The 72,089-nt window shown below is 43.2% G+C and overlaps 1 protein-coding gene across 1 annotated transcript; it reads right to left on the bottom strand.

Annotated features, from left to right (window-relative positions):
* Positions 1–16,201: 16,201 nt before the first annotated feature.
* On the bottom strand, positions 16,202–35,670 carry KCNK12 (potassium two pore domain channel subfamily K member 12; the record flags this gene model as incomplete). Its single annotated transcript, XM_083858363.1, has 2 exons — positions 16,202–18,184; positions 35,319–35,670. The coding sequence occupies 2 exons, from the start codon at positions 35,668–35,670 to the stop codon at positions 17,289–17,291; spliced, it is 1,248 nt and encodes a 415-aa protein (XP_083714489.1). The 3' UTR covers positions 16,202–17,288.
* Between the last annotated feature and the right edge of the window lie 36,419 nt (positions 35,671–72,089).

The following is a 72,089-nucleotide window of genomic DNA, read 5'->3' as shown; positions in this document are numbered from 1 at the left end:
AGTTTCTGGAGTTTTAAAAGATTTTAGAGCAAAGATGACTGACAGTGCTGAATGATGCAGTGAATGCATCCCGTCCTAACTATATGGGGTGCTACTGGTGCTGACTTGGGCATATCAAAGTCATCTCTTGCCCTGAGAAACCTTCCCCTCGGCCCTGGGCATCTGTGGGTACCAGCAGTGTCTTGGAATGATTTTCTCTATGGGAGTTGTTTCTCTCCTGGCAGGTTGTGCAGATCCTCCATGTCAGCACCACATTTTCATCAGAAGTGAGAGATGTGGGAATGGTGCCACTGCTGAGCCAAAGGGCTGATGGGCAGAGAGGAAATGTGCCAGATAAACAGGATGAGAGGAAAGGGTTAGGTTGGATATTAGGGAATGATTTTTCATGGAAAAGATTGTCAACTATTGGAACAGGCTGCCCAGGGAAGTGGTGGAGTCTCCATCCCTGCAGGTATTTAAAAGAGATGTAGATGTGGCACTCAGGGACATGATTTAGTGGTGGGCTTGGTAGTGCTGGGTTAGTGACTGGACTTGGTGATCTCACAGATCTTTCCCAACCTTAATATTCTGTAATTCTATGATTCTCTGAAAGACCTCCTGTGGGCAGCAGTGTCACCCTGAACAGCAGGCTCCTGCCAACTCACCAGCCCTCCTCTCCTTCTGTTGGGCAAAGACAATTACTTTAAAGCCCTTTAATAAAATGATATTCTTTAAAAAACAGCTTTTGGATCTCTTCTGCTGGAGTTGTTATGTATTTATTTGCTTGAAGGGCATCCAGGAGCACTTCTTTGGGCACCAGTGCCAAACCATCTTCTGCCTGCAAATGGGATGGATGCTGGCTGTGCTCTGGATGCTGCCCCAGGCTGACAAGGGAGCTGAGAGTCACAGTGTCTGCACAACTGTTGCCACGCCTGTGGCACTGCAGCTGATGCAGGTGCCCAAGAGCCACCTTGCCAGGGAGACCTGGGCACTGTGGTGACACCCATTCCCCTGCTCAGATCCTGAGGTGTCCTGCAGGTCTGACCAAAGTGAGAGGCAGGAAGGTGAGAAATGGCCAAAACACCCCAGCTGATGTGCTGAGACCCCCATGGTGTCCCTGTCCTTCTCGGCTGTGCAGGAATAGCCCTGGGAGAAGGATCTACTGAGATGGATGCTGGACAGCCCCCAAATGCAGCCTAAATTCCACCAGAGCCCCCCAGGTCTCCCCACCTTTGGCTTTAGGCACCTGACCCCCTGCATGGCAGTGCACAGGGAGTTATCCCCACCTGCACTGGCTGCTGCATCTGCCTGGGGTAAGTTGGATTTTCTGCTGGGGAGATGCTCAGAGGGTGTATGAGCCCTCTCTGATGGAATGTGCTGGCTGGAGCCATCTTCACCACCTCTGTGGAAAAGCAAGCAGGAGCACCCCTGACATGAGGCAGGATTTTGCACTGGTTATGTTTCCATTTGCTTTGGAAAATAAAATGATGTGATCTAGCAAGAAGGTGCTGTGATATTCCTGTGGACTTTACAGCAGAGCCTGTCTGTGGCTCCAGGTTTCTCTGGAGTCTCTGCTCTTTGTAGGTGAAACCAATCAAAAAGACTGAACAATCCCTCACGATTGTTTCCACGTGCACTTTTGATGAAATTTTTTTACAGCATTGCAGTATAGATCAAAATGCATTTAGATTGGGATGTGATACCATAAAGAAAACTTCTAAAAATTTAGCTCATTGACTTTTCAGTGCCTAGGTACAAAGCAAAAACAAAGTAATTTTTAGGATAGCTTTAAAAGTTGCTGAGAGATGCAGCTGTCTTTTCACTGGCAGTTTCAAAACCTAGAGCTATGCTTTTTTTAGACTACTTTGATAAATGGATGTTTTGTTACAATCCAAGTGAGCTGAGCTGCTTTCCAATTCCTGCTTCCTAATTCTGATACCTTCACGATGGGAGGATTTGTCCCCACCAGCTTTTTACGTGGCAACATCTGCTTTCAGCTCTTTCAATTGCCTTTAATAATAATACTCTCAGTGGCCTGGTGTCCATTTTACCAACTTTGTGTGCACAAGGGAGTTGGTCTGGTGAAAATTCAGAAACTGCTGAATACTCTGTGTTTCTGTGTGAGCCAAGGTGCTCAAGATTTAGGGTCAAGACTCTGATCATTTTCAGGAGAAAAATGTGCTGCCTACAACATTGGTCTGGGGCTCAAGGATTTGCTGTTAATTCCTGCACAGGTCTCCCATGTTGTGGTGGATAAGTCCTTGACTCTCTGCTATCTTCCTATGCATAGACTCAGAATCATTCAGGTTGGAAAAGGCTCATGAGACCATCAAATAATGTATATTAAATGAGGATGCCAAAAATGTCTCATTCAGAGGCTTGTGGAGAAGCTTGCAGCTGGTCACGAGATGCTTGGAAATCACCAGCAACAGAAGGGAGCTGAGATGGAGTACCTGATTCATCCACAGGCTTCTCATTACTGAAAATGCTCTGAGGGGCTAGAAAAAAAGTAATTGCACTTCAGATGGAAACAATGACTAAAAAATTATCCTTGATGGTTCATTTTTTTTTTCTCTAAAGGGCTGTGGATACAGCCTGTAACTGCCTATAACCATTTTTAATATGAGGTAATTTCTGCTTTAATGATCTCGCAGATCTTGAGGATATGCTAACATTTACCATCAACTATTAGGTCTACGTAGGAATATTTCACTTCTTCAATACTACAACAGATGATACTCATGAGAGATTGCTTAATTATACCTACATTTTCAAAGAAGAGAGATAAAAATAAATATTGGTACAAATCAACATGATTATACGGGTATGAATAATCTTGTCCATATTGGCTTTTTCCTTTTCCATTGCTGATGGTTTTTACCTGATTTGCAGAGATTTCAGGGATGAGTGTTTCTCTCCCTGCACAATTTAGATGAATTGGTTTGATTTTGCATTGCAAATGCAGTTGATGAAATGAGACAAGGGCTTTTGCAGCTCCTGGCATGCACGCAACTCTGGCCAGGAGTGCAGGAGAAGAATTCTGGCTCTATCTGACCAGACAGGAGTGAGCTGGGGAGAGCCTGAAGCACATGAATAAAGCAAAGGTCCCTCTTCATCTTACCCCAGAGGAGTCCTCCTGGTTTGGTCCCTCCATTGATTTCATCATTTGTTTTTCCATGTCATTAAGCTGCAGAAGGGTGTTAGGCTGAATTGTTTTTCTTCCCTGGACATCACAGGTTAGCAGAAATCCTTTATTTGAAAGACACTCAAATTACCACGTTTCCTACTAAAAGAGCAGAGACTTGGAGTCACTTGTCCCATATAATTTCCCCAGGAAGGGGTAAGGATGGCCACTGGTCTGCAGCTCAGTGAAGATGGAGGATTTATCTCTTTTGGGAGACAGAAGATCCAAAGAACAGCACAGAACTGGTTTGTCAGTGTCTACGTGCCTCTAGTGCACAGACCTGCCCTTGGTAGGAGACCAAAGCATTCTGAAAGCAGAGAGGTGCCTTTAGATGACTCTCAGCACAGCAAACCCAGGCTCATCAGTTACGGCTGCACTGGATCCTCCCCACCAAATATTTTGTTATTCCTTTCTCCTGTTCACTAGGAGCATGAGAAGGTCAGAAGAGTTTCCCTGGCCAAGGGAGCCATACATGTAGTATTTTGCCAGCTGATTTACATTTAGGTGGTGATGGACATATAGACATAAAACTTTGCCCAACAGACATCCACCTGCAGCTATTGGGGTGAGGGGAGGGGGCTCCTTCTCCTAATTCCGCCAATATACCCAAAGGGAAAGTGTCCCCAGTTGTTTGCCACTGCTCCAGGGCTGGATCACTTAGGACCATCTCTCCTGGTGTGTGTTAAAGGTGATCAGAAATTTTCATGCAGAAGATCTGTGACACTCAATAAATACCAAAATAAAGAGTTTGGTCATAGCGTTATAAACTTCCCACATGAACCATTTTAAATGACTGGAGGGTGACAATCTAAATATAAATGTAATTTCTTTTTTAAAACTGACTTCAGGCACATATATACAGCTTTGGTTGACTTTCAAGAGGAGTCTGTGGGAACATCTGACAGCAAAATTAAGTTATATGTTTCTTGTGGGAGTTCGTTTCCTCCAAAAACAGCAAACGCCTTGATTCCCTGGCACTCAGATTTTTAAACCTGTAATCCTAGCAGGATATGAACTGTTTTTAATTACCCCCAGTGATAGAATTCTGTCCTTTGAAGGAATCGGGGTGTGAAGGGGAACAAGGACATTTAGTGCAAATGCGAGGGTGTGATAAATTTTTAGAGCTGGTGTGGTGATCAGCCCAGCCAGGGAGGTTTTGGCACCGATTTCAGCAGGTCACAGAGTCACATACAGCTCTTGTATTAGTTTGGGAGAATAAAGCAGTGGGAAGGAAACAGAGGACACTTGGAAGCGGGCAGAGGAATAAATGGGGTAAGACACCAATTAAAGTGGATAAAAGCAAAGAGAAAAACAGTGGGCATGGTGAGGGCTTTAACGGCTTGTACAGCACATTTCAAGGGTATTTCAGGTGAAACCTCTTTTGGAACACTCATTCAAATAGCGTCATTTCCCCCAAAATAACTGGTTACATGACTAGGGTGAGGTGGATTTTAACCTTTATATAATCTTCCTGAATAAACGCAAGAGTTGCACAAAATGTACTTTTTGGTGTAGAGAAATCACAGAATCAGTTGGGTTGGTAAAGACCTCTGAGATCATCCAGTCCAACCCTTGACCAAACACCACCACGTCAACTCGGCCATGGAACTGACTGCCATGTCCACTTGTTTCTTGGACACCTCCAGGGATGGTGACTCCACCACCTCCCTGGGCAGCCCATTCCAATGCCTGACAACCCCTTCCATGAAGAAATTCTTCCTGATGTCCAACATGAACCTCCCCTGGCACAACTTGAGGCTGTTACTGGTTGCCTGGGAGAAGAGACCAACCCACACCTGGCCACAACCTCCTTTCAGGATGTTGTAGAGAGTGATAAGCTTCCCTGAGCTTCCTCTTCTCCAGGCTAAACACCCCCAGCTCCCCCAGTCACTCCTCATGGGATTTACCCTCTAGACCCTTCACCAGCTTCATTCTCTGGATTCACTCCAGCACCCTGAAGGTGTCAGTATGTTTCTGGGTGTGTGTGATCAGGTGCCCACTGGAGATGGAAGGACAATGAAACCCAGTCCCAGGAAAAGCTAGCAGCAGTCATCTCAACCCAATGAAATTTGCAGCTCAGTGTGTGGAACCACTGACAATACATGATAAACCCCCAAATCTCAGTGCACAAGGTCTAATGAATCATTTGTACCTGCTTCACCCCTTAAACATCAGCCCCATGCAGGGCTCTGTCCATCACATTCCCTTCTCTCAGAATTAGGGCCGCGTCTTCTGCCACATCTCAGTGAGCTGGGAACAGGATGGGAGTGTCAGAAATGCACATGTGCCCACTGTGGCGGATGCTGGACAGGAGGGAAGGCAGTGTGGCACAGCAGTGACATGCCAGCCAGCAGCCTGGACACGAAGCCAGTACTGCTATGAGCATGGGATAAAATCACAGCAACACATTTGGGAACTCGAGGCAGCCCCATCATCCCAGTAATGTAAATGTAAATTCAGCCTTTATGTGAGGGCTGGATCCTGCTGTAATAAATTGGATTAAGGGCTATTTTTACATTCCTGCCTCTGGAGAGGGTTTTGGGGGCCTGGAGACAGATGCATGTCATGGCTGGGTACTGGCAGCCCTGTATCCACTCCTAGAGGAGTCACCAAGTGTCTGAGCAAGCCAACCCAGGCTTACCTGAGGGCAGCATGGATGAACTCCCCACCAGCAGCAGAAACAAGGGAAATCATCTCCCACTGAACTTGCTGCCTTCTTCCACCTCTTGATATGCACCAAGACTGGATGCTTTCAGAGTGGCCTTCTGCCTGCACCAGCACAAGCCACTCAAGAATCATCAGGAGCAGTTGTGGGAGCTGCTGGTGCTGCTCATCCAGGTGAGTTTTCTCTTCCACTCATTTGCTTTGTCACCTTCTTGGAGAGCAGAGCTCAGTGATTTTTTTGTCCCATTAGGAAATAGGCTGAGGTAGATGGTGCCTCCTTAGGGATATATTTGCAAATCAGGAAGGTACTCCAAGAGTAACATCAAAATACAGTGGTGTAAAAATGGTAATTATTAAAAAAATAGAAGTTTTTCTGTAATTGTGAATATCTACCAGATTAATAGGATTTCCCCACCACACTCTATGATGGAGAACTTTATGGCTGGAATTGTGAAGAATTTGAAACAGTCTGAAAATCTTAACTTCTCTGAAACAGACCCCAAATAAATCCCAGGGGAACTGGACTCCCAGCACAGCAATTTTGGGAACATCTAATATCAGTGAAATGAGTGCTAAACAGGCAAAAAAACCCCTCCCCTTCACTGTTGGGCCCAGCATAACTCTTCCACCCTTATCCTTTCTGCTGGTAAAATAAGTTGTGTTTTGGTAGGCAGGGGCTGTCACACCAGCCCTCACAGGTTTTTTGTCTGGCTGGACACTGCAGCAGCAGATGCCATCCGCACCCTATGCCCAGCACTAGCTCTTGCTGGGGCTTGTTTTATTTAGCTGAGGAGATGGGGAGAGCAATAGGGCTTTGCATGGGTTTATAACCAGAAAGGTTTGCCCTCTGGGTCCATGTTATCTGACAAGATTAGCAAGCCTGCATGTTTGGTGAAGTGACATTTCTCTGTCCGCAGTGTTATTGATCTTTTAAGTGCCTTTCTAGTCAATATCGAAATTCCCAAGATTTATCTTAATCCCTTGGACAGATGGCTTCTATTGATTTGAATGGAAGTTGTGGAGAGGGGATATATCAGGAGTTCCTTGTAACTGTTTACAGAGCAAACAGTTTCCATCTGCTCTCTATTTTATCGCAAAGCAAAGAATCACTCAGCTACAGAATTTAAGATGACCATCGGGTATACTGGAAGCACATCCCACCAGTTGTTATCCCACCTGCTTCTCCTTGACCATACAGAGTTCACCCAGCATCTGGGGAATTGTGGGGTCTCCACATACAGCTCTGAGGTCTCCATACCTTTCCAAGGGGGTTTCTCACCCAGGAGGTGCTTCTGCCTCCCCTCTCACTCTCTGTGCTCAGAAGAAAAGAAACATACACATCTCAGGCAACATTTTTTTCTCCTGTTTATTTCAAAAGTCTTTGTAGTAGCTTAATTGCAACATTCCAAACGTCACCTGGAATTTGACATCCTCCCAAATGTAGAGAATTCATACTTGATCATGTTTCATGGCATTAAAAACACACAGGAATGTTCCCTGGACACCACCAGTGGGTTTTTCCACAGTCTCCTTAACCACCAGCTCTACACATCCTCTGCTAATGCCTCTGCACCACTCTGCAAAGCAGCTGCACCTTAGCTGTCTCTCCTTCCTGGATCCATAACCATGTTTCTGTGAATGAAGGGGTGCCAAGCCCAAAATACCTATTTTTGTTTGCAAACTGTGTATAATGAACCAGTAGAAGCGTGGTCCATGTTTGACTGGCTTTTTATATGGCTTTTAGTCCTCTTCATTCAAAGATCTTACAGTGGAAAAATCCTGAGCTGACATCAGAAGTGGGACTGATTCACCAAGAGCACTCACAATTATGGTATGAGTTGGAGGCTAAGTTCCTGTCAACCTAGGATTAAAGCATTTTTAAAACTGCCTCTTATTTAAGTAGATTTCAATCTTGAAACTTATTCCAGTTTATTGTTTTGCAAGGAAGCATTATCTGAAAGAGAGTAAAAATCTATGTTTTCCAATCAACGATTTACAGGAACTTAGGTTTCTTCGTTTTACCTCTTAACTTGGTAAACACAATCAAAATTGTGATGGAAAAGTACATGCATCTCCTTTAGACTTCTAGCAGGCATTTAAGTAATTACATCTATTTAATTAGACTATTTACTACCTGCAATTCAATCAAGTTACTCCAGATTCAAGCACAGGAACACTTGCTTCTTAGACCCTACCCTATCTTTTGGCTTGTTTAGGTAGTCTCTGTGTGGTACTTCTTTGGGAGTATGCTGTGTGATGTCAGGCACTGGGACCTGCTGCAGCTATTTCTGGATGGCAAAATGTCCTTTTTTCTGACCAACACTCAGCTGAAATTTCTCTTGATTATTAAAAATGTCCCTGGCTAATACCCATATGCACCACTGACAGTAAATTGCTTGTATAACACTTGCTGCCATCCTCTGATTTCAGTAGCAGGAATGTGAAATGTCCCTAACAGTGCAGAAACAGCTGCAGATATTTGTTCTAAAAGTGCCATTTTGGTGCTGCAGCTGTTGGCAGGGCAATGTCCAGCATGCCAAACATCCAGCTGATGCTCTCCTGAACCCAAACTTCTCCCACTACCATGAAAAAAACCATCTAGCTGCTGCAAACAGGCAGCTCTGCCCACAGCTTTTGCATGTGAGATCCTTACCGCCTCATTCGCAATTATTTTGCTTGTCTGAAATGCTAATAATGGGTGTTTGGGTTTTCTGTTTGGGTTTTTTTTTCTTTTTTTTTGAAAAACCATGACGACTTGAAGGTCAGCTGCCAAATGGACTGAACAATCAGTGCAGGAAAATTGAAAATCATAACATCTTGTGTGTAGGCCGTGAATAATGGGCAACACCCTTTTGATCATTAAAATAGAAAATTATCTCTCTGTTTTCCACTGTTTTTAGCCCATTAAGAAGGCAGGGATAAGAGCACATTGCTGATGATTTGCACCACTCTCCTGGCAGTACAATCCCTGGCTGCAGACCAGGGGCTGGCAGTGGGATGGATCCCACCCTGCTGGGGGCTGGGCTGGAGGAGGCAGCTGTGATTTGCCATGACATTCAACTGCTCCCCAAACACCACAAACACCCCGAGGCAGGGCCATTTTGTCCATTTTCTGCTGGGGACTGGACCAGTATTCATGGTCCAGGGGCATGCTTAAATTAGGGGATGGAGACAAGCCCATGCCTGAGTGCTATGCAGACCAAGGCACGTCCTCAGATACATTTTGCTTTCTTACAGATAAAGAAGATACAAGCCTTGCATGCCCTAGTTCTGGCAGAAACCAAGGCTTTTTTCCCAAAAGACGCAGATGCATTGAGCATTGGAAAAGAATGATAATTTTGTGACACATGCCTGATCTTTGTGGTCCAACTGTATATTTTAGCACCTTACTTTCTGTTCAGAACAACATTTGCTTTTGTTGATTCGCTGTATTGGTAAGACATTTTTTCTTGTTTTTACTGATAAAGACCTCTTAGCACATATAGCCAGACTCAGTAATTGATTCATCTTGTAATATTTATATATGCTGTCATCATATGGGAAGTCTAAACAAATCTCTCTATCCATTTTAGGAGGAAAGAAGGATCACAGTAGGATTGCTGCTTTGCCAGTGCAGACAGCTGCACCTGTGTCCCAAACATTATAATTTCAGAACCAAGGGGTCAAAGCTGGCCAAAACCAGCTTAGCACAGGCTACAGCACTTTGCTGTGCTTCTCAGGAGAGGCTCAATGCTATGTCCATTATCTTTTTTACTTTTTTAGTACTGGTGAACATCTCCTGAGGCTCAGCAAAGGGAACTGCCTGGATCCACCCAGCCAAGCTGCTTTAACCACCCCAGGGCCAACTCCCAGCCACCAAATCCACCTCCAAAATAACATTGTTGTGTATCAAGAGTCCATCCACCACCCTTGGCCCTGTAGCTGTGTGGCTTTTTTGATAAAAGTGGTTAGCAGCCGGTTGAGCCCCGTGATTTACGTTTTTTGCTTCAATTGGAATTAAATCAGCATGTCCTCGGTTTGCAATGGCCAAACAGGTACAAATATTCAGGTTTTGAAGGTTTATACATGCAGTTCTGTTTGCAGCAATCAGGCAGGCTCAATTTTAATCCCTCTAAAAGCTCTCTTCATAGGAGCAAATGTACAGCATAGGGCATTTTCCGAATGGGATTTACATACTTCTGACTTTAAGAATTTGAAACAAATTAGACAAAATGGGGAAACAGTCAGGTCTTTTTACACAAAACTGAATCATTAGCATCCTTCACAGAATTCATGTCAAACAATTCTGTTGGTAGAAAAAAAATACTCAGTTTGGTAATTCCAACCACGATGTCATTTACAATCAGATTTTACATTTTACAAAACAATTTAAGATAGAAAAACATTCAGAAAAGTGACTAGTTTTGGTGTGTCTGGGAACATTTGCTGGTGTTAATATTTCAGCTATTTGCAAACAATGCAAAAAGGGAAGCGATACCAACCAGAAAAAAACATAGAACCGGTTGTTCCTTCTAGAATTCAATGCAGAAATGAACAAATACCAAAACAGGGGAATTGGCTCCAGAAGTAAAATTTTGAGGTTTGTAGTAGGGGATAGCAATGCCAGCTCAGCTAAAGATATCTACCAAACCGTGCCCTTTCAAAAAGAAACAAACAGGAATACTTTTCAACCGGTTATCTCGAAACTCGAGTAATTTAAATTGGCTGGAAATTTGGAACGAATATTTTTGCTGAGAGTATTCAACAAAATAGTATTCTAGTGAGCTAAAAATGGGTTTGAATATGTAGAATTATAGCATTTTTATTTTTGTAAATAAACAACGTTTACACACACAACCTCCCCCCTCCACAATCAATCCCCAAACCATTTTTTAGATGTTGTGCTTTCAGACACTGAGGATTTACAATAAAACTGGAACTGAATTCTTGCACTGTCTCTGCAGCCCATGGATGTTACTGTGAGCAAAAATTTCCCGGACATAATTTTACTTGCATGGAATAGGAAATTATACCCATTGAGAAAACCCAGTGTTTGATTTGCACATTGTCAGAAATACCAGTAATCTTTTCATGTTGTTTGTGTATGTTATTATAAAAGCATTAATTTTGCATTGACTCACTGGCTTTAAAAAGTACTCTTATAGTCTGCAAAGTACAAAAGGAATATGGGGACATCTTTGTATTCCTTAGGTTTGAAAAAGCATCACTTGCTGAAGGTCTGATCCTGAAAACACTTGTGATGTTGATGATGGGATGTTGGGATGTTACACACTTTCAAACCCAGCTACATCCTCACCCCAAGTCTGGGCTTGGGAGCTGGCTGGGACACACCTGGGCATGACATGGCCCTGGGACTAGGAGGACTTGGAGGCATGAGAATCTGCACATCTGACACACCCAAAATACTGATCATCACTGTAACGGACCAGCAGGGCTGCTTTCCCAGTAAAAGCTGGGCAACTGACTTCCTAAAATCAGCTTTGAATTTAGATGGTGACTATGTGTGGTCCCTTTTCCCCCTGTGTCTCACAAAATACCTCTCTCCATGTTCTAAATGAGGTAGCTGAGCCCACGATGCTGCAGGAGCTCCTTGGGGGGTGCCAGTGTCACAGCGCCGTGTGACGAGGAATAAATGCACGAGCGAATGCAAAGCAAGTCTTTGGTTTTCGGCTGGATTTGTGGAGAACACTTCCAAGCTTCTCCTTTTCACCATGCTCTTCATTCCTCAATAGCAGCACACTTGCTGTAATTTTTTCCCCTCATGCTAAATCGCCAGACTTTTTTGGGTAATCTGCAATAAATTGTAACTGCATTTACTCCCTCTTTTTTCCCAGGGAAGGACGAAAAATAAACAACATTTGAAGGCTGCACATCTTGCAGCCTCACTTCAAGTTAAATGGATCCTTAGAGTTGGAAGTTTGGATTTGACCTTAGACCACTTTTTTCCTATGCCAAATGTAGGGCAATTGCATTTTCTTTTTGAGGGTAAAGAGATATTGTAATGAAAAAGTGGATGTTACCCATTTAGCAAACAGAGAAAGAAAAAGGGATGTGTCTTTATTGGTAGCTGCGTTCAGACTGTGGCCATGTAAACTAGAGTAGTCCTTCCTCAGTGCCATTGCTACACAATACATTTATGATGCATAATGAACCACTAACTGTGTATGTGCTAACATGCATAGCCTTTGCATCAAATCTCAGTGGAATTGCCCATACTTTCCTTTATTTTCTGCAATGTAGTGCTTCTATTTTCCTAGCATCCATGAAAGCATAATTTGAGCTCAAATATGGACATATTTACAAAAAAAAAAAAAAAAAAGAAAAGAAAAGAAATTGCATATTAGTTGTACAATGTGCAATGCACCCTCAATTAGTTATTTTGTGTGAGTCAAGTAGTAATTTTTCCTAATTGAATTTATTATGTAACACAGCATTTATTGTACTATTTAAATGTAACACTGCAGACGTGTGTTGGTTTGGAAAGGCACATTAGTAATCCAATTAGAGCAGCAGCCATACCCACAGATTTGCTAGGCTAGCAATCAGCAGAGTATGATTTTGTTGAGATTAGCTCTGAACATTCACTGCAATGATTTGCCACTGAACATTTTTCAAGTTAAAGGCTAGAAAAATACTAAAATGTGAGAATGGTCTCATTGCTACAGCTAATTTCCATATAGACATAAATTCATCCCACACAGGCAATCAGGTTTATACTGAGCCCACATGCCTGGCTATATGACCTCCACTGCTGTTAAAAGTCTTTCAGCAGCAAGGCATGACTGAAATATGGGTAAATGGTCATAGTATACTCAAATTTTCACGCAGAGAAAGCTGGGGAGGAGAAAAGGCTTCAAGGGCTGAAGCTGTGCTGGGACAGCAGCACTGCACCAACAGGGGCATTTCTGGGTAACCTGAGCACGGCACAGGCCAGTCCCAGAGAGTTCTAGTGGGATTCCTGTCTTCCACCAGGAATTCTGGTTGCAATCAGAGCTGGTAACTGCCTAAAGAACCTCTGTATGAATTGCTGTGCAATGTTGCTTCTGCAGGGAGGCAAAGTGCAGCCTTGTCCCTCGATCACTGCGATTGCTCTGAACATCTACATGGTCTGAAGGATGTCCTTTGCACTGCAAGGGAATAAAGAGCCATTTGAATTTTTTCAAAATGAGAACCGTGTTTGCAGATGGGAAGAAACCAGTGAGAACCAGATGATATCTTGGTGTGACTCCAAACTTTGTCCAAGACACACGCAGGGAAGACAGACCCCAGAGGTCAATGCGGTGGCTTGCCAAATGCTCTAGGTTTCACTGAAATTATTTCTTGTGACTGTTCTTCACTGACCTCCAGGCTTAAGAGAAGATGCCACTTGAATTTGGTCATTGTTGCTCATTAATTTTCACCTAAGTTCTAATTTTGATCTCCAAGGTATTAGTGCAGGTGCCAGGCAAACATGGTATCTCCTTTGTCCAAGCAGCTCACACCCGTGCCATTGCTGTTCTCACTAGGGGCCAGCTCACAGGCAAATCCTAATTCCTGCAGATTTCTGCTGCTCGTCCCTGGGTTCAGGCAGCAAAAGACCAGTCTGGGGAACAGGGTCTGAGCTCAGGTCTGTGCTGCCTGTAGGCTCAGCAGGCAGCTGGGATGTCTTGGTCTGTGTCAGCGAAGAGTTACTGCTGCTGTTCTACAGAGTGATGCAGAGGGGGCTGTATCAAGGAAGATGAACTTTTAAAACCTAAGTCAACTGTATTCTTTCAAGGCTATCCATAATTAAATGTGAAAAAAAAAAAACAACAAACCCAAACCCATTTAAAGAATGTAATACTACTCCCAAGTTACCTGAAAAGAAAGTGCAATCTAGTGCAGTGTGCTTTCACTTTCCCACTCAGTTCCTCCCATTTCCTTCTGATTTCTTGTGCTTCAGTCTGTGTCCGGGTATTGCTGGTATCTGCTTTGTCTGTGAAAATGAAATACCAGGAGGAATTGCACTTGGTGCAACTGGTGCACATTTAGGGGTTAATTCATGAATGGAGCAGGCTGCCCTGGGGAATCCGAGTTGGATCACGAACAATAAAAGAGGAGTTAGGTGCCCAAGCCTGGCAAGTTCGAAGAACAGTCATCATTAAAAAAAAAAAAAAAAAAAAAAAAAAAAAAAAAAAAAAAAAAAAGTTAAAGGAAGAGCACAAGGGACTAGGAAAGACTGATCTCAAACCTCCTCTGTCCTCTTGGCTCGTGCTGTCATGCACAGGGGTGATGGGTGCCCCCAGGCAGGGCTGGCAGGCTGATGAGTAGAGATTTGGAGCTTGGTTTCCATGCATCCTAGAAAAATACTTCTGCTACTGAGTATGAGGGAACTGTAAGGCCACCCTTCAGCAGATGCTTCCCAGGGAGACCCATGTCAGTAACTGTGCTCTGACCCTCTTATAAACTGAGCTTTGCTAAGCCAGATGGGTTTGGGGATTTTTATAGGACTTAGATACAACCTGGAGGTCCCTGTGGTTCACTTATGTCAGCATCTGGGGATATGTGACCTGCAAGCAACAGGGCCACTGGTAAATAACTGGGCATGCACTTTCCACGCCTTTGAGGCTAAAGAGAAGCAGAATGCAGATTATCAAGGATCTTGGGTGTAAGTAGACATTAGATCTAAGTGAAGAGAACAGCAATCTGATGCCCAAATCCCTTGAGATGCCCAGCTCCAGGAGCTGGTCCAACTTCCTCTGGAGTTAACAGGAACTGCAAAGGGTCCTGCAAAGGCACCCCTGTGACTGATGGTACCAGAAAGGCTTGGAAACACTTCAATCATGTTACAGAAGACTGTGTGTCTGCCTTTGCCTGGACTCAGAAAAAGTACAGAGGAGGTATGTACAATTTCATTTTACTTCACTGTATTTGCCAGGCTGGAGTAAGTAGTTTGAAAACAATTCACAAATTTACAGTTTAAACAGGATCCTAATCATAGTTATAATATTTACCCTTTGAAACAGCTCAATGAAAAAAAAATCTTAATTTGCAAATTTGTAACCATAAAAATAAGAGTTCTTGTGCTCACAGAATGTTGACACATTTGAGCTTGTTTTTATGAGTGAAATAATAAATAGGTAATTCTGTTGTGGCTTGGGGCCCTATCTGTTAAAACTCCTAAGTCCTTTGGGACAGGGCCTGTCTGCCCTGATTTATGTAATTGTTCTAATGAGTAATAGCCCCCATGATGACAAATGCACCAAGATACAACCCTAAGAGACGTTGGGCTGCAAAAAAAGAGCAGGGTCCCATTTACACTTTTAATAAACAAACACATAAATCATCATAGTAAAAGTACGTGTGGGGGTAATCCCAAGGGGAAATAAATTTTCACTCTTTTGGTTCCCTGCCTGATCTGTTTCCCTTAGAGTCTCTCTAAGGCACCTGCCTGAACTGGGTCTTCCAGCCATCAGAGTCTTCTCCAGACCATGACCTGTCCCTGTACATCCTGCCTACATTTATCCTTCAGTGAGCTTCAAACAGCAACAAACACCTTCCTGCCTCCTTAAAGAGGATGAGTGCACAGACAGGAAGGCACTCTGACAGATGGACCTTGAGGAGTCTCTCTACAACCAGGAAAGCTCCTGCCTCTTGAATGCAGCCCCTCCCATACCACAGAATCTTAAATGTGAGTCTGTGCCAGCTGGAAACACATTACAATCATCATTGCTTGTTTCTGGCCAAACACATCTTGATAAAAGCTGTGACATTTACAGTGTGATACAGACCCATGTGTGATGGTTTATCTGCAGCTCTGATTCCTTTTTGTTAGGAAAAAGATACATTCACTGCCATAATTCAGCTGGCAGGCTCAGGTGTGCAAAGCCTCACATTTAAAGTTGGTTTTCCAAGGTTGAAATCCAAAACATTTTGCACTGCTACAAATTTAAAGGAAAGTAAAAATGATTGCTACTCCAAATCCATGCAAAAAAAAATAAGTAAATAGAGTAAAAAATCAATATCAAACTTCATGGAAATATTTTCAAACATTTCTAATATTCCTAGTTCATGTTCATCAGCTTGTTCAACTTATTCATTGACCAACCTACTACTCATGGTCTTGCCTACAATTTTCCAGTAAGTTTCCAGGAGAAGGCTTCTCAGAATATAAGCTTAAGTTTTGTTTCTTACTTGGAATCAGCAGAAGCCTTTTTATTATCTACACAATATAGTAGAGAGTATTTAGAGAAATGATCCAGAGCTGTGCATGTATTTTTGAAAGAGGCTTGCAGCAAATCCTCTGCACCCACTTGTCATGCTAAACTACACACTCTAGATCAGGTTTGCTTTTGGCTCTTCAGTGGTTTGGGCTAGCACAGGTTAAATATGGCTTAAGATGGTAGCAACAGCCAAAGGCCAATTTATGACTTGGTATCAACATTTTAGGGGAAGCCAGCTTCTGGGGAACTCCAAAACAATGCTCCTCTGTACAACCTGCACAGTCAGATTTGTGGGAAACAAGTACAGGGTTGGGGCCCTCAAAGAACTGCAAGGAAATGATTGGCATGAATCTCTGCAGCAACACCGCAGAAGTAAAAGATACAAATTTAGGACAACAGAGAGCCCACATTCATTTTAGTGACTTATTTCAATGAGAAAGTAAAGAAGTAAGCATTTTTGTAGTGATGCAAACATTTGACCCCAGAGGTGCATAGCAGCTTCTCTTGCATTAAACAAAGTCAGTTCTGAAGATAACAATTGCCTGTTTTCTGTTATTCAGTAGGTAGGAACAGTTTTGCACACTTTAAAGTGGTCCTTGTTAATCCCCTGACTTTTAAGAGTTGGGTGGCAGGTGGTCTTTCAGACAAGGCTGGCTAAACCCCATCATTTGTAGGGGGGGAGTTCAGCCCACTCCACTCTCTGCCACTGAAGTCATTGGGATTACTGAAGTGAAGCATAGTTGCCCTAAAGCTGATGTGACAACAGTCACCTACGTGTCTGTCAGAGAGGCCTGCTACGAGGAATTGCTGAAGAGCATTGAGTACAAGGCTCAGGACCAGATCCAGACTACAGCAAACTGTGAGATACTGGTTAGCCAAAACTTACCAACCCCATGTTTGAATCTGGAGCCCAATTTGCTCACTTTATGCCTGTTAACACGGAGTTTGGGTTCAGGCTCTGTTCTGAAGAAGAACATGTTGGTTTTGACACCATCCTAACCATGGGCATCATCCTTTTATGACTGTGCCAGACTCTGCATCAAAGACATCCAAGTCTCATTCAAAACTCCCTTAGGGGAAAATTGTAACATACTGGTAAAGATCTCACTGCATATTAGAGAACACTTATAAAACCCCCAGAAAGTAAAACGCCGAACACACCCAATGAATACCAAGGCTGTCTCTGAAATGTAAAACTTTCCAGTAGCTTACAGCGGTAATTCCACCCTAACTGCCATTTTTTAATTTTTATTTAAGAAACAAAAGGAATTCCAAAAACTCTACCTAGAATCACTTGTTTCTGCCAAGCGGTTGTTCATGATGGCCAGAGCCCCCACCCCCGCAGAGAAACCGTTCTGTCTTGTATTGATACAGACATTCCTCGGGTAGCCGTTGGCCGTCTCCGACAACTGCTTCTGCAGGATGGCCAGGGAGACTTTATTGGAGGCTGTGAGCTCCCTCATGGAGATCATCTCTCCAGAGAGCCTCCTGCCCTCGGTGTCACTGTCGTACTGCCCATCAGCGTCCATGGCGACGTTGTGGCGGCGCAGGCGCGCTCCCGGGGTGATGGCGTTGCGACGGCTGAGGCGGGTACTGGATTTATGGCACTTTGGGCAACATCTGCATTCGAATTTTTTCAACACCCAGTTCAAAATTTGTTTGATTACGATTGAGATGACATTAAAAAGGGAGTATATGCAACATACCCCCATTAATATAAATATGAAGTTCCCGAATCTGTATAATCCCTGATGTTGGTACGCAGCCTTTTGGTTGCTTACCAAATCTCCAAAGCCGATGGTGCTGAAGGTGACAAAGCAATAATACAAGGAGTCAACGTAGTTCCATCCTTCCACTGCCGTGTACATGGCGGAGGCGCAGCAGGAAAGGGCTATAGCAAAAATTCCCAGGATCAGCATCACGTGGTAAACGGACGGCTTCCAGCCCACGAGGCTGCCCACCCCGGACACAGCCGGCCCCCTGCGGAAGTTGGGAGGTAGGAGGCCGCTCCTTCGCAGCTGTCTCTCGTAGCACGCCTTCATGATAAATGCCAGGAGGGAGATGATGCGCTCCAAGAAGAGGTTGAAGAAGAGGATGGTCCCGGCACACCCAAAAAGGCCATAAATGATGAGGAATACTTTTCCAGCCACGGTTGCTGGTGTGGTCATTCCAAAGCCTACGGTGTGGAGATAAATGGGCAATGTTAATAACACAGGTTTTCGTGAGTAAATATATGTATATATGTACCTATATGTACATATGATATATGTACCTTAACAAAGCTCCCATCTCACTGGACAAAAGGAGTGCCATCTCTAAGTCAGCTTAGGCCAACACGAAACTGAGTTCGGTAAAGAAGGAAGAAGGCACCAAAAGTTCAATGAGATGACTAAAACTCAAAAGCAACCAAAAAATCCTTGCAAGATGAAAGGATTAGTATCTGTACTAATCTGTACCAACACCACTCAACATGCAGGTGGAAGACTTACTGAACCCAAACCTTTTCAAGGTGGGATGAGGTGAAGAGGCCATTTCCCTGCTCCCACATGCGTCAGCCATCACGACCTGATGGAAAGTTTAAGTTCTCTGTTCACAATCTGCAACCTAGTGTAACATTTTTTATAGGAATCTGATTATACCATTCCCACTGAGAGATGGAAGTTTTCGGGTTGTATAACAGGAAAAAAAAACCACCTTGCAAATACCGAATATTGTTTTAAAAATAACAGCACTCTTAAGTCTTTTCCAAATCCCAGCTGTGACTAGCCCACCTGGTATCATCACAGAGGGAAGGAAAAGCCATCAGGCTGCAGAGCTGCCTGGCAGACCGGGGGCATTGAGAACTTGCAGATGGAAAATTACAGCAGGGAAAAACACTGCTGCACAGTTGAATAGAAAAATCAGAGTATACAAACTCTGTGAAGATCCAGCAACAATATTAATTCAACTCTTCTTTATATGAATTACTTACTGTAATATTACTTATTACTGTAACACTACTCACACACAAAGTTTTATAAGGAAGCAGTAATGCCTTGTAACATACAGATTGTTAAATAACAGCTAAAGTGAACTTAAATTTGCATGCAAATAAGTACAGTAAGTTTACTCCATGTTATTTGCTGATACCAGTTATCTTACAAAAAAATTACATATATTTCACATTCTATCTCAAGAAGATTCTTCTGAAACACCGTTCTGCAGGTACTGGGTTTGTTCTGCTATTCTTCCCTGTACAAACACTTGGTGGCTCAGGCAAAAAACATATTGACAGGATTGAGGTGACTGCTTATGTCCCATGAATAAATAACCACATTTAATCTAAATTAAAAGTTCTGTGAAAAACCTACATTCTGAAATTTCATTGCTATATCGTTCTACCAAAATAACAAGCAAGTATCATGTTCAAGGAGGTAAATATCAACACCAGACTATATAAACACAAGTTGGTGAAGAAAAGCATAAAGCATAATGAAATCATTACAGAGCAAAATTAAATAATTAAATCCAGTTTATTACCATGACACACCTTTATAAACAGCAACAGGATAATATTGCCTATATATAATGAGTTGAGATTGCTTCTTGAAATCTACCGATCTATTTTTGCAATGGCTGTCTTTTTCTGGGTAGTTTATCTGTGCTCCCTTTCTATTTTGTTGATAGAGAATTTCCCATTGGTGAACAGAAGAATGTAAATGCTCATGACAAGTAAACTCAGACGTATCTTTTCAGTGACATGAAGATGCATGAGGGAAGAGGTGGTCCTACTTTCACAACAGATTTGGCAGGCTCAGAAACAGCTGTGTGCCAGCAAGTCAGCCTATACCTCATAATTTGAGTAACCTGATCTAATGAAAGTTGTCCCTGCCCGTGTTGAATAGATGACCTTTCAAGTCCCTTCCAACCCAAACCATTCTATGATTTTATGATCAAAAGCATCATTGTAAAAGAAGTATTCTGTGTAGAAGTCAGTGAAAAACTTGCACAGTATTACCAGAAAATATTACCAAAGAAGTAATTGCATTTTGCTTTCTGGACCCACTGTCTCTCCATTTTACAGTGTTAACAAGACCACCTTTGAGCAGACCTCACAAACCTTGCCATGGGCTCTGGGAAGTTCCTTCCTCTCTGTGGGGTGGACCTGTTCTCTGGATTGGGCTGGATGCTAGCAGGAGACTTCTCATTTAATGATGAATATCCAAAAGTGCCTGGTCCTCAGAAGGAGCTGAGGAGCCTGTTGTGGTTGCCAGCTAGGGATACACAGCCAACTTGTTATGGAGAAGGCATCTGTTCGCCTGTGCCTTGTCAGCAAAACACTTAAACATGTGCTTCACAGCAAGCATGTGAACATCACCATCAAAATAAATGGGTTTTTTGTCACACATACGGCTAGACACATTTATTAATTAGGAGGAAAAAAAAAGAGATAGCGACAGTTTGGATCAAGCTGTAAATGTGCTGAAGGCTCTTAGTATTTTCTGGTAATCATTCAAGAGAGGTGGTGGTTTTATATTTTTGATGCTGTGTGTTTAATCAGGCTTTTCTGAAGCAAAATGCTACCAAAATTCAGTATGTAGCTAGGCAAGGTGAAAAGGCCCATTACAGCAGAGAGAATGCTAATACATAAAATGGGCAAAAAATGATGCCAGGCAAACACTGAGTCATTTAGGTTGGAAAAGACCTTTAAGACCATTGAGTCCAACTGTTACCCCAGCACTGCCAAGCCACCACTAAAACACATCCCTTAGGTCACCAGCTGGCTGAAGGAAGCTGTCAAGGGCAGGGTCCTCCTCTGCCAGCTATGTTTGTCCCTTGGTGTCCCCCCAGCCAGGAGGAGTTGGTCCTGGTGTGTTCTGTACCTCATTTCTGAGCTCAGCCTCCACCCAAGGCTAAGAACACCATGGTGCCTGGATGAAGCAAACTCATCCAGAACCGCCTCTGCTTCCAACACAGTACAAGAAAAAAGCACAACAGGGTTTTGTGTTTTTCATGGCCCTGAGGCATATTTTACAGGTGCCTTGGGGTTGACTTTGTGTGGCTCAGTTGCAATATCTGAACCTCCCTCATGCCAGTTGTGCCCCACCACTTCAGATACAAGCTGTACAGCAGCGTTAATTTCAGCTGGTTGATATTTTCTCTCCCCACAGAGAATTTGTAGAGATGAGCTGATAAAAACTCTCTTCAGCAGCCTCTCACGGTTAAGTGCTGGCATTTAATGAGGCCCTCATCCTGACTTGCATAACAGGCTTGTGGTTACAGTTCTGCTCACCTGGAGTTTTAAATTACTTAAGCTAGGGATGTATTCAAGAGGTAGAACAGATGGACAAACTTGTGACATATGCTTCCTGTTGCTCTTGCTTTCTTTTCCTTTACCCACTTCCTTGTGAGTAAGAGATGGTTGATGCCAGAAGACAGAAAGGAATAGCAGCTTTAGTATTTGTGAGCTCTTCTCTCAGTGAAATTACTTTGGCAATTACCTTGTTTTACTATATTTTGAGATTAAAGGGGGTGACAATTTTGCATAAATGGTAAAGACATATTCACCCAGAGATGCAATAAAGTTTTGGTCACTTCAAAAACTAAACACGAGAAAGTCACAAAACACAACACAAGAACACAATAACGTGTCCCAGCCTCTTTCAGCCACCCCAATTCTTCTTATACAGGTGTCCTGCCATAGGACTTCTCTCACACAGCAGGTCAGCACACTGGAGCAATCATTTGAAATGCCAGAGTGAAACAGCACGTAGATCATCAGAGTAGCATCACCCCTGTACCATTATATAACCATCATGTAGTTACATTTAAGGAAATCAAAAGAAATTAAAATGGTTTAAAGTAACTTTTTAAACAAATGGCTCCTCAGAGATAAACAATGACAGAAACAACTATAACCAGAATGCTGCTTCCAGAGGGAAAGAAGTTCTTGCAACATAAAGGCTAAGAGATGGGGGTTACAGAACACAGACAGAGAAACAAAGAGCTACCAATTCCATGTTTTTCTGCTTCCTGTTTTTTCTGCACTAGCGTTACTTCATAGCTCTCCAATAGTCCTGGTTGGTCATGACTAACACATAAATTATACTGTACATGTATACAGGAACCAAAGATGCTAATCTGAATCCCATACTTGGGTTCTGGTGCTTCCTTCTACCCTTTCCCACCTGTTAGCATTTCATCATTATTTCCCCTGGGAGTCATACCTGTGTATTTTACAACTGCCTCTCATTTATTCTCTAGCTCCTTACCACCTAAGATCCAGAAACAGTTGCCTTGGATACAGGGTCACAGCTCAGAGCTGACAAAACTGCTGCATCCAGAGCTTTTACCCAAGGAGTGGGAATACTACAAGTCAGTTCTTCCAACCAGCTCCACATTTTCAGACTACAAATGAAAGAGTTATTTTCCCTTTAAGATCTTTCTCAACCTGCTTTACTAAAACACCCCCCTTTGGGCTCAAACAGTAAATTTTTTAGAGCTTTTCTATTGCAAAGCCTTTAATATAAAGGTTGCTGTAAAATCCCATTTGATCTTATTTAGATTATTATCTGCAAACACCTCCTGAACAGCAGTGGTCTGTCCAGCACTGTGTGAATTAAGATCCCTTAAGTTGGACCTGTGCTATTTCTGAATAAATGAGACACAACTGCAGTTTTTAAGGCTGTCCTAACCTGTATCATACACAAGCTTGCACTCCTTGGTGATCCATGTACTGGGGCAGATATTCTATGGAGAAAATACAGAGTGACCATGCAAATAAGGACTGACTTCCATAATTGTTCTATCTATCCATTCATCCAGGAAAGAGCACCATGATAAGCCTAATGAATGTAGTTAAAAACCACTCGTGTCTCTGCTGGTGCTCCTTGTTTCATTTCCACCTGTGAAACATTAGTCAGGTGTTTGAGACAACTGCTACTCAGAAGGAGCCACGCTGCCAGAACAGTGCCAGGAGATGATTAATTGAACTTTAAGGAGTTTCAAAGAGCTGCAGGTGATTATTACAGGCTTTCTACAGTACCAATTTTATACTATTTACACACACCAGTGATCAGGTTATTGGTTATCCAAAGTGCTGTGATGCCTTACATCAGTGAACACCAGAATCAATCACCCTTGGCATTTCTCTGCTGGCCATGCTTTAAACCACAGACTAAAAGGTCATGGCCACATATCCATTCCTCTTTAATCTATGTTGGTTTTAAAAATAGTTAATAGAATTGTAAGCCTAAAATAAGACAAGCTTCCCTTAGGAAAAAAAGAGATTAAATTTGTAACAATCACATTAAATAATCAAAAAGTGAAGTAATAAATAGTTGTTAGGTTACCAGATGCATATGAAAGGTAAAAAAAGAGACTGAGAGAGATCAGTACTTTTCTGTAGAGGTGAATGACAAAGATGAAGCCAAAATTATTGCCAACTGTCACTTGGGTGAGGAAGGAGACAGGACTGGGCAGGAGCAGCTTGTGCCAGAGCTGGGATGCACCAGGCCAGCTCCATCAAGGCAATGGTGCTGGGACCTCCCTGCTTCTCTGGCACCTGGTCCTTTCTGCATGTGGGCAAGGGGATTGCAACTCCCACAGGCATCCCTGGAGACCAGTGGATGTCCAGAGAGGGACGTGGGATGGGAATGATGCACAAGGCTCCTACAAGAGAGTGGTGTGATGGAAAGCACTGCAGGGGTAACCAGAAGTGCTGGTGGCTGTGATGCTGGGATTGAACAGAGTACTCACAGAGTGCTCTGGAGAGGAAATTTTGCAAGGGAGAGGGTGATGAAGAACCTCTTCTGCTCTACAGAGGACTAGGCAGCCAACTGAGGGATAAGAAGCTGCAAGAAAACCTCTCCCATGGAATCCCCTGAAGATGAAATGTGAAGACTGATCCCAGACACAGAGCATTTGCATACAGAGGTGCTCCCTGTGGGGCTGACACCTGGCAAGGTCAGGGGGGTGAGGAGGGGACCCCACAGCCTAAGGAGAAGTTTCCATGTGTGATACAGCCAGAGTAACGTATTTAGGGTGAAGGATATGCTGGACTGAGAGGAGTAAGGGTGGAGTTTCATCTCAGAAACCACCTCAACTCAATCCCCCTCATCTCAACAGTTACCACCTTGATGGGGTCTAAGGCAAGGGGGATGACTCCAAAGAAACCTCAAGGAGGGAGAGAGGAATAACGCCCCAAAGCCTGGCTGCTCGTGAATGTTTAACTTCTCCTCCTCAGAGTAGGTTTCCCAAGTGTGCTTTTCTAAGCTGACACCCTCTAGTTGAGCTTTCCAAGAAAGATCTTCATTCTCTAGTGGGTACTCAGCAGGCACATTTATCAGCTCAAGTGGCCTAACTTTCATATATTTGAGTGATACATGGCCCTTAAAAAGATAAACACTGGGGCTTCAGCTTCACCAGCAGCAGCAGTATTCTTGTTCTTTTCACTCAGCAGAAGTAGGCAAGTTTGTTTTTTTTTTTTTTTTTTTCTCAGCTGTACTGCATGCTGCCCTTTCTGTGTACAGCCTGCAAAGAAGTGCACACCGAAGACCAACTAAACAAGTCCACCCTCACTCACTATTAGATGCCATTATCCTAAAGATAAATACAGAAGGAGGTCTGCTGAAGTTGCTTTGGCACAGAACCAAGCCAAGGAAGAAGCAGAAGTGTCTCTAAATCAGTTTTATGGTTCCCTGGCTGGGGCCAGCTGCTCTTTATACACCTTGTACAAGCAAATGGGGGCTGACTTGTGCCAAGCCATCAGTGCTGCCAGCTGAGCAGCAGCTCTGGCCCAAGGTCTTGCTAAGCAAGCCCCCCTGAAGAGGGAATATGTGAGGAGAGTCACAGGCTCTAGGCTGAAAATCTTTGGCAAGCTTATGTTCAGTTTTCTGGCTCATCCTACTGCAACAGAACACAGCTTTGAATGAGGGAGAGGGAGCCTCTCCTAAAAGGAGATGGTGAAGAATAAAGCTCTGAGAAGGATGAAAATCAGGAGTAGAAATTCAAACTACACAAACAAAAAGGAAGTCAGGACCCACAAACTGGCAGTACTCTTGCTGAATTGACTGTAAAGGGATGGATGTGTTCTGTGGCGTGACAATGTCCCTTCTCTATTAACATACTGTTCATAAACTTTCTTTCAATACTAAAGGTTTTATTGTTCTTATAAGTAATAAAATCTTCTTGTCTGCTAAACTCTTGGGGCCAGTCAATAGCTTACAGTCATAAAAACCAAGACTGAAACTATTTTCTTCATTTTATGCTGCCTTTCTTGAACAAATCTTCAGCAAGATGCTGCTAAATGCCCTCCTGTTTTGTCAGTTATTCTGCCTCTTGCCACAGCCAAAGGACTCTAATGGCTTGTTAAAACAGAAAGAATATGGGTTAGTGTAGCTTAAATTAGTCCTAAACCACCTCACAGAGGAGGACTTCCGGAAAAAGGAGATGAGAGCACAATGTTCCTTCTTTTGGTGGCAGCCTGTCTCATTGATCTAAACTAGATTACTAAACAGAGCTGCTTCCTCTGGCTGCCTCCACACCTGATGATTGCAGGGTCCTGTCTCTAGCTTGTCTTCTTTTCTCATCCTAACAGCTGGAGAAAAACATTTTGCTATAATCTCTTCTGAAATGGTGATGGTGTTAATAATGGAAAAATTTATCCCACACGCTTCACAGCTGTTTGACAAAGTTGCATTACTGTGAAAAAAATCTCCCCTTTGCACTACAGGCTTCGGGTCTTCACACTCTGGCATTGACAGCTGTCAGAGGGGTATCAAACCCCTGCTCACCACCCAGGTTGTGTGAAGAAGCATCTGCCTTACTGCACTGCCCAATATCACCTAAAACACAGGGGTTTCCAAAACACCATCAGACAGAGGAAACACTCCTGCATTTAGAGCAACTGTTTTAAAGAATACACAGAAAACAAAAGCATGATAACCAAGAAATAGATGAAGTGTGTCTCAGTAACCATGGACATACATGATGGCAGAGCTCATGGACCCCAAGAACCACCAATTCCTTCTCACTCTTAAGATGAGTCCAGTATCTGAAGCCATACACTGCCACCTCCTCTGACCCTCCTACAGTCTTCATGCAGCTGATGATTCTAAGTGAACATTGCTTCAAAAGTGGATTTCTACTGCAATCATAATTTTTCATCCTTTAAAGCTGCTTCCATTCTTATTTCCCTATTTTTTTTTTTGAGAATGTTTTTTTGTGCGGATAATTGTGTATCTAAGCAACACCCTAACAGAAAAAAGCTTATGCCCTGCCATTTCAAACATTAGCATTCACACATGTTTGTGCTGCTTATTGTAACCTGGAGTTGCATTTCAGATGTCTTTGTACACCCAAGGTTGAGCCATTTTTTCTTCTGAACTCCAAGCGAAAAAGGATAACGGCATCCAAATTTCGTTACATTCTTGAGAAATCATTGGCTTCTAAAGAATCCTTGCACATGTACTGTCACTTCAGTGCCAGTAAACCTCACAGTACTTCTCCTTTTAGGCTAAGAAACAGCATTATCTAAATTTCACAAGTGATCTTGGGTCTATGTCATATTTCCCTGCATAAGAAGTCTGATAAAAGAAGATGTCACTTGTGGGCTTTCTGAGCCTTACAGATGGGAAAGGCTGTTCAATGGTTGTACTGTTGGCTTATCTTTTGACTGCATTAAACAGACTTGTGGCATATTTTTCTTCTGCCACTGGTGTTTGTGTAGGTAGGTGTTCAGAGAACATCTGTTTCTTGATAGTTGTCTCAGCTATTCTGCTTTACAGAGAGTCTCCTATAAAGAGTACCCAAGGGATAAAAAGGCCCTAAACATGAAAACATCCTTTCCACTGTAAGGCCTTTTTTTTTTTTTTTTAAATCTCTGTACAAACTTCTACAGCTACAATTTAAAGGAAAAAAAGCCTCTGATAAACCTACCTGGGCTTCTTAATGGTTTAAATATGCCTTCATGGGTCCCTTATTTTAAAAAGTTTCAGCTGAAAGCAAAGAGGCAAATTCTCAAATATCTTTTTGCTCAGGCAGCTCTTCATTCATGAAGGCACAAAGACCTGATTTTAAGTTACTGTAACAGAAATAGAGGGTGACAGCACTGCTGACTAACCAGTTATTTCCCATTTTCTACTTCTTCATTTAACTCTTCCTTCCTTAGTATGCATTTCTCTTGACTATTTTTAAATTTAATGATACTGAACAACTCCACCACATTACCAAGACAATATTGAGCTTTTGATTTTATCTGAGATTTTCCTGGTCCTCGCAGCTCTGCCAGTAGCAGTTTCTGTAAATGAACAAATCATCATCTCAAACAGCTTGTTTCTGCCTCTCTCATGAAAATCACAACTCGGATTTAGGATCGTTACACTGCCGTCACTCCCTGCTATTTCCATCAGGCTTAAAGCAGACCTGACTGCGTGCACACTGAGCATGAATGACACTGTGCTTTTTGTTTGACCTCAGGAGAGAAATGTATTGCTTGAACAATGCTCAGGCTGAGCAAGAGGATGACAGGATATATAGTTATGAATAACCATCACAGACATTTTATCTGGCTTTAACCGAAATTTACTGAATTAGTTTCTCACTCTGCTCTCGCATGGGCAAATTTCTTCTAGCTGCAGTTTCTGCTGTGATTAAATTTGCCTGTGTAAGACTTGAGAATGATTGGGAAACATTTGGCCAATAATTTCTAAAGAGGAAGAAGCTGCAGTGGAACAAGCTCAGAAAGGTTAAAATCCAGTGAGGACTTGCTGCGGAGCTACAACAGTTATCAAGGTATTACTGCTTCTTTCATGCACTTATTGTGGATTTTTAAACATGAGCAATAGCAGTGCCTCACCCACAATAAGAAATCCCATATGTTAACATCAAACCATTCAATTTCTTATCTTATTCCACTCCAAAGCTTTAATTACTTGTAAAGGCTGCTAATGCTTTGCCTTGTCTAATGCAATTAGATTTAATTTTCATTCTACTTCTCATTTGACTCAAGAAAGATTGCACTGAAACCTAGGTGTACCAGCCAGTGCCATCAACAGACCCACTGAGCTCAGGGGGATGTATTTTACACGGTAATAACAAGTGCATTTGTTTTATAAACCTGGTGTGCCAATAAAAAATCTAAGGTAGGATTTCCTAAAGCTCTGCAGACTGGTCTGCTATTGACTTCAGCAGAAGTCAGCTGTTGAGGAGGTATTTTATATGTGTAGACTGCTATGCAATTGCCCCTTGGATTATAATTTTGTTTGTTACTAGAGTGGTTTTTTTCCATAGAAGGTTTTTATTATCACTTCAAACATTTACTGCGCTCAGGAAGACTTTCACATTTCAAATGTTCACCAGCGTGAACCCTAATTTTTGTCCTTAAAAACCTTTTCTCAAAATGCTCTCGGATATGTGCTTGGTGCTGACACACTACAAAAACTGTCGCTTTTGATATAGCTAAGCAAGGCTTATTCAGATCATGGCCAAAGGTTACATTTTCAATAATATCAAGCTGTTTCAGTCTAAAAATTGCATATGAAATGTTCTGAGCTGTTTCTCTGTTGCTCTAACCCTGATGCTACTATGGCAAGAGGCAAAATTCTCTTTGACTTAACAGCTTCAAAGATAAGGTAATCCTGCATTCATTAAAATAAAGAAATGACATTGTATTTTCCAGCACACCGCCAGCAGTAGGTAATGTTACATGAAGTTAATTGTCAACAGAACTACTCAGTAATTGTTTTCCTCTTCTCTCCACAATGAAGAGCAATTAAAGCTTGCATAAAAAAAAGACTGTGTGTTAGAAAAGATGACCCTGTGGTACAAGTGAGAAAAAATTATGATGTGTATATGATCTGTGTCAAACGGAAGACAATCAGAGAAGGAAGAAACAAACTGAAAAATAAATGAGGGTCAATAGCAGGATTAACACCAGGGAAAGGGGACAGGCATGATGAGGAACAGAGAGAAACAGTAAAGCTTTGCTTCTGACTTCTTTGATAGTTCTTAACATGAAAGACTGTAAAGACATCAAACAAATATTTGAGAGTTAATCAAGCAAACAAATCACCAGTAGAGAAGGACACAGAAGGCAGAAAAGCTGGAGAAGTTCAGGCTGGGAAAGGCAGGTTGGCAGGCAGCAGTAGATAAGCCCTATGAGAAGGAAAGGGGGAATATCCCCAGGAGAACAAAGTGGGGGGAAGACTCCAGGGACTGGCAGGGCTCCATGGGAACACAGGCCACAGAGTGTCAAGCAGGCTTTATGAGCCTGCAGCAAACAGGGCAGTTGATAAGCCCAGTAATTACCATCCCTCCCAGCTAGCACGGGCATGATAACTGGTTTACAGGGAGGTTGCTTGGTAAAAGAGATGGACTGGCTGGAGCCACATGTGGATGGAGAGCTGTCAAAGGGGTGCTTGAGCTTGAGTCTGCAATCACATCTACAGGCTCTTGTAAATGCACAGGGAACTGAAACAGAGGTATTTGCAGGACTATCACCGAAGGCCAAATGGAATGTTCTGCTAAGCAGGAGGTACATGCCCCCTAAGCAGACATTGCTCCTTCAATGACCCGAGCTAGAGGCGCCCTGAAGGCTGCAAAAATGGAGAATCCATCATTACAAACTCCAGCTGGTCTTTGTTTTGAACCTGAACCAGCACCCTGTAAAGTCAGTATAAAATCTCCCCTAACTTCCGAGATGCTGGCCCATATCTCATATAATGCTGGATAAAACTTGGTTTCTGAATGACGGTTCTATGAAGCTGTGGTGCTTGACATTTAATTTGGAGACCCCACATTTCAGTGCTCCAGCTGAGCACCTCAAACTCCACAGCCAGGGCAAAAAGAAGATCAATTTGTTTGTCCCTGACTTCTCCATCAATTACTGATATTAATATTTTGAAACATTTAGCTAGGGTTTAATATTAGAGAAACATCTGAAATTCTTAGATTAATTAAGCTGAATTGAAATGCTCTGTAGAGATCATTCAGTTTAGGTGACCAAACCACAGTGAAAGCTTAATTTTCTGTGGCTGGCATAGCCCTACAGGGGCAGGCAAACCCTAAAAAGCACTGAAACTAAAATAATATTTTTCTCAATTTTTTTAATTTTAGAAAGGGTTTTATTTCAAGTATTTGGGTTCCTCCTCCCTCTAGAATAAAATCCCAACAAATTTAGGATCAAAATGATTTAATCACGACCCTTCAGTGGGGACTCAAGTCACCTGCATAATTACATGGATGTATTCCAAATAAAGCTTTGTGCTGTTGCTCTCAACTACAAGGAAGCAAGCTGTGATTTAGATTACCTTTCTGCTCCGAGCACCCAACCTATGCCCACACACTTAGGAAATTCCTATCAGTGGCACCCAAAGAAGTTAATACTGGCATGCAGCTATGGCAAGCAGAAAACATTGCTATGGTGACAGCTCTTCATCTGAGGAAAATCAGTGCAGGATCAGAACTCTCCACAGAAATATGCTGACCATTGACCTGCTGCCCTCTGAGCCTCTTGCTCTCTGTTCTTTATCGAGATTACCCGAGTGAGAAAATAACTCTCAGAAATCCACGGGCACATTGATCAAAACATGACACGCACCAAAGGAATCTGATCTGCCTGAAACACACTCTCCTTCTGCCTGCAGACTGTGTATAGGATGGCAAAGACAAATAACCTGACACTGCAGCTTAATAACACTGCTGGCTCTTCCAGCTGCTTTCTCATTCGGTTTTGTTTATTTCTTAACTTTAAGAAGGTCAACTCTGGAGGCAACTCCTCCCTAATCTGAAACCTCTGCAAAAGCTGCCTACAAGCCCCAGAGAACTGCAGAGCCCTGAGGAGGGAACACTGCTGCTTATCAGATGCACACCCTGGTTTGGCTGTCACCTTGGGGTTGGCCCTATGGACAGCGAGGCTGCAATCAGGGAAAGCAGAGAGCCAGAACCTCCTGTGGCTCTGATTCACATCCTGGAATACAACAACGAAGAAGATGGGACAAATATATTTACCCCTCAAACCTTCAGGCCATCTTGGTTATTTGTGGGATTTCTTGTCAAATTACCCTCTGTAGTGCCTGCTCTCACAGGCTCACCCCCTGGCACAGTCCAACATCTGACCTGTGCTTACTGAGCTGTCCAAATGTGCTTTGCATTTCCATTCAATTAACACCTCCAGAACATCTGGACTGAAAGATATTCTCACAAGACTATGACACAGATAGAGGATATTTTAGAAGTGAGTGGTTATGGTGCTTAGGCTGTGGAGCACAAGCAGAAATGCTGGGTTGGGTATGCTGGGTCCCTACAGAGGGCCCAGAGAGAAGAAGGTCTAACCCAGCTGACATCCTAAGCAAGCAGAGAATAGCTGCCAAAGCCAGTGAGATGGCAGAAAACACAGAATGCTGTGCCTCTTACTTAAGAGCAGAGCATGCCCCATCCCAATTGTCAGTCCACAGGAATATTGAGTCATTTAACAGGATACCTCAGGGATAAGGCAAGTATGAGCAGTCCTGCTCACTCCTACACACTGTGCCCCCAACACCTGTAACCTCTGCACAGCTGTACAGAGAGAAGATCTCTGCATCTTTTCTATCCAGGGGCACCTCTCAGGCACACATAACCCAGACATGTTCCATCCTAAAATCATCTGCCCACAGTAAATGTGCTATAAAAATATTCTATCAAAAAAATCACTTCTATATATTGGAGTACTTCACTTGACCTGATTTTTTAATGCCTGGTCTGGATTTCTATAAATCAATTCTTTCACTTGATTTTTGAAGCATGTATCTACACATAAGCAGCTTAGAATCCAATTTCAATGGGTCCATGTTTCAAAATACTTTACTATACAGGCACTGAAGGTTTATTCTAACACTTGAGAGAGGAAAAAAATCTGGGTACAAAGTCTAGACTCATGGACTGAGTCAGAAATCTAGATCTTCAGGCCTTCCAGAGTTGCCTGGTGTGCTAGGCAGAATAAGTCTCTGCTACCAGAATACAGGGAAAGCTAGGACTGATTATGCCTGCAACTGTAACAATCAGAAATCTGGTCTGAGTTATACTTTTTCTTTTAGTCTTTAACAAAGTGCTGGGTACTATAGGTGGTTTGCATTTGGGGAAGGAAGGAAAAAACTCAACTGAAAACCAAAGTCTACAAGTCAGTCAGACCAAAGAATCAAGGAAAAATTTCACCCAGCTGCTCCTTAAAGAAATCAGAATAATAGTAATTGCCCAGAAACCCACTACCTTTTGGAGTGCAAAAGAATGTCTGAATAGATGCTGTAGCCTGACAGCAAGCAATCTGAAATTAGACCGAAGAATTTTCTTACATGGCTCTGAAAATCCAGATGTGTCTAATGAAAACAGACTCAACATTTCATTATTCAAGCATAAACAATACAGTAATAAAAACTGAATGCCCAGAGTGCTATCAAGAGGGTGTTTTATGGACTGTAAGCCACACACTTTGTCAGCTCTTCACAAAAACGCTTTAAAATTAGAATTTCAACTCTTGCTTCTTAAAGACCCCATATTAACATGCTTCTCACCCAGACTGTTTGATTGTGTCCCTGAGGAATTAGGGAAGTGCAGAACTGCACCCAAAGAAGCACCTAAGAGAGGGGAATTACTTGGCTCTGTAAAGGTCCCGCTCAAGTAGCATGGATGGAAGTTCTCTCCCAGCCTGGCAACTCCTAACCCTTGTGTTCAAAGAAGGATGAAGAATTGGAGTCTTTCTCAGCTCAGCTTACACAAGCTCCAGGAGAATTTGCAGCTCTGTGCCTGGATGACAGTATTTCAGTGCCTACGTATAAAAGATTCAGTAGCTTTATTACAACTGTTGAGAACAGAGTGAGGGCTTGAAAAGACAGAGCAAGATTCCTGCAAGTTGGAATCCTCTACAGATGAGAAGCTGAGTAACCTGAGAGTGATTTACCCTTGAGAGGCATTGAGTATACCTGCAGTTTGTTTAGCAGTGAGTAAGGAAGCTTTCCACCAGCTCACTAGGATGGTGGTGTGTTTAGCTGGAGTGATGAAGTTGCTTTGACACACGTAACTGATGAAGCTGTTGAGGAAGGCAAACTGTTTTGACTCTGCATGTCTGGTAGTTCTCGGTGAGGTTGGGTAAAAACAGAAATCTCGTCAATTAAGCATGACACAAAAGCAAATCAAATTGCTCAGAGCCAGGATTATGTGGTGTGTGAGCTGATAGTGGAATCAAAGGTAGTCCAGGTGGGTAGGTACATAACTGAGCTGGCTGTGAGGGAGAAAAATGGACCTTGAAAGAGTAGCTTTGGAACTACTGCCATTTGGTTTCTCTGTGCTGGGAGCACGAGCCAGAAGCTTTGTGCACTAAGAGCACAGTGTTGTGTTTTAGTGGAACGACTAGTTAATTCATTGGGGTTTTTTTTGCTTTTGCTGGGCAGAACTGCCAAAAATAACTGAATACAACTGTGTGGTGGAAGAAACCCTGCTGCAGCTGAGCTCACCGTGGGCTTTGCCTCTAGAAGCTGCAGCAGCTTCGAGAGGCACGTGAAGAGAAGCACTGAGGTGGGGGCAGCAGTTCCTCTTCATCTGCAGGAGCTGCACACGTAGCTGGTAAAAGCCATGGCCGGATGAAGCGCAGCAGCCCCGGGATGCAGACACTGCTCCTGCCAGGCTGGGTGTGCAGCAGGGCAGCTCTGCCACGGCCTTTGCTGTGCCCACAGGCACAACTCAGCCTCAATTCCAGCCACCTTCTGCTGCATCTCCTCACTCAGAGCAAAGCCTTACTCTGTGGCTCTCTGAACTCACACCAAGTAGTGTAAGTAATCCAGGAGCAAGCATTGGCAGGTAGCATTCCAAGAGAAGGCATGACTGAGAGAACACTTATCAGTATCCAAGCTCTGTTGCACATTAAAAAAACCCCAGTCTTCAGCACCCACCTCACATGTGAGACATGACATTAGTGACTCTAAGGAGAGAGAACTGCCCTGGGTTGGTGCTACAGGAATAGGAGAAACACAACTCTTGGTTCTGCCATGTACACCTGTAAAGACTGGGCAAAAGTCCGTGCTGAGTTCCTCAGTCCTTCTGCCCAAGTACAAATGACTGCAGATGAAGTGGAGATGGAAACAAATGCAAAGTAAGAGGAAGCATTTTGCATTTCAATAACCTCAGAGAGGAGAAGCTGGAGCTGGCAGGGAAGCAGTGTGTTTACACATCATCTGAAGATTCCTGTTTCCCACAGCAGGTGTAAAGAACGAACAGGTTTGTTAAAACATTGGCTTTTTTTGTTCGTTCATGCTGATCAGTCAAAATGATCTTTTAAATATATGTTCCTGTGATGAAGACAGCTTAATGCTTAATTAAAACGGTGTTTTAATGACCGGGCTACCAAATGTAATTGCAAAGGAAAAGTTAAGTGGATTTTTCAATGCAAAAAGTAACAATACCTGACAACACTGCTGTACTCACCATCACGACTCCATTATACGGATTAGTCATTATTGATAAAACATTTTCCATACCTAATGAATGCAAATGCAATAATGAGCTGTGAGTTTCATCCTTTACAACAAAGGGAAAACACAGAAGACACCTGGCTTAAAAAAACTGTAAAAACTGGCAGAGTTAAGATCTTGTGTTCAGGGACAGGGTTTCTCAAGCAATAGTCCAAGAGTAGTAGATAGCTACAGAGTTAAAAAAAAAATAATATAAAAAATTATCTCACCAAAACTCATCATTTGCTTTACAAAGTGCTGCTCACCCCAAACACCGATGGGATATGCAGAACCGCGGCTGGCTGCAGCAATACCCCGAGAGCACAGCATCCTGCTACAGCTGGAAGACACACCGCTTGGTGTCTTTAAACACATTCAAATCCTAACTCTGCCAGCAGTTCAAGCCGGTACCAAGTTGAGCGGCCAGGGGAAAGCCCGGCTGTGGCTCAGCATCTCCATCAGCCCCGCTGCTGCCGCCTCTCCTGGTACCCGGTACCCGGTGCCGAGCCCTCGGCCCGGCGGGCAGCGCCACACGGGCAGCGCCAACCCCGCTCGGCGGGAAGGAGCCGAGCCGGCAGCAGAAGTTTGCTGGGGAGGAGCGGGGTCCCGCTCGGCGCTGCTGGAACCCGCGGGACCGGGGGATGCGGGGTCGGGGGCAGCGCCGGTTCCCGGCTCCGTGCGGGGAGGGGGCGGCGGGACCGCGACCCCCGGGGACGGAGGGAGCCGGGCGCGCCGCCGAGCCCCGCGTTACCGCAGCAACGCCGCGCCGCCTCTCCCCAAACTTTGGTCGCTATAACGACGGGCCGGGGCCGCGGCATCCCCCGGCCGGCCGGGCGGGTCCGCGCTCACCTATGGTGGAGACCACGGTGCCCACGAAGTAGAAGGCGCCGGGGAAGTCCCAGCGGGGCCGCAGGGCGTCGACGCGGATGCCCGCGGCCATGGCCGCCTCGTAGCTCCGCAGGAAGGCGCGCAGCTCCGGCAGGCTGATGTTGAAGATGCGGCTGAAGTTGTGCAGGGTCCGGTTCCAGCGGAGCTGCGCCGCCGCCTCCGACGGGCTCTCGAGGGCCGAGAAGACGGTGGCGCCGGCGCTCAGGTACGCCGCGATGAGGGCGGCCAGCAGCAGGAACCGCCCGTTGTCCTCGTTGAGGGGCGCCAGGCGCCGCCGGCGGCAGGAGCCCACCGCCCCCCGCGGGGGCATCATCCGGTGCGCGGCGCGGCGGGCGCGGCGGGCGGCGGGCGGCCCCGGGCGGGGGGCGCGGGCATGGGGCGGCGCCGCGCGGAGCCCGGCACGGCGGCGGCGGCGGCGGCTTCGCTGCAGGGGCCGCGGCTCTGAGTCATCCCCCGGCGGGGCCGCCCGCCCGGCTGGCGGCGGCGCCCCGGGGCCGTCGGCCTCGCCCGCCCGCCCTCGGCCCGACGGGGCCCGCGGGCTGCTGCTGCTGCTGGGCGGCGCGCACCGCCCGGCTCGCTCTGGCCATGCGGGGCGGCGGCGGCGGCGGCCCCGCCGCGGGGGAGACGCCGCGGGGAGGCGGAGGCGGAGGCTCCGCGCGGCGCCCGGTCGACGGCGGGCGGAGGGCGGGAGCGAGCGGCGCGGCCCCCCGGGAGCCGCATCCCCGGCGGGGAGGCTCCCGCAGCCCCGATGCCGCCGCCGCCCGCCCCGGCCCGGCCGCCGGAGCCGCCGCTGCCGCGCCCCCGGGGACCGCCCGCCCGGCACGGGGGAGGGATGGGATGGGATGCGATGGGATGCGATGGGATGGGGCGGGACGCCGGAGCCGCCCTGCCCCGCCCTGCCTCGCCCTGCCCTGCCCTGTGCCCTGCCCTGCCCTGCCCTGCCCTGTGCCCTGCCCTGCCCCGCCCTGCCCTGCCCTGCCTCGCCCAACCCTGCCCTGCCCCGCCCAGCCCCGCTTCTCCTCCCTTCTCCTCCCTTCTCCCCGCTTCTCCTCTCACCGCGGCCCCGGCCGGGCATGTGTGGGACGCGCCTCGGGGGTGGTTTGGCTTCAACACCTTTTCCTCTACTCCCTGTGCCAACTGGGTGTTTTTGAGGCAGTTGGTGGCGGTGGTCGGTGGAACCCTGATTAGTTAATTTCAGCCGTTTCTAGGCTGTTTGTGATGTGAGTCCGCAGAGGTAGACCCAAGAAAATGACACATTTTGGGTTGGGTGCCAAGTGCCCATTTAATCTCAGCTGGTGTCTGAAAGGTGATTCCCCCCTCCCCGCCTTAAGTGTTGGATTCTGTCTTCGCTGTTTGCCTTGGAACAAACACTGTAGCCTTTCTTATCTGTTGTGCTGCAGTAAGAACTGCAGTCTTTTCCCTGGGAGACTTGAAGTAAATAATTACATTCCTATTTTTTTTTTTTTAAAATAAAATGAGAATTCTCACTGAAAAAGTATTGCAAAGAGGATGGGAGCGATGCCAGTCCTGCAAACATATGTGTAGGGGTTGATAACACGTGTAGCAGAGATCTGGGCTTGGAGGAGGAAATGCTCCCCACAATTTACATTCGCCTGTGTCAATCTCACTGGGATAGGAGCTTGTGCCCTGGTTTTGGGTTTTTTTTAGCCTAGGTTTTTTTGTTTTTTTTTTTTTTTTTTTTTTTTTTTTTTTGGTCCATGGGAAAATATTTGCTGCCTCTTGGTAGCTACATGGTGTCTTTTAGCAAGGGGCTATTTGCTGTCACTGGAACCTCTCTCCACAGTTTCACACGTTTATTTCTTATTTTGGATCTGAGAGATTTTGCCTTGCCATGAGATTTCACGTTATTGGCAGTTGTCTCTTGGCCACATCCATAGCAGGAGAACTTCCTTGCTTTCTAAGAGACTGTTCATACTTGTCAGGTGTAGAAAATGGCTTGGGTTTACACCTGTCCTTCTGAGGAGCAGGGCACATATAAAAGGCAATAAATTAGTTTACAAAGTACTCTAATCAAAGGATCATGTTTTGATAGCTACCAACATGTCTAAACTTTGGGGTTTTGCTGTTATTGCTTTTGTGCTAAAGCATTTTGCTCAGTAGAGGTGAAAGTGTCTAGAAGTATCAAAGATTTCCAGTCTCCTATTGTGCTCAAGGCAATACCACACTCAACACTTAAGAAAAAAAGTGGCTCCTATTTCAAAGTGTCAGTCGTGTCCCATTATAAATACTAAAACTGAATAAAAATAAAAAAAATTAAACCAACAAATCGCAAACCCAATAGCTGTGGAGAGCAATAGCAGATCTCAAGGTCACGAGAAGCAGAAAAACATTGGGAAAGTAAATCAGACCTAATCAAAAGACCATTGAAATGAGTGCAAAGCCTCCCATGGATGGTCAAGGGCTTAATAGGGCAGAAATGGGCCATTTAGTGCCAACGACTGTAGTTATAAATAATTTCTGCTGTGGAAATCCAGAAATGGTTACATGCAATCCACTGTGTCAGATGATGTAAAACTAAACTAGTTTACGTGAATTTGCAGGAATTTTGTTGCTGCAGATGGGTATCACAGTTTAGATTCCTGATGCTTTTGTATTTGTAGGGGGAAGTAAGACAGGGAGGGGGTTTTTTTGGTTGGTTGTTTTTGTCGCTGTGTTTTACTTTCCTATTGGGAACATTAAAAAATGAGGGTTCAGTTCTCTGGAGTCCTCAGCAATTTCACCTGCTGTGCTAGGCCCCTGATGTTTTTAGTGAGAAGCCAGTTAGCAAAGTGTGTGTGACTTGTAGCTCCCCATGCCATGCATTGTCCCCTCTTGGGGGATGGTTGGCCCATAAATGGGGAGTGAAAAATTGGCCATTTCCTTGGGTGACAGGACAGTTTCCAAGCAGCAGAAGCTGACTGGCTCTGGAGATGTCCTGCTTGGGAAAGGATGATGCTGGTGGGATGCTGATTAGCTTGAGGAATCACATCATCGATATGAAAGCCTACCAGTAACTTTCCATGAAGAAAAAAGCTCAGTTGAAGCAGTCAAGGACGTGGTTTAGCTGCTTCAGCATGGACAGGATTGTATTTCCAGCATCACCGAATCATGGTTTCTAAGAATTTGAGCTGTTGACAGATTTTCAAAATGTTTTGACAACTCATTTCACTAAGATTTTTTTACTTGGAGTCTTGAAAATTTGTCACCGTTTTGCAGAAATACTTAAGGTTTTTTTGGTTATAAAGCTGGGGGGGAAAAGTTATTTTGTTTCATTAAAGTCCCACTGAAAGTGTTTGGTCCTTTCCAAAGTAACTAGCTACTGGAAAAACTCCATTATCTAGCTTAAAAAAAATCCTCCAGAGCTGTGGCTTAGAAGAGGGTCATGGCTTTGGTTGCTCTGATCCCAATATGAGAGTTTGAGGAAACACCCTGAAGCTGCTGCTGTGCCCCTGCTTGGGTAACACTCTTAAAGGCTGTTATGTGTTTAAATGAAGGATGTGTTTCTACATTTTCTTGAATAATTGAATGAAATCTTGAGGGATTTAATGAAAATATTGGTATCTTTAAAACAGTTTGCCCAGAATTTTTTTAAAAGCTGATGGTCAGCTGTAAACTGGGCTTTATGCTAAAATTAGATCCCTGAGCTGTGGGAGTATTGTATGCACTGCACCAGCCATTTGGTTTGTCAGGAGGTCAGTATTTGTGAAAGCAATTATTTTAATAACCAAAATATGGTGTTTACATTATTAGCTTGGCTGTTTAAAGTAAAACTCGTGCAAAGAAATGAGATGGGCTCATTAAATGTTTAATTAAACCATTGTCTGCAAAGAGGTTGTACTGCTAAACATCACAGCTCTTTATTAAAGAATAAAGTTTAAAATGATACTTTAAACCTGAAAAAGACCAGTTACTGTTATTCCTTTCAAGGGAACAGTGGTGTGGGATTTTTTTTTTTTTTTTTTTTTTTTTTTTTTTTTTTTTTTTTGGGGGGGGAGGTAAAATCCTGTAAATTCACAACCATGGTTTGACTGTATGACTCACAAGCAAATTAGCAAGACCACTTTTTCAGTTTCAGGAATACCAAGACCTCCACATTTGTGTTCTCGGTTCCAGTACAAGCTTCACTCATACATCTCCCCACTGACTTTGTAGCAAATATTTGCCAAGAAAAAATACCAAGTACATTGTTCAGGAGCTTTTTACCACTACATTGGCATGGAAATGCCTCAAGTAGTTATTTGTTAGTGTCTCATAAATCTGAAGGTAAATATGCCATATAGTCCCTGAAATGTATGGCTTGTTTGCAGTAGCTGGACATATTTTCTACCTTGACAGTGACCAAAGCCAAATAGATTTGTAACTACTCCTGCAGCTGGAATTAATGTGCAGATGGTTTTGTGTTGCTCTCCATACAGCCCAGTATGGGCTGTATAAATTAGTTTTTGTCTGTAACTTGTACCAAGGAAGTTATTTTTCAGTGAGTGGCCTTATGGTCAGCCTGGGTGCTTGACAATCTGCAGGCAATGAGATGGTGCTCTTCTTCACTGGATTTCAGGGAACAGTATCTTTGTTATTACCTTGTAATTAAAAGAAATGGATGATCTAGTTGGTAGTCTATGCAATCAGAGCCATTGTGAGCAAGGGTTTCAGTGACAATGCATAACAGAAATAAATATGCCCAATTTTTAAGTTAGAAATCTGGATACTTTAGGATAGAGGGCTCTTCCCAGTGCCTGACTTAGTGTGATGACAGAATGAGATGGTGAAAAGTATACTAACTACACAGTATTTGGGGATAAGTGTGTGTTTCCATGGAACCTCAGACGTTACTAGTGTCTCCTCACCCTCCCCAGGCACTTTTTAGGTTTGGAAGCAGAAGACCAGTCCTGTGACCCAAATGGCCTTTTGTGCTCTCTCTGTATTAGGGTGAACTTATGGGGAGGGGAGAGAGAAAACAGGCAGGATTATTACAGGTCTTGGGGCCATAAGTTGCCTGTTGCAGACCATTTGGTTGAAAATTAAGACATTTTATGTGTTGATTAGCAGGTGGTCCGTGTGGAGTCTTGGCATGAAGCTGTTTCCAGGTAGCTGGGCTCTGTAAGCCTCCATTGCTCTGCCAGTAGCACTCTGGCTTTCATGGGAGTAGAGCTGGAAAAGCTGGCGAGGTAAACTTGAGAATCCTTTGGGAACCATTTATTGTACTCCTAAACTCAAAATCAAGTCAGGGTGAGATGTAGGAGTCAGCCAGTGCAGGTTTTGGTTTGCTGGATCAAACTGGTAGGGGATACTAAGCTGAAGGGAAACAATATTGTTAACCAAAGACATGGTTTTACCAGGAGAATATTTCCACAGGTTTAAGAGAAACAGGAAACAATCACTGTCTAAATCAGAATTCCTTCATTCTTCCTTTATATTCATTTATGAATATGCAATGGCCTTTTGTTTTTAGTTTTCCTGAGGCTCAGTGATCTAACTACTACTTTCTCACTTTCACTGCTCTCACTGAGAGAGAGAATGATCTAATTAGTGCTGCCAATTACATTCAATTTAAATCTGATGAATAGCCAATTTCAGGAGGCCTGATTCTGTCTAGTGCTCCGAGCACCCTGAGCACATCAATGTGTTCTCACTTGCCTGTGGTGCCAATGCAAGCCACAGGCACCCTGCATCGTGTGCAGGTAGCTCTGTGTTCACATGACTTACTCTCCTCACAATTTTTGGAATGAAATCTTGCATTTTATGGGAAAACCTTCCACTCTGGTGGCTTATGCTCTTCCTGCATTAGTTTTGCTAATTCGTTTTCTATTATTGCTTTGCGCAGGGAAATCTCAGTCAGTGGCTTGGCATGCAAGGGATTTTTAATACATTTTAATGATGGAAAGCTGTCGTTCTACCACTCAGGAAGATGCAGCTCTGTAATATTTCTGAGACCTTGCAAAGGATAATTTCTGAATGTAGAACCCACTGTTGAATTCACGTAGATTATTAGGCAACAAACCAGTTAGCAGATTTTCTTTGGATCTCACTTTGTTCAGTCTGACCAGAGCCTGGCCTTTCAGCAGAGGTCAGCATCCTTCAGCTCCCCAAGTGAACAGCTCAGTTTTTAAAAGGACTGAGAGGCCAGTTAGGCAGTTCTGTAACCTGCCATTTCTTTTGACAAGCATTTGGAGGAAAGAAGAGCCCTTTGTAAATCTCTCTGTTCAGGTTAGAGATGTGGCCCCTGTATTCTCTGGTTGAGCTTCACAGTGCAGAGGGGAGGGATAAACAGAGAGATGCATGGATGGATGGATGCAAAAAACCTGCAGAATGGGATTGGTGCAGCTCCTGAGAAATCTGCATCCTCCAAGTCCGTGCTTGCCTGTGTACCGATGAGCTGCAGGGAGCTTGCCAGGAAGGGAAGTAATTTTAGAGTGTGATTTGGAAAATGATTCAGTTTAAAAATTGCTATTTTTGAAGGGCTACTTTCAGCTGGGATCCAGTTTTTCAGCCTGTTCCCAGAAGCACTTGCCTTGCTGCAGCAGAGCGTGGTGAAAAGTGGAGGAGGAATGTCTGTCTGGGAGCCGGCAGCCCTGAATCTCGTGATGCTGCTGGGGAAACAATCCATGGGGATGGAGCCTCCTCACATGTCACATCCCTTCCTGCATTTGACAGGTGAGTATTTCACCCAGCTAGGCTGGTGAACATGGCAAAGGTCACTCTGTCCACCCTCCCTCCACAGCTGAAGGAATGTGGGTCTGGAAATGGGGCTGCTGGGCAGATGGAGTTTCAAGACAGGAAAGCCTACTTTATCCTGTTGACATAAAAGCCAAGAACAGCATGAGGAATTTATGAATCAAAGTTGTGAAATGGCAAACACCTTTTTCATGCCATTTGAAGATGTATGGTATGTATTTGACAGAGCCTGTGGCTTTAACTCCTGCAAATCTCTCCAGCCAGTGGCACCAAAATAAAAACAGCTAAGCTGACACTCATTCCATCAGGCTGAGGCTTTACAGAAGTTCAGGACAGGCAGCATTTGATCACAGCACCGAATAAAATATTGGCAACCCCTTTGGCCTGTTAGATTTTCTTTCTAGGGCGAGAAGTTTCAGAGAGCAATTGTGTGCTGATTACACCTGTCAGTTACCACCAAACAGGTTAAAATGTCCCTTCTGCCCTGGACCTGTCCCTCTTGTTTCTTTCAGGTAGGTGCTGGCTAATGTTCCTCTAAGGTCATTTATCCTGGTAAGCTTTTCATAAACAGGTTCCACTTGTGATTTAAGCAACTTCACACAACTTGGTTTGTTCCCAAGGATGTGTGGAGTGGAAGTGTATGGCTGAAGACTTGGCTTTGGTTCCTGTGCAGGTATCAGGCACATACAAGGATAGAAACACATCATCTTTAGAACAGATTCTAAGCTCCTGCTAGGAAGCAGAAGGTGAAGAGGACATCATGGTGAAGAGGGCTTCCTTTTACAGATGTCCATTCTTGTTTCAAGTGCAGTAAGCAAATGGGGAAATGTATCAAGCTTAAAAAAAAAAAGTAAAATTCCAGTTTGCTATGTAGAGGGTTTTAAAAGGCCTTTCAGATTAAGACTATCTGTTATTTATGGCCACATAAATGGTGTTTCATATGTAATACCAAAACATTTTTTGTGCATCTTATGAAAGAAAGACAATTGCTGTGCCACTGAGCATGCAAAAATGTGCCAGGGAAAACATTTAGGACCGGAGTAATTTTCATCTCTGGTCTTAGCCTGGAAATGAACTTCAGCCTCCCATTTTCCTATTTTTAGAGATGGCCACTGCCCATATTCACCTGGGCACTAGAGGAAAATGAAGCTGTTTGGCAGTGTTTTGCAGTCATTTCATGAAGGAGCAGTAAAAGTGCTGCAGAGTGATTAAACTTGTTACAGTGGCTTTAATGCATTGTAGGTGTAATGTGTCCAGTGCTCTCCCTATGGTTTTAGAGCACTGGGGTATTGATTTAGCATTTAACAAGCACTTATCTAGTTAAAATGCATCAGTGGAAGCATAGGAGATAAAAATGCAGAATGAACATATAATATTGAAACCAAACTACATGGTGTGCTTCGGGTCAGACATTGCTTAGGTGAGGAATGAGTTGAACACAAAGGAATAGTGGGATGACAGGTGCCTGAGAGTGGAGGCTTCAGAAGCAGAGTAAATAGTGATAACTCTGGAGGCATTCTGTGCCTGAGGGATCACCTCTGTAGCTCTGCATCTGGAGAAGTGCAGGAGGCAGGGATGGAGACTAGAAAGAAGAACAGACTTTAAAGGCTTTTTGGAAGCTCAGGCTTAGAGTCCTCACAAAAGATTTCCTTCCGGCTGCACAGTTCCCTTGCAGGTGTGCTGACTTCGAGTTAAGCACGGTGTAGTGCAGAGAGTGGGGAAGTTTTCAAGCAGCACTTGCCAGAGTGTATTTTAATTTTCCTGATCAGAAGTTCAGTGGGCTAATAGAGGTTTGGGGGATGTGGGATTTGTCCCACATGGAAATGAGCTGCCTCTGAGCAGCCGAGTGTCGTGTCCCACCGGCACACAGGGGCTGCTGTCTTCCCTGGGACTCTTGGCTTTATCTCAGGATGGAGCCATTCCCATTTTACAGTGACCCTGTGCCACCCATGTCACAGCCCATGTGCCATCCACAGCTCCTGACTCCTGGCCTAACAGCCAGGCCATCTGAGTCAGCCTTAGAAAGCATGGATTTCTCACCAGTTATAAGCTGATATATTGCATCACCTTGCCCCAATAATTTCTCTTCCAGTTGCCTTGCTTACCCTTCTGACCCTGGTCCTGTTTCTCTCCCTAGGCTGAGAAATATTCCAGAATAGAACGGCTTTTATTTTGATGTGTTATCATAGCTCCATTGGAGATGGAGAAATCATGGCAAGCTTCCCACCATCTATGAAGGAAATAAAAGAGAATCCTGCTGGTGTGAGAACCACGGTCCTGGGCAGACCTTGTCATGCTGATAGTGATATAAGGGGAAAGTGCTGTGAAAAAAATGTATTCTAGCAAGCAGGCTTCATTTCTGTCCAAATGCCAGCATGGGTTATTATTTTCTAATGAAGTGAAATATATTCATGCTCTCTGAAGTTGACTGTGTTGATTTAATTTGTGTTTTATGACCAAGATTCTAGATTTCCTATCTTTTATGTTTTATAAGTAGTGAGCAGGGATTTAGCTGCATAAGACACATTCATATCAATACAATATAACTCCCCAGGCACTTCTTAAAAGACTATTTTATACATAACAACATGGAATTTCACCTCTATATTTCTCTCATTCTCTGCAGGAAAAAAAACAGTGATGGCTAATCTGAAGGCAAGCACACATTTTATTATTGCTCTCAAAGCAGTAAGCATTTTTAGTACTCTGAATTTTTCCTGCTGACAAACAACAGGCAGTGTAAAACATAGAAATCAAATAGCTGCTTTTTTGTGGGCTGGACTGGGGAAAGCAGCAGAACAATCTCAGGCAAGAAATCACAGGTTATTATTTATTTTATGTGGTTTCAGTGTGCTGCTTTCAGAGTTTTTTACTTTAGAGAACTGGTATGCACTAAGTGAGGGAGATCCTTCTGCAGTATGAAATATTATTAGAAAAGGAATATTCAGTTTTCTAGAGGAAATTTCCCATGTCTACATCCTTCCTCAGGAGTAAAAATGATCCAAATATGATCGGAATGGAAACAGAGAGGAAAAAAATACATGTTTTCCCAAGCAAAATATGTTCATTTTATTTTTTTCTTTTTCATTACAAACCATGTTTCTGACTTTCATCCCAACCACTAAATTTGTCTCTGTCCTAAAAGACAATTGTCACATCTTAGGCACTTTCTCATCTAGAAGAATGGAATAATCTGGGGATGATCCTAGATGATTTTGAGTATTTTCCAGCAGAAGGAAAGACCTCTCAGCATTACGTGAGGACTTTTGGTGGGTCTCGGACATACTGAGATGTTCTGTTTGAGCTGGTGAGAATTCTTGCTGGATCAGGGTCTGTGCTGTGGGATGAACCAGATGGCTGGACTTTGCAGGGCGTACCTGTGGGATCACACCTGTATCATGCTTACCCTCAAGTAAGAAAACATTACATTTGTCAGAGTTTAGTCTTCCTAAAATTTGGCTTTCTTGATTTAACTCATGATTCAGATAAACAAAATTCCAGTTATTCTGATGACACTTCAGAAGGGTTGGACTCGTGGTGGCCCAGTCACAATTTGCCCTGGTTTGGGACTGCAGAACATTCCTTTTGCTCTGGGCTGAGTGAGTACATTTGGCAGGTATGGAGGGTCTCCGGAGCTGTGCAATTCTGGTCCTGAAGAAAACTCTGCACTACACTAGTCAGGGGGACTTTTGTGTATTAATCCCATGAAGCCAATTCTCCCATCTCTGATCAAATGCTGAAGTTTAAAGGGGCTGTTGCACTACAAGAGAATATAAATCATCACCTTAACTGCAGCCTGTGGTAACCTGTGTCATGGGATTCAGCCTAACAACAAAATAAATCTATAAATCAGGTGGAAATGATTGAGGAGACGAGTGCCTGGATTTTATCAATTGGGTGTTGAATAATTATGAGCTCCCAGTGTGTATGCCTAGGTCTCTGTCTCTGTCTCTCTCTCTCACACACACACACATTGGAAATGTATAGCTGGTAGAGATGTAGCCTTGAAGTTCATTATTTGACAGTTGTAGGAGTTATGAGTCCCAGGGACTGCCTGACCTTAGGATTCTTTCTCTAGGCTACATCATATTTAAGTAACACTGGGTTTCTTAGGACTGGAGAATACATGAATCAGATGGATGAAGGCCAGAGAGAGAAAAGATATGTTTAAGCTAAAGAATAACATTCGCCTAAAAGCAAATGAGTATGTATTGCCTGTGAATGCACTGAGAGAATATTTGAGAATGTTCCTAGCTGATTGAAATAATCAAATTTCTAAAGTCTTCCAATAGGAAGAATGAGAGTGAAAAGCTGGACTGACTGTAAGGTGGAGTCTGAAGTGTGTTATATAAAGTGATGTCTGCAATACCAGTAAACTGAATTTAATGGCTAAAGTGCTCCAAAACGTCATCAGGTATTTAAAGCTGGATAACATACAGACCTCAGTCACACACGGTGTTTCTTTCCAATCACCGCTAAAAGGGGTGTTACATTTCCATGCTCTTTTTATAGCAATATTGACTTTTGGAACTCAAGTAACTTTTGTAAGCTGGCTGAGGAATGCACTTAGGAAGAAAGGCTATGGATGATTTTGCTAGAACATCCTTATCAGTGGAAAAAAAATAAAAGTTATATCTGTTATAATTTACCAACATGAAAGCTCCTCAAGGTCTCCACTGTTCAGAACCCAGCAGGAATTTTCCAACTGAGGAGGAGAAAGAGAAATGTTTACTAAAAGACAGATTGCAAACATCAAGCTGCCTGTTCTGCAATTGATCTTTTACACTGAGAATATCCAGAAGATCTATACTTATGGTTAGGCTGTTATTTGGAAAGGCAGTAAAAGACATTCTGCTGTGAACTGCTTCATATTAAGCCTGTAACTTGGGGAGCTTTTAAAATACAGCAATTGCCTTGGATGTTCATTTCAAGGCAGACCCTGGTCTGTACATTTAAAGTAATGATTTGTCTTTCAGATCCACTGGAAGTATGTTGGATTTTTTTTTTCTTGCTTGATTAAGAAGAATAAAAATATCACAAAGGAGGGAAAAGAGACTATTAGATAGTTTTTTGTTAAATGCCACACTCTAGCTCCTTCCTGAACAACAACAACAAAAAATAGACATCTCTGTGCTTAGAAATCTGGAAGGGAGGTGTAAATGTTCTTGAGTAGGGAAGCTGTCAAATTCAGTCCATGGGGCTGTTCTAGCTCAGTGAAACACAATGGGAAAGCCCAGAAATGGGGGAATGATGTTGGCTGAATGATCATATTGTCATTTTTAGGAGAGGCACATCTACACTTTGTCATATTGACCTTATTTTCTAATCACTGCAGATTGATCTCCTCTTTAGTGCTCTTGCCCCAGCCTCTCTAATCAGTATTTTCTTGATGAGAGGACAACTCAGAAGAATTAGAAGATTAGTTTCTACTAGGAAGAAACTTGAGTCTTTATCAGCTGCCCCTTCAATTGCTGCTGCTAGGAGATTGAGACATGGAAAAAAGATTTATTGTTTACTGCCATGCTTCCTGCCTGGTAACATGAAACTACATCCACATCCCCACGGCTCCTATCTGGTACTTCTGCACAAACTTGTCTTTTATGCAGCAGCAAAGCTTTGTTAGAAGCTGCATTTACCTCTTTCACTGCCTCTGTAAGTCTCAAATCCTCTGCAATAAAGCACCTTTCAGTATCATTTCCCAGCAGAGGTGTGATAGCTATAAGCTAGCTCCTTGACTCTGTTATTAAATTCCCTGGTATTAATGGATTATGGCCTTCAGCATTGTCAATATTATTGAGAACAATATTGTGACACTGGAAACTCAATCAAACCTCACCTTTTACATTAATTGTTACACAGTTTTTACCTTAGCACTCTGCAAAAAAGCAATTATCCTGGATCCATGAAAACATTTCAAATGTAAAAGACAGCAAGTAATGATTGTTGTCCCTTCACCCTCAAAGAAAGCAGATAACTGCAACAAATAATAAAGACACTGGTGAAAGAAAAAGGGATATAAATGGGGCCATAGGTCATACGAAATTCTGCCTGCTTGCATCTCCAGTGGACTAACAGTTCAGCAATTTCTCAAAGGCAAGTGGGTTGCTTTCACAGCATTTTTTGATGCATCTTTTGGGAGATCTGGGGCTAAAGATTGCCCAGGTGTGATTTGTAATTCTACTTCCTGCCTGTTCCCACACATGCAGTGAAAAGTCCTGTACTCTCTTCTTTTTGAGCATAACTGGCTGAAGGCAAGGATCCTCAGGGAAATCTACAGCAAAATTGTGTTCCTGCTTTATGATGACAGTTAACTTTGAAATTAAAAACTAATAAAGAAATTCTAACTGAGCCCAAAATGGTACTGGCTTTTTGGACTAAAATTTCAGGGCTGAATAACTGGAATTTCAATATCATACCATATGTGTTTGTGAAGCAGTATTGTCCCAAATGGCTAGTGATGCAGTGCTTTCTCAGTCCCAGTGAATAAATCTATTTTAAGTCAATTCCCAGTAAAAGAGTTTGAAAACCTCCTCTTGCTGTTGGCATTGTTTATTGGCAACACTAAAAACCTGCCAAATTTGAGGCTTCATCCTGAAAATGCCAGGAGCTCTGTCCCTTGTCCAGAAAAGCCTTTCATCACAGGCTTAATTTGGAAACACATGAATAGTTCCCAGTGACATCTGCAGAGTAAATCATCTTCAACAGCTTAGGTTAAGCACACCCATCCCCTGGATCAGAGGTTTTTGTTTGCATGTCAGAGCACAGCACTGCAAGAAGATGTTCACCAACAGAAGGTTCCTGAGGAGCTGGTGACTGGTGTTCCATAGAGGTGAGCGGGGCAGGAGAGAGGGGAACAACTATATATAGTGAGTGATGGCATTTGGGAAGGACAGGAGCCTTGTCTTCATGCCTTAAAATTTATAAATTTCCACTTCATCCCAAAGACTGGGTTAGCTGGAAGTTTATCTTGGTCTGGGAGTGCATTCAGGCCGAACACATCAGGCTTCCACAGCCTTTGGAGATTTCTGTTTGGTTTCAGGGGTTTCAGGTCTCCTGCAGACCTCTGCCCAGTCAAGGAAAGGCTGCAGAGGAAGGAATGGCACAGCATGGCTCAGCCCTCAGAGATGTAAATGGATGCTGGCGAAGGAGGATCTTCTGCTACAGCCTAAAACCTGGCACAGACATCACTTCACTGCACTGAGTGATTTTAATCTGATGGAGCCTTCTTTATTCAAATCTCATCACTCTTGGCTGATATCAGGAGTAAAAATCTTGAATAGAAATGTTTCTGCCTGTAATTATAATTGGATTTTACAAGCCTCCCCTCTTCACTACATTGACCATGCAATGATTTCTTTCAGTTCTGTGCTTTTTTGGGAAGAAAGCCTGTTATATCATCAGCATGAATTGCTTTGTAGAGAGTTTACGAGGCCAGGTGCACAGGAGAGAAATGGATAGTATGGCCCTGTGTTGACAGGAACTGTTACTGGCATGGAAAAAGTTTCATTTTAATCTCACTATAAAACATGAAGCCAATAACTTTGTGGGTAGTGAAACTCACACCAAGCACACTCATCCAAGCCTTACAAACATGAAGGGGTCTCTGACTCAGATGGGTTGAAGGCAGGTCAAGGTGAAACCACCACCTTGTTCACAGGAAATGGAGAAGTGGCTGATGCTGCTTGGGTAGGTGGATGGCTTTATTTCAGTCCAGTGAATGTGGCACTGTGCACAAGATGTCCCCTGGCTGTAGCATTGCAATAAGGGGCTGTGGGGTGGAAATCGCCTTGTGCAGCAGAAGCCTCAGTGTTCTGGAGCTCACAGTGTGGCTCACCAGGAATGTTCTGTAATAAAGCAAAATATGGTGTGGCCTTTTGTTCTATTTTGTTGTGTTTTGTTTTGTGGGAGCTGACTGCTGCTCTTAGCAGCCTTCCTGAGATGAGCTCTCAGCTAATGTGGAATGCATTTACAGTGCTGGCTGCATGAAGTGCACTCTGAGGGAACAGTCTTGCTGCATTTCCAATTTCTGCGTTTGTCTTCCTTTGAACAAATGGGAAGGAAATAGTTAATCATTAAACTTTGCAGATAATTCTGTTTACAGCTACTGAACACATTAAAAATGGTTTTCTGTGCTCGGCAGCTTTGTGCCTTTGAGTGTTCTGCTTGTGTACAGAAAAAAAGTCATTTTGCTCTGCTACAGGCAGCAGCACAGGAGTCCTATGTTTGTCCAAATCCTTGCTCTGAAATCCTACTTCTGTTCTTTCTCAGCATTGCTTGTTCCAGCCCAGGGTCATTCAGACTGAAAAGATATCCTTAACCTGAGTGCATGGAAAGTATGAAAGGCACAGGTCAAGGTCTGTCAGTTAAATAAACTAGTATAATAAACTGAATTATGCCAGGGGAGAAGCAGGCACAGAACCTTACATGGAATTTTGTGCTGCTTTTGCCATTTAGACAGCTGGCCACCTCAGCCCTTGATATGTGAAATATCACCTCTGGCTCTGATATTTTTAATGCAGGGTTTTTGCTCCTGCATGCTGTGGGCTACTCATGAGCTGTCAGAACAGGCAAAAACATGTGAAATGCTCCTTCAGACTAAGCAAAGTGATTGCTTTGAAAGACTCATTGGAAAAAAGATTGTTCTTCTAAGACATCAGGTACCCTCTCATAAAGTGTTGACATCCCTGTGTCCATTATCATTAGGACAGGAAGAACTTGATGGGATGTAGGACCAGGCATGGGACTGGTTGTGGAGTTTGCAATTTCCTTCCCTTTCAGACTTTTGACATGAACCAGAAGAGTGAGCCTTTTTTTGAAAAGAACTGTGATGACCATCTAAATCATCATCACAGACACTGAGGCGGATTATTTGCTCTCCTGAACCTTGTCTTGACAATCTCTTCGCAAATCTATGGAAAAGAGTATTATTGCCTTTTTTTTTTTTTTTTTTCCCAGGGAAAGGTTTGCTCCCAACATAGAAGAATAGGAAAATCACTCCATTATTGTTCTTTGACAGTACATGGCAATCTCAGCTTCCGAATCTTTAGTTTGTAATGAAATGCAAACTAGAGTGTCATGGTCAAAGAATTTTGCCCCTTAATACGTCTTTAAATTGAGGTTTTAATGCATATAAATTATAACAGTTTTAATCAGCACACCATATAGTTTTATTACTATGAATGAGCTCTAGAGACTCTAGAGACATTATTTATGAGGAATCAAGTGAGATTTTATGGTGGGAACCTTAAAGGGGCTCCTTTCACTTAATTAATTAAAAGCAGCTGCACCAAAATCAGCAAAATGAGATGACAGAAGGAGGGATCAGAGATTTCTCCTCCATCTTTACTGAGCACTTCTGAATTCCTTTACAATCTGGTAAATTAACAGAAGACTAATGACTGCTGAGGGTCTGACTCTTGTATCAAACCTTAAAATGTGGTCAGGTTTTTGAGGTTTTTAAGCTCAATGGAAAACTCAAGATATCTCAGTACCTGAGAACACAACATGGAGTCTTACATTACTATTATTTTTTTCAGAAATAGTAACAGAACTTCTTATCCATTGGGAGTTATCTGGTCACCTAAGAATCCCCCCATCCTTTGGGGAATATTTTAAGGACAAAAGGCGTGTGTTGACCTCTCAAAAATAGGATAAACAGGTCCCTTAAAATAATGACTGCTTTAGGGAAAAGATTTTCTTGCTAAACATTGAAAGTGGAACTAAGCAACTAGACTGGCTTCAGCTGAGTTGTAAACTGTCCTGCTTGTACAGAACATGGGAAATAAAACTGGAATTTTATTTGATGTAGTTGTAGAAGGGACCAAGAAAATAGCCATTACTGATTGAAAACTGCCTCTTGGGTACTGTAGAGAGAAGTAAGTCCCAGTGTAACAGGACCAATAAGATGTCATGAAATATAAAGAAATGTCTGTGTCAGTGACTTTGCAAAATGGTTTTGAGCAGCTACACAGTTTTGTTGGAGATTGCTTGCAGAATGAACTGGAAACACTTTTCCTAATGACCAATGTGCAATATAAAAGTCACATTGTTTTCCTTCATGCCATAGGGCTGGAAGTTCAGAATCTTAATCAGAACTTTTTTCCTCTGACTTAGAGCAGTACTCATAGCCCTAAGGACAGCTACACAATTTGGACAGCTTTGTAAAAGAAGATACACTGCCTTCCATAGGAACCTAGATCCTAAAAAAGTCAACATGCAGCTGGCAGAAAAGGCAAGCAAATACCCCAATGGTTTAAAATAACAGTGAAATGTTGAAGTTTTCTTGATGAAAGCTCTGTTCTATCTGATTCAACTAATGCAGACATTGTCACTTAGGACCAGAGGGGATATTCTGATCATCAGGTGAAAGTAGAATTTAGTCCAATTATTTTTCTGGGGAGTCCAAGACACTGAGTCTAACTCAAGCCTGTCTTTTGGAAAGACTTCAGTAAGTTGCACTGATTAATCACACTTGAAGCTTAAAAATGTACATCTAGTTTCTAATTCAGATTTGCCTGGCTCTAGTTTCCAGACGTTAGTTCTTGTTTCATATTTACTGTTTGAGTTCTTGTTTAGTGATTACTATTTGTTCTTTGTGAAAATATTTATAATACAGACACTTTTTGATTTTATTTTTGAATATGACAGAATATTTAGAGTTTCCTAGACCTAAATCTCACACTGGATTCCTCCATATTGTGACTGTACTTTTGCGGAGTGGAGCTCTTCCCAATTTCAGTCTAGACCTGTGTCTAAGAAATAGAGAAAACAAGGCAAAATAAAGAGAGGAAACAGGATGCACAGGGAACGACATCAGAAACACAAAATCCTTGGTTCTAGCTGATTTTATGTCCAAACACTTGCCAGGCTGTCCATGGTAAGGCTGGGTCATAGACATGGCTTCACACCACAAACTAGAACTGAGTTTTTGGAAAGAAGCAGAAAGGCCACCAGGAATAACAAAGGAGGCATTGGAAATCTTCAGAAAACCCTCTGGGCAACCCTGTTTTCCAGGTGCAAAATTATTCCTGTGTTTTTCCCCCTGCTTCCTCTTCAAGAATGGGAGTGAAGGATGAATTACCTGAGGGAGTGGCATGAACTTGTGTCAGGGAAGATTTTGGTTGGATATTAGGAAAAGGTTTTTTGCCCAGGCTCCCCAGGGCAGTGGTCACAGCACCAAGCCTGACAGAGTTCCAGAAGCATTTGGACAAAAGTGTCATGATGTGACCCTTGGGGTGTTCTGTGCAGGGCCAGGAACTGGACTTTCATGATCTCTGTGGATCTCTTCCAACTCAGAATATTCTATGATTCCATGAATTTCAGTATTGCAGCATCTGCTCACCAGTAATTCACATCTTGTTTAGAAAACACTGACAGGTACAATAATGCGTTCTGTCTCTGTCAAATATTGGAAGCTAAAAAAAGAGATCTATAAATCACATTGCAACTGTTGAAAAGGCCATTGTATAAATAAGGAAACTGTTAGATGCCTCGCTGTCCAATATATAAATTGCTACGTATAGGACACTGAAACTGCAAGAATGAGTAAAAGACACTGAAAAATGAGGGAGAAAGCCAAGAGACAACCTGAGGACACAGACTGGCAAACTGGTCTCAACTTACATGAGTGATTGAAGCAATTCAGAAGTGGAAAGGAAAATTGTTGTTAAAGAAAGAGCATCTGTTGGGAGGTGCAGCAGCAAAGGTGGCTGTGGAGCTGCCATTGCAGCAGTTTTCTGGGGGAGATTGTGAATGACCTTCTTCCAATTGCACCTATGGCCATGGTCACAGGCCAGCAGAAACTTTGTGCACTTGGAAATTTTTGCTGTCAAGGTCAGCTGTAGCTCTGTTTAAGCAGAGTGTTTGATTGCAGCTCCAAGGTGATTGCATGAACCTTGAAGGGATCTCCAGATGAAATACATGTTGGCTGTAGTATTTTGGGTGCTAATAACCCATCTAAACCTGTCTGGTTTCCACAAAGATCACAGCAGGAGCCTTTTCTCTCCAGTGCCATCCTGTGCCCTGCTTCCATATTTCTCTTGTACAGCACTGAAGTGGGGGAAAGGAGAACTCTTCTCAAGAAAGGCTATGAAATTTAGAAATGGAAACAGAGTGGTTTTTCCCAGTCTTTTATTCTTAGACATACTGGAGTTATGTGACATAGAGGGGTGTAAGGCTGTTCTGGCTGCTTTCTCTAGCTGCTCAGGGTGAGACCTTACAGCCAGCTCTCTGCATGCAGTGCCAGCCCAAGGGGATGGTGGTGGGCTCAGGGTGGCAGCACAGGGGCAGCTCTGGGGTGTCCATGTTCAAGCTGATGCCTGGAGCTCTGCTCCACAGAGCTGCTCCCCCTGTGAGCCTTGCTTTGGGTCAGGGTGGCTACAAGCCCTCAGGCCTCCCCCTGTGACACTTTGCAGGGGGATGAGGCAGCTTGAGTCATGGCTTTGGGGACACCTCTGCAGGGCAGTCCCTGCGGTGGGGCATGTCCCTTGGATACAACCCCAAACAAATGTTGGGAGGAGCTACTTGAGCCTCCTTGTCAGACATATTGTGTCCACAGGACTTCTGGTGGTTCAAGGAAAGGTCTCAAGCAGGGAAAAAGAAATTCACTGATAATACCTTCTCAATCCTTTTTTTTGTCAAGGTGAACAAAAATTTTTGGAAATTAAACCTGGAATCTATTTCACTCTCTCCTCTTTTCTCTTCTCTTCCCCTTCTTCCTTCTGTTCCATCTTCCCTTCAGAAAAAAAAAAAAAAAAATCATCCCTCAGCTCAAGGGGGACAGTCCTCCAGAGCTGGAAATTAATCTTGTTGCTGAAAATGAAGAATAGAAAAGTTCTTCAAAACTTTGTAATTTATTTATAAAATACAAGACTCATGATTTATTTGTCCTCCCTTTCTCATTAATCTCTGCCATCTTCAGGCATTCAGGAAATGTATGTCAGCCCCCCCAGATTCATTAAAAGGAATAGAAAGGTTTCCTTTATCTGCCTTATTTTGGCGAGCACTGTAGGACTGGACTTTACAGATGTTTTTGGGAAACATTAAAAAAAATGAAATATACTTTGAAAATTAAATGGAACCTTAAGAGGAATATCAGCTCTTACTACATTTGTGATAAAAGTGTATGGTTTGGATTCTGGGTGTAGTGTAAGAAAAAGGAAGCACATATATCTTTATTTAATGGATGTGCCCTTCAGCACTAAGGAGCCTTTGCTAACACTTACTTTGAACTTGCTGCCAGAAGAATTCTTGGCCTGCCAACATACACCTGCATCTAATGGACATGGCAGGACACAGGCTCTCATGGCTTTGCAGTGGCCCTGTGGAACTCCAGGATTTGTTGAAGTGCTCTTGACACCTCCAGTTACTGATTGCAACTCCCTCCCAACATCACCCAATGAATGACAGAAAGAGGGAAAGGTGACACAGTAGGGAAAAGTGGTTTCCCTGCCATTAATTGATGGTGAAAACCTATTTACAGCATTTCCTCCAGCACAAATAAAGGTGAAAAATCTTGTTTCTGGTCAACAAGGCTATGGCTAAGATAGGCAGAGCTTTGATAAAAATGTGCTGGGGGAGTCAGGTGTGTTTTGGAGCCCAAAACATTGTATGTCATAAGTTGTACTAAGAGGAGAAAAGCTTCCCAGGCTCCCAGTGGCACGCCAGGATTGTAGAGAGCAGGGTATACATTTATTTTTCTCTTTGAGCCTCCACTCTAATACACAATTTCTAGAGCTTTAGTAAATGGCCCTGAGCATGAAAGTGGGTGCTACATATGTGTATATTACAAGTAATATTAATGTAGATGTGTTACAGTAAATTTCCAATTTCCAGTTTCTTTCTCTTCTTTCCCCTCATCTCCATTCTAACATACTTTTGAGGTGAACTGCTGAATCACATTTAGATGAAGGGATGAAGGACTGTTTGGTCTCTCAGGTGTGTTTTCCTTCAAGGCAGCAGTGTCTCTTGCAGCTGTGGTGGTGAAGATGGGCCACTGAGCTCTTGCCAAGCACCTGTGGAGAGCTGAATTTGTGCTTGTCCTGGAAGCCTCCTGTGCTTGAGAACAGACTCGGTGCTGTCAGGGGTCTGCATGAAAGTTATTGTTTGAATTCTTTGTAGTGAGCGACTGTCTCTCCAGTTGGAGAGGAAATCAACATTCAAAGAGTTAATTTAAGACAGTAAAAATGTACCATTTGATGCAATTAAAGGTGTGCAAACATGGAGAGTAGGGGTCAGCTTTGAGCCTCCATCTGGAGTCCCAGAGACGTGCCCCTCTGCAGCTCTGCTCCCAGGGGATACATTGCTCCACCTGCAAATGTGTTGGATGCTCCATATCTGCTCATTTCAATATGTGTGAACCTGACTAAAGCTTCAGACTTGAGTACTTCAGTATCAAGAAATCTTCTCAATAGTCAAAAATTTCCTTCCTAAACTTGATCCATTTCTCATTGGTTTTTATCTTCTTTCATTTCTCACCCAAAGCTACCCCAGGTAATTGTGCATTTTTAAAAATTGACATCTAAGACTATTTAGAATTATTTGTGAGTAGTTATCATGTACACTCTTACACTGCTATTAACTTGCCCAGCTGATGTGTGTATGGTCTGGTGAGGACAATTGGTGGGCAGGGTTGCTTCTCCCCTGTACTTGAAGCATGTTTTGATACAGCTTTCTGTAATTTATATCTCTTCATTTCAATGAATTTAGGACACCCCTGACTCACCAGTATATTTCAGTTTTTATTAATTTTTGGTATTTTCCTGCCAAAGTTTATGTTGTTAGTGGAGATGATGGGAGGTGGGACATATGACCCTTGAAATCCCACTGTTACAAATCTGTGTTGTTGGGAACTAAGACCATTTATATATCAGCCTCAAGGTGAAGGTAATAAATCTTGCTCATCCTTGGGACACTTTGCCAAGTGACTGATTAAAAGCAATCTTCACAGGAATTGTTCTCTCTGCAACTGACCCATACAATCCCAAACCAATCCCTCTTTTCTTAGTTACTCCAGTATCTGTAGTAGAAGAAAGCTGTTGGTTCTCTGAGAAGACTTGAATATTCTTCTTTTAAACTTCTAGCACTACTCTTCACTGCTGGTCACTGTACCCTGCAGGTATTCAGTTCTGCTGAATACCTGGGCTACATATTAATATTAAAACATTAATATGTTTTTTTCTCAATGCCATTAGGCTGCAGGTGTCAGTCTGCAGACAGAGTTTTTGGAGAAGGCATGAACTGCCACAGGGAAAAAAGCTGGAGCAAGCAGCAAGGCTGCCAGCAAAAGTGCTTTGTGGAGGTAGACAAGTGGCTGATTGGCAGTGTTGGGGAGGCAGAGGAGTATTTGGGTGGGGAAAGAAGGTATTGAAACAGAGAAGAGGTTTTAACTGCAAATGTATGGTGAGCATAAGAGAGACAAAATACTGCTTAAGAAATTGTGTGATTTAAAAAATACATTATTTGGCTGTCAAGTGAATTATAGAGGAGAAAGGGAGATTATTCATTAGATGCATCATAGCGACAGGACATAAAGGATTAGACATGCTGTGTGAGCCATAAAGCTTTCACCAAGCAGGGAAAGAGTAATGATCTTGCTTTTATTGTGCTGTTTTCAGGCTGACAAAGTTCTAATTTTGTTCCAAAAATAAAGTTATGAACCAAACAGAAAGGGCTCTTAAATTGTTTGCTTCTGTGATGGTGTTGACTGTGCATAAGACAGTTTGATAACTATCTGCCAGAGGTGTAGAGAAACCTCGTGCTTCGTGGGAGCCCAAATAATTCTCAAAATAAATGCAGATTAAATTTTATCTATCGATTAGCTTTCTGGCTGCTTTTATTTGCTTCTGCAGCACCCTCTGTTAGTGCAGGATGAATAAGAAGTGGCAGTCTGACCACAGCTTCTCACGGGAGGAGGGTTATGTTTGATGTGCCTGTGCTGGCTCTGGCATCCTCAGCCCAGAGTTAGGAGATGCTGCTCGAAAAGTGCCTCTGCTGTCTCTCATCTCCTCTCTCCTGAGTCACACGGGCATATAATCATCCATCAGCCACAGGGCAAGTGCTGCTGCCACCTCTTGTGGTTGTGCTAGTCCAGCACCACCACTGACCCAGCCAGCCAGAGGCATCCAGCTTGCCTTTCTCACAAACACCAGATCCAGTAAAAACAGGTGAAGGACCCGTGTCAAGCTGGAGAATTGACCTAACAAAGGAATACCAGCGGCCTGGCTTCAGCAGGGATAGAGTTAATTATTCTTTGCAGCTGGTATACTACTGTTTTGAATTTAGGATGAAAATAATGTTGATAACACACTGATGTTTTAATTGTTGCTCGACTGCTGCTCGGGGACCAGCTGGGTACTGTTCAGCAGGTGGTGAGCAATTTTATTGTGCATCATTTGGTTTACTTGGGGTTTATTCCTTTCTTTGTTACCTCCCTTTTGTCATCATATTCAATGTTGTTATTATTGCAATTTACTTTATTTCAATTATTAAACTGTTTTAAACTCAATCCACAGGTTTTACCTTTTTCTGATTCTCCTCCCCACCACACCAGGCCAGAGGGCATGGAGTGAGCAGGCAGCTGCCTGGTACTTAGTTGCCATCTGAGATTAAACTGTGACAGACAGGCACTTAAATTCTATTGCTTCATATTTATTATGACTTGGACAGCCCCATGATTGGCTGTGGGGGAAACTTTGAAATTAAATTCTAGAATATTTTGTTTACTAGAACAGCAGGTTCTGCTCTTTTACAACACTCAGAAAGAGGTAGTTGGTGAGGAATGTAAAAAATACACTTAAATCCCTTGTGTAAGCAAAATTCAAAATCCAGAAGAGCAATTTAACCTCCAGAGCTCACAAGAAGACAATATAACAGTGTGGTCACCTGCACTTTTTTGAGTCATTCACTCTTTTGAATCACTCTTATGTGGTTCACAAAGTGCAGACCTGACCTGCTAGCTGCTATCTTTTCTTCATTTTTTTCCTTCAAGCTTTTCCCATTTTTCTCAACTCTGTCCCTTCAGTTACTTAACAGTAAATTTATCTCAATTTCCAAACTGAAGTTAACAAGAGAAGGATATATTAACTCCACAATCAACATATAAAGGCTGTGACACATGAATGAAGCACCAGAAATATAATGAGATATTAAAAAGAAGTTATTCTGATTTCTAAACCCTGGAGAGTCACACTTTCATACCCTCTAAGCAATTTGAAGGCTGGAACTGTACTTGAAAGAAATTTCACAGAGGTTTCTTATGCTTGCTCATTGGTACTTTCATAATGTTCATGTTTTCCCTTTCTCATGAGTTCTCACTGATGATAACCTTAATTAAATGAGAAAATCCTGTTAGCAATTCCTAAGTGTATTATCTTCCTCTTTGGGTTGCGCTGTACAATTAAACTAATATCTTAGACTGTATTTCTCAAAATTATCTGTTTCTTCCTGTAGCATATTCCCATTCTTGTCAGCACGTCCTGTCAGCAACTGAAGCAAGATCTTTCTCACCAGCTTTTTTTTTCTTCTTCTTCTTGGAGAGACAGTATTGCATAAAAGCAAATTATGAAATAAGTATTTCTAAGCTTGAGCCACAAAAAACTTCAGCAGATCCTTTCTTCATTCCAAAATGTTCTCTCTATCTGAGTGTTTTAACACTTAGTCTTTAAGTGGGTCCCCTTTCTCATGCTGAGCCTCTTCTTCTCTGCCTTAGCTAATATTTCTTCATGAAGCTGTTCATCAAACACACAAAAGTGAGGTGTTGTGCATCATGGTTTGGAGAAAAAAAACCCCATCAATCTCTTATCTAGAAAAGAGATCATATTTATCTTTAGCAATTTTATTCTATACCTCATCCCTCTTTCTTTTGTGTCTGGGTTTGTACTTACTCTTGCATTCCAGCTTTGCTCTCAATCCTCCATAAAATCCTATTAATTAAATGCCTTTCTCAGTCACTTCTTCCCACTATCTTAAATATGGATAAGCCTGGGAAAGGTCATCAGCTTCAACTGCTCTTTTAATACAGAATGGAGCCAGCTATAAAACAAAGTCCAGATAAAATCAAACCAAACCTGGAAGGACTGAGCTGAAAAGCAATAATTGCTTGGCTGTCCCCAGCAGAACTACTAAAGTGCTTAATTTAACCTGAAAAAAAAAAAAAACAACCAACTGAGAGGATTGTTGGCAAGGACTTGATGAAAGAAAACGCAGTTGATAATATTGATTGTAGTTGGGTATTTTTTCTTCCAGAAAGTGCTTTTTCAAACACTAATTAACCATGGTATTCCACAACCTGTGGATCACTTCTAGCAAGGCTTTTAAGCTTTGGTTCTTCTGTGATATCTGGCCAAAGATTAAGCAAAGTATAGCAGTGCTTTTTCTGGAGGAGAAACAGACCCATTTTAATCTAGTGACCAGTCTTGGTGTATGCTAATGTACTCTGCTTTATCAAACAGCAGTCAGCACTTCTTAATGGAGGTGCATTTGTTCTTGTCTAATTGGGCATTAAATAGGGGTAAAACATCATATTCACTCCTAGTCCTTGGGTGGAAGGGTTGGGAAGGAGGAGGCAAGGTGCTGGCAGTGAGCCAGGGCAGTTCATGTTCAAGGCTCTGCTTGAGTTTGAGGGGTTTTTTTAATTAAAGCTCCTTGGGGCTCTGTCCATCACTGCATATCCACACTAGGGTATGCAGAGTAGTCTGGAGGACCCCTCTAAGGTCTAACCACTACTGTAAAGCATAGGGGTGTTGCTGTCTCTGCAGTCTTCACATTTCCATCAAGTGAGTCCCTACGGTGGTGATCGTGAGATTGGCCTATAGAAGAGTTAAACACAGTTCCAGTTACCAAGAGTGAATAAAAAAAATTAAATAACTATTACCTTTGCCTACAGTCAGATCCGTGATGTCATCCCTCACTGATATGGAACCCCTCAAGATCTGAGCCCCTCAAGATCTGAACCAAACTTGACAATTTTGGGGTTTTTTTTGTTATTAATCAGTAGCAATAGCTGGACAGTTATGATTAAGCAATGCACTATGAACCTTGTGCGCTTGGCTAATCTTTTGTTTTAAGGGAAAGAGAAGACAATCCCAAGATGAATGGGCTGTCTGGACCAGAGCCACCAGGAGTGAAGTCAGCAGAACTGAGCAGTAACTGGGGGAAAGGTAATTCTGGCAGTGGGGGACCACAACCACCAACCCATTGACCACCTACTCAAAACTGACCCCAGGCTCAAATGGAGGGAAGAACTGTACATGCAGACTAATCAGCATGAGAAATAAGAGATTGGGACTAGCAAACAGGAGGTTGAGTTCTGATTAATAAAAAAGTTATGTAATCTGTAAAGTATGTAAATTATGTAATCTAAAAAAATCTTGTGATTTTGATGATGACTTTGAGAAGAAGAGAGAGATCAAGAGTTTTATCTGGTACCAGCCTTCTCCACAGGTATTGCAACTGATTCCTGTTTGTTGCATCACAGCCCCTCCTCATTGCTGCAAAGGAGAATAAGCAGGAGTGGGGTGTGGGATCTCAAACCAGCTTGGTTGTATACCTCAGCCTGTGCTGGATGGAGCAGTGTCACTGAGGGAAGGGGGTGAAAGCAATCCCATTTTGGGTAGAATTCTGTCCAGATGCTAGCTGCAATCTCAGTTAGTGAGTTTGCTTCCCGGACTCTAATAAAATCCATCTGTATGCTATCACTGCTGGACTAAATGGAGAGAGATTTGATGAACACATGGCTAACCAGGACTTGAAGTGGAGAGAGAGCCTGCAGGAATTGTAGCTCATGGCTTCTGCCTCTGCCAGTGTGAAGGCAATGTGGGAAACTAAGCACAAAACATCAGACACAGCTGACACTGATACTGGGCCTCAATTTCCACAACCCATTCATTTTCAAGCATTTTTTTATTTAGCACAGCTTATTAGAAGCAGAAGGTGTGTAACTCCAGATGGTGTTACTTGGTTTTAAATGTCCTTTCAAGGGGGAAGGCTGCTTCCCAAGGGCTGCATGGTTTTCCAGGTTCCACTGCAAAGAGGATAAAACTAGAAAGGTTTGGAGAAAGGTAATCTAATGAATGGCATCCCACCCAGGAGTAATTAAACAGTCTATGGCTTCTCAGCATCAGTAAAGTCAGTGAGATGTGGAGGTTCATTTGCTGATCCTCATAGATCAGTGTCATGGGGCACCCCACAAAGCTGCTGGGTGGCAGGTTTAAAATTAAAATAATGAAGTATTAGTTCTTGTGGTTTGTAATTCAGTTGCAGAACTCATTGGCACCAGCTACTGAAGATCTATCATTCAAGTGGCTTCCAGGAGAAATTAGCTCCTTCAGGGAAGAGAGGTCTGCCAGGACCTGTTAACAACAGAGATGTTCACACACAGCCGCGTTCAGGAGCCACAGAGCTTTTCATAGAAGTGTTGCTGTACATGCTCCTGCTTTTTCTCCCATTCCCTAAAACATCCCACCAGCTACCAGCAGGGGAAATGTTGTCTGATCCAGTGCTGCTGTTCTGGTGCAAGGATTCCTCAGCCCAGATCAGGAAGGTGATATTAAGCACTACAAGTCCCTGTGCAAATAACTGCTCTACATTACACATCCAGAGTAGAGCTGGGTGTTGCAAGAATGTCTGGGGACACAGTGAGATACATACAGAAATATATGTGAGCCTGCCCAAAACTATGTATCAGCATAAAAAGGGACTAAGGACTTCTCTGGTCTCAGTCTTGTAGTGGTGTCTTACCTCAGAGAGTTGGTGCAAAGTAACTGTATGATGCTAGAACAGGAAAATTAATTTTGTAATTATTACAAATCACAGAGGAAAAAATCCTTTTAATGCAGAATAATAGAAATAAATAAATAAATAGAAATAAATTCAGTCCTTATAATGATCCCTCTAATCTGAACAGGATCTGAGTTTTATATTTTGGAAGAGAGGGAGTGCTCAGACATAATTCTAGCTGCAGACAATGCTCTTTTGTCGCTGATTATCCATCCACAATTCAGGACAGTGAATACTGTCTTTTCAGTTTTGCACAGCCTATTTGTTTCCAGACTACTTAGGTTTTCCACAGTATTCTAAGTGGTAGAAATCAAGCCAGAAGGTAACATCTCTGCAGTCTTTCCCAGGTGTATGTTAGCTACCATCAGTGTGTGCCCCCAGGCACCAGAGGAGTGGTGAGAGCTCCTGCCTGGGAGCTGGGAAATCGGGATCCAGCTGGCTCCTCAGCTTGCTGTCAAGGTGCACCTCATTCCTGTGGCTGAAACCTCTCTTGTGTGCAGGGAAAGCAATCTTCATTTATTATGCTGTAGGGAAAATACCAGCTGGAGAGTCTGTGTAGCCTTGTGGTTTTGAGGTTTGTGTTTGGGTTGCCTTGAGAATACTGCAGTCTTTGGGTTAAAAAAATAATTGGTGGCTCCATTGCATTTTTTTGAGGTGGCAGACCCCTGGCTGTGTGATTTATATATGATTTGCAAACCCTGGGATGCTGAACTATTGTGCTTCTTTTCCATGTCCTGGGTGCAGTTGGCAACTAGACCAGCACTAGACATAGCAGGATGACCTGCAGCTGCTCTTACTTTACCTCTGCAGAAAAAGTTTTCTAATGATGCCCAAGTCCTGCTGACTTAGCATCTGGTTTTTTACATACTTTTTTCAGGAAAAATAGCAGCCTTTTTTCAACCAGTTGGCCTCATCCTCCCTCCTGGCCTTGAGAATCTATGAATCTGAAACACAGAAGATGAAGAAGGATTTCTGCTTGTGTCAAGAAAACCCTTTTATTTCTCAATGCTAATATTTCTAATTTAGATTTACTGCTTGGGGGTTTAGAGGTGATGTGGAACAGCAACTATGAACCCTCCTTCCACGTATGTTGGGACAAGCAGCTATTTATAGCTTTTGATTTGCACTTGGAGGAAGAACCATAAATATTCCCTACTTCAGCAGGAAAACAGTTCCAGCAATACAAAAAAGAGCCTCAGTACATAAGGATGGCATAGGATTTGGGCTGCATTGATTGTGCTGTTTCAGCAAAGATTTATCTGTTTGAAGTTTCTGAGACTGGTACAGTCTTGTGTCCATTTCAAGATAGCACAGCCCTCTGGGGCCAGTTGTTAAGCTTTGCATCATTAACAGGATGGTGTGCAAAAATGCTCTGTGAAAACAGCCCAACTCCTTGCTTTATGCTCCTGCATATTCTAGGAGGAGATCTAAAAATCAGATGTGAAAATTTGCAATGTATTATTATGCCTTTAGGGACATGATAATAATCTGTGATACTGCACCTTTTCACTAGCCATCTGTGATGAGGAGAGGGGGAAAATAGTTGTAATTGTTCTGCATGTTTGTTAGAGGATTATTTCACTAAGTATTTGAAAAAATACAATCCCTCATGATCATTTAATTTTACAGTGTTAAAAAGAATTATCAGAATAACTTTTTACAGTTTTTTATTTTAACGTAGCTGGGTAGGTGTTTCATATGCAGTTTATTGATGTTGTATTTTTGATGTCTCCAAGGGGGATGTGGAATTGCTCTTCCCCGGTGAGAATTTCTCAATACATTTACTCACATAATGCACCTACTCTCAGTATTTCTGTTGCATGCAGTTCCAGTGGAAATAAATGTTCCTAATCCCAGCCAACTGAGATGCAAACATTTAAAATTAAATATAGTTACTCATTTTAAAAGGTCACTCCTGTCTTTTTATTAGTGCTATTTATTTCCTTAAGCCTGTTTCACATTCAGATCACTAAAATGGAGAGCAGTGTAACCCAAAACAGTTGGAGCTGTGGCTGATAGTGGAAGGGAGAATTCTGGCACATGTGGCTCCTTGGTGTTAAGTGTTGCCACTTATCCCTTGGGCTGTGCAAAGTCTGCAGAGACATGCCCAGTCCTCTGGGGATCTTCTCATCCCCTCAAAATATTTTCAGCACTCCTGAAAATTGCTTGTTTTCTGCAGTGATGTGCATAGGATCTGTTCTCATTACAGACTTCTGTTCTGAGCTACGTGGACTGCAAAATGCTTTGAGATTCCAAACCCAATGGAGATTCACACGGTGTCTGATTCTCCTGAGCCCTGTACCCCAGGGCATGGTTAACTCCTGGGAAATGCCAGCAGCTGCAAATAAGGATGGGAAGCCTCTGAAGGTTGAAACAAGGTTCAAGGCAGCTGAACAAATTTTTTAAATTTTTTTTTTTTTTCAAATAGTCATAGCAATTAGGATATTAAAATCAATGTCATGAGCTGTCACTTATGGACTGCATTGGCTCTGCTCTGCCATGACTTTGCTCTTCTTCACCACACAAACCTTCTAAAACTGCACAAGAACAAATGTTTCTCACCAAGCCTAAGCACCCTCTGCTCTTAATCTGAATATGTTTGGATTTCTCATCGAATCTGCCAACATTCATTAGAGTCAGCATTAACGGGCCATGGTGGGATTTGAACTAATCAGTACAATTTACAAAATCGTTTGGAGCACGAAAACTTTTAGGAGCAGCTGAGTGGTGAAACCATACTCGGGGGACAGGAGTTTTTCAAGCAAACGGTGGAGCAGGAAGGCAGCTTGGAAGGGGAGCAATCACTCTGACTCCCACCCAGACTAACGAAAACCAGCATCTGAGTCTGTAATAAACAAAGGAGCAGCCCGAGGTGTTTTGAACCTTCTCAACAAGCAAGAGGGGCAGAGGAAGGCCTCAGGGAAGACAGTCAGCCAGTCATCAGTCTATCATTAAGAATTGTTTTAATTACTAAGGGGACAGAAGAACAGGGAAAATGGATCTCTGGTGCAAAGTCAGAGCATGTCAGATTTACAGTTCTTTCCATTTCCCTCTGCAAGTGCTGCCTCACACTGAGTGATGCCTTTGAACCCCCGCATGCCCACTGATGATTTAGAATCCATATTTGCATGAGGGGATTATAATTAACTTCCTCTGTGGCTTCACACACAAATTTACCTCTCCCTTACAGACAGTACCCATCAGCTTTGTGTCTTCTGGCTGCTGTGGGATCATTATACCCAGATCAGCTGTAGTCTGCAATGTTAACTTGATACTTTAGCAACAGCCAGGAGCCCTGTTTTAGCTGTCCCTGTGCCTCACATTGTTCTGTCCATACTCTTTGAGCTGGGACAGCCATCCCTTGAGACAAGAGGCTACAGCAGAGCTGATGGGCCAGCCAGCCCAGCTGAGAGCAGGGCTGTCAGAGGAGTTTCTGCAGCTCTAGGTAGATCTCCTGCCAAAGCCTAAACCTAGGTGTCAAGAACACACCAGTTACCCATCTCTCTCAATTTTCCATTTGTTTGGGTTTGAATCACAAACCAGTATCTAATTGTGGCCAAGTCTGACTTCTGCTTTTTGAATTCCATTTCTAGGTAAACGTGGAACTGAATTGTGGGTTAAGTCAGTGTGATCTCAAACTGGAGGACAAACTGCAGTGCCACCTGGTATTTGCTGCAGAGGTGTCATGGTGCCACGAGCAGTGGGCTTTCCCAGGAGATGTGCTTGTGCATCACCCTGGCTGTGGAAGCAGCAGAAAGAAATTCTTTCTCTAAGTTCCATTCAGCTGAAGCAATCCCTTATTTGAGGCTGCCAGCCATGATGTGAGCTCAGGAAGCATGTCTGCCTGAAGTGGAGGGGCCACAAAGGGAATGAGGGGAGAAGGGCACAAGGCAGATGGTGTTGGTTCCACACTCTGTTGAAAAGAGAGAGAGCAGGGTTTGTGTCAGAGGTGAGGCTGGTTCGTGGTGGCTGAGGGCTCACAGGGGTGGGGGTGTGGCACAGGGCTGCTTTTGAGTACCACAGAGTCGTGCAGGAAGAGACAGAGAAGCTTCTGCTTGTAATTCACTGTCCCTGTGGTGCTGTGGTCAGACCCCGAGCCAGGCAGGACAGCACACACCTGCCCAGGTGATAAACACCCTGTGTCAGCCACCTGCACTCTCACTTCAGCAGCCTGTCCTTCAAATGGATTGCCAGCCTCCTGTGCTGCTTTGGTGCAGGACATGCAGATCTACAGGCTTTGCCTGCATCCATAATCCTCTCTCAGGGACAGCCTGGCATGGAGGGTGGCCCTGGCTGGAGCCAGAACCCCTCAGGGCTTGGGTGCTCCTCAGGCAAGGGTGGAAAAGCAGGGACACAGCTCTTGGGGACACAGTCCTGCCCAGGGCTCCCTTTGCTTCTCTGCTTGCAATCATCCAAGGATAAACATATTGGTTTCCTGAGCCTGAGCCTCAGCAGTGTTGTCTATTTAAAAAGTAAGGGTGGAAGCGAGCTATTTTTTTTTTTTTTTCATATATTTTGAGGCTCTTCCTGTGAGGTGTCAAAAAAGAAGAGAAACAGTCAGGGAAAGGTAAACAACAGGTGGCTATTGATAAAAGAAAGTAGTTTAATGTGAGGCACAGAAGTATTCTTTATTAAAACAAATCAATTAATTCCTCGATCACCTAGTATGATCTTGTCTACAAGTTCTCATTCAATGTGTGTTTTAAGGCAGGATGAGTCTCTATTTTTGATAATCATTGTTTGCCAAGATAGACTTAGAGCTGTACAGACGAGTCTGTTTCTCTTCACCTCACCAGGATTTATAGCTGCAGTCAGCCTATTGGGATAATAGACATCAAAGCCTTCAGCAGGTGTGCAGTGACCAGGAAATGATGCAGCACAAAATCCAGGGAGGAGGTGACACGATATTCCCCTGGGATCCTTGTAAAGTGACACGGAAAAGACAGGAGCGTTTGCAGATTGCATTGTGAGCTCTGCAGAAAATGTACCAGCCAAACCAGAAAATAAGCTTGGAAATGACAAGCCTCATTGAAGGTTAATGCTTACAGAGCTGTGGGAACTGGTCCCAGTGGCACATTATTAGCCAGCCTGGAATAAAGGTGTTTTCCATCTGCATATGTGCCAAGGGCTAGCCATCAGTGTAGCACTTCTGAATTGCAGGTATGCAGTGTCCTGGGCCATACTGAAGCTGAAAGGATCTCATGCAGATGTAGATAACTGATGGAAGAGCTGCTCCATAGCTCAAGAAGCAGAAGGAAAACCTATGCCATATAAAAAACTTGTCCAGTGGTGACAAGCACTTCCAGCACAAGCAAAACAAAATAGGTGCAACAAGTAAAAGCTGTTCATCTGTCAGGAGTGGAGGTACATGTTGTCTGGTTTCCTAATGTACCATTGACATTTGCCAGAAGCATCTAGTGTTTGAGCTATGTGTCTGAATTGCATGTTGCAAATAAGTAGTTTAGTGCTTGTGTTGCACAAATACATATTTTCTCTATGAAAATGTCTTCTTGACTGGTTGGACACCGAATAAAAGTGGTCTAGAAATGTTTGCACACCTGAGCCAGCTGATAGTCTGGGTGGTTTCTCTTGAGCTGGATGCTGTAGGTGGCACTAGTGGTGTAGCTGATGTTAAATTATGCAGTGTTTATCCCCTTTTGGCTGAAGTGGTAGTTTTTGATTTAGGTAGAGGAGTTTGCAATTATCTGTAGGGCTGCCACGTGTTAAATTGTTCTATTTTCATTTGTTTTAACTTCATGAATACCCTACTGCCACTGGAATGACCTCAAAAAGCCCTTGTCAGAAAGCTGTGATTGACACATCTCTTATATCCATGCAAAATGGAAAGGTATGTTTGATATATTGGAGCCATCATCTGCAGTCTGTGTCGAGTGCATAGAGCCAAACATATTTTCTTGAGCTGCAAAAATGTCTCATTAAAATAATTAGTTTCAACATGAACAGGAGTTAAAGATTATTTTGTAATCTGCTGCAAGCATCAGTCAGTAGTGTTGCAATTAAAAGAGTTTGCTGAGATGAATAACATTTTGAATTTATTGTTGTGATGTTACCTACCTGACTGCTTGGCTGCTGTATATCAAGCGACACTACTGGAAGCATGTGGATGAATGCCAACTGGAGATCTGGCCCATTATCAGACTATAAAATTCTCTTTCCAAAAGTATTTTCCTGGGCAAGGCACCCAGATCTATATATAAGTTTCTTAATTGAAACAGATGGCAAGAGGCCGTAAATTTTTGCGATGTATAATGCAGACAGGTAACAAGGACACATTTGTCAGCATTGTGGTGAATCACAGGGACATAAAAGGGAGCTCAGAGAAATGTACTGTCCTATAAAAGCAGCAGGATGGACTCACAACTTCAAGGCTTCAATATTCGGTACGTGCTCCTCTTTTTATACAGCTATTTCTAAATTCCTGCATTTGCTGCTGCAGCAGTGGGTTCAGTGTGTGGCAGGGTTATGGAGCAGGCAGGGCTGTGTGCAGTGTACCTGGAATGGACAGGGTTTTATCAAGCATGCTTATTAAATAGCTAGAGAGAGGAAACCTGCCGTGAAATCCAGAGGAACTGAGCTTGAGCTGCTACAAGGAGAGCGTGTCTCAGCTCCCTTTATTTCCTGCTTCCTCAGCTGGCTGAAGACTCTTGAAGTGGGGAAATGTTTAATCTGGCTTTGCTTGCCAATATTTCCCAGCTCAGCAGACACAAGCAGATAAAGTATTGATACTCCTGAATATACCCAAGGCACACATGTAGGATTTCTTTTTGCTTTTGAATTTTAATGTGTTTGATTTTCAGAACTCAAGTGCCACAGCAGACGGATGGGCTGTGGAGTTGTGTCTTACGCTGATGCCTGGAGCAGGAGTAGTGTGGAGGGTAACAGCTGGAGCTTTGCCACCCTGCCACAGCTCTTGCCTGGCATGTGTGGTGGCAAAAGCTCCATTTCTCCCAGCTGTGATGTTCCACATGCTCTGCTGATCCAGTCAGTGCCAGCTGTGCAAGGGATTCAGCAGCTGGAACAGACTCACATCACTCCATACATTTCACAAGGGGTAAGGCATGAGGTGGTAGCACCACTCTGGCAGCAGCAGATATCCCCTGAGAAATTACATCCTCTGTCCCCTCAGCCAACCTGCCACAGATCAGACCTGTTCTGTAAATAGACCATATGATGTATCACTTTGTTTTATCCTTTTCAATTTGCAAGTTCAGGGTGTCAAGTAGACTACTGAGTTCTGGATAATTAAGTAAAGAGCAGTTGGGAAGTGATTGACTATGAGATTATATATTGTGTTTTTTGACTTTTTGGTGTGCTGATTTTTTTTTTTTTTTTTTTTTTGTTACTGTATATTAATGCTGACAAGCAAGTTCTTTTCTTTTTTCCCTTTTTTTAAATTTTAATTTTTAAAATTTTGGTGTGTTAGTCTGCTCTTCTTACTAATACCACTTACATATTTTTTGCATGCATCAGTTGAGGAAGGGAGAAAGAGCTCTGAAACTTTTTCCATGACCTTGGGTTGTTGTCTGGAATAATATTCTGTCACAATGTGATGCCTTCCAGCAAAACCATGACTTCTTAATTTTTATTTTTATTTTTATTTTTATCATTCCTTCCAATTGCAGCTAGCATACATTGGGCTGCCAGTTTCTGTACCTAACAGACACTCAGACTAAGTCTGGCTGCTCTCCAGAAGAGCTTGTTCAGTGCTACTGAGAGCAGGGTCCAAATCATTCCAGCCAAATTTGAGCCAGCAGTAAAAAAACCCCAGAATTTTATTTCCCAGCTCAGTATGATGCAGTCAATTCTGTGAATTCCTTGTCCAAATAATATGCATGTTGACACCAGTGAGCACACATCCTAGCACAGCTTTCCAAAGTGCTCATGAAGAAATTGCATGCATTTTTGAGGAAACATAGTTACCTAAATTGTTTTTCGGAGTCCAGACAGCATGACATGATTTCAGTAATAATTTCCTTCTTCCTATTTCTTTCTCTGCCTTACTTCTATTGATGGTTTGCCACCTAGATAACTTTTTAGAAGTTCACTTTGAAAAATCAGGTTTAAATTGGTGCTTGATTGCTCTCTCCCGTTTGTTTCAGAGGTGAAAACAGAGATTCACACATGCCTCCTTGGGAAACTGCTAGGAAACAAATATTGCTGCTGCAATTTCCTGGCTTCTGAAATGGCAACAAGTCTTTCCCTATCAGTGCAAAGCCCAGCCTGTTAGTGGGATTATCCCAGGGAAAGGCGTTTGTTCTCCTATGGGTGCTGGGATGGGAGATGGAAGGAGCAGGGACTGCACCTTGCTTGTGATGGTGGCACAAATCATGGGAGCATTTTGAGCCACCCCCTCTGCTGTCCCCAGCCCTTGCCTGTGGCCTCACTCTGAGGTTTGAAGCTCTGCAGAGTAGTGGTCACATTGCTGTCACCCACATCCATCAGGGAGCTGCAGCTGTGCTGGGCTAGAAGTGATAGTGGTGGTTAGAGATCCAGTTTTACTCTTTGGAGTAACTTAACCTTCAGCCTGCTGGGTTAAACTCCGTTTACAGTTAAATCAGTGATGTGCAATTAGAGAAAAGAGCCCAAGAGGTTTTTACAGAGGGGAAACAGATGGTGCCCAGCTGGAATGCTACAGCCACAGGAGTCAAGGATGTTCTAGATCTTTATTAAAGCAAAAATCTTTAATATGCATAAAAAAGTATAATATATGCTGTTATAGCTATATATCTGATATAAGGAGAGAAGAACATTTTTGATGTCCTATGCCATGAGTGCAAAAATGCTGACAAGAACCTCAGCAGCAATTCACAGAGGAGCAATGTCTTTGTCCCAGTAAAACCAGCAGTGGCACAGCATGGGCAGGGACACTTAACTCCTGCTTTCAGTTCCAGTGTTGCTGTAATATTCAGAGACACCAGAAATTGTCACCCCTCTGGCTGCCTTAAGCTGTAGTTGTGACACACAGCTGCTCTGCTGGAGCTTGGACACTGCCTGCAGGGCATGGTCTAGTGCTGGCTCACTTTCTCTTGGAACACAACCATTTTGTGGTCACAAGATAAGAAAAAACTCATCTTTGCTCAGACAAGAAATTGCAACTTAAGTCTTTCAATCAGGGGTTGAAAGTAGTGTCAGAAGCCAGAGCTGTGATGGCTCAGGATTCCTTTAGAACTAAATATTTGAATTAACATCTATCATCCTCCTGCCTTGACAAAATTTAGCATTTTTCTTAGGTGTTTTCCTTATGCAGCTTTCAGCTGGTGTCTC

The sequence above is a fragment of the Zosterops lateralis genome (assembly GCF_965231275.1).
Source record: "Zosterops lateralis genome assembly, chromosome: 3".
NCBI classification, from domain to species: domain Eukaryota; kingdom Metazoa; phylum Chordata; class Aves; order Passeriformes; family Zosteropidae; genus Zosterops; species Zosterops lateralis.
Note: the sequence above shows the minus strand (reverse complement) of the source record. Positions and strands in the feature narration are given on the sequence as shown.